At 49.8% G+C, this 70,031-nt stretch overlaps 3 protein-coding genes, 1 long non-coding RNA gene and 1 other non-coding gene across 8 annotated transcripts in view; 2 read left to right on the top strand and 3 right to left on the bottom strand.

Moving 5' to 3' along the window:
* Window positions 1–1,753, top strand: part of SLC25A29 (solute carrier family 25 member 29) — a 13,248-nt gene extending 11,495 nt beyond the window's left edge. For all 3 annotated transcript variants that reach the window (NM_001077871.1, XM_005222162.5, XM_059878984.1), the window contains 1 exon segment: window positions 1–1,753. This exon segment is cut by the window's left edge and continues 282 nt beyond it. In NM_001077871.1, coding sequence (NP_001071339.1) covers window positions 1–453 — 453 coding nt within the window. In that variant the 3' untranslated portion in view covers window positions 454–1,753.
* A 9,879-nt stretch (window positions 1,754–11,632) lies between these two features.
* On the bottom strand, window positions 11,633–36,752 carry YY1 (YY1 transcription factor). Of its 2 annotated transcripts, NM_001098081.1 has the most exon segments (5): window positions 11,633–12,510; window positions 13,290–13,448; window positions 15,131–15,191; window positions 22,323–22,485; window positions 35,978–36,752. In NM_001098081.1, coding segments are annotated over 5 exon segments (1,248 nt in total). In that variant the 5' UTR covers window positions 36,660–36,752; the 3' UTR covers window positions 11,633–12,327.
* MIR12025 (microRNA mir-12025) lies at window positions 35,293–35,351 on the bottom strand. The gene has a single exon (NR_162386.1). It is a non-coding gene; the product is annotated as a microRNA mir-12025 (primary transcript).
* On the top strand, window positions 36,658–47,133 carry LOC112443193 (WAS/WASL-interacting protein family member 1). The gene is made up of 2 exons (XM_059879233.1): window positions 36,658–37,465; window positions 43,333–47,133. Exons 1-2 carry the CDS (start codon window positions 36,658–36,660, stop codon window positions 43,368–43,370), a joined length of 846 nt encoding a protein of 281 aa, XP_059735216.1. The 3' UTR covers window positions 43,371–47,133.
* A 15,767-nt stretch (window positions 47,134–62,900) lies between these two features.
* On the bottom strand, window positions 62,901–69,648 carry LOC132343389 (uncharacterized). The gene is made up of 2 exons (XR_009492225.1): window positions 69,403–69,648; window positions 62,901–66,369 (listed from the first exon to the last, which is right to left on the bottom strand). It is a non-coding gene; the product is annotated as an uncharacterized lncRNA (long non-coding RNA).
* Window positions 69,649–70,031: the final 383 nt, after the last annotated feature.

The raw sequence follows: 70,031 nt of genomic DNA, 5'->3' as shown, positions 1-70,031 counted from the left end.
GGCGTCAACCGGGGCATGGTGTCCACGCTGCTGCGCGAGACGCCCAGCTTTGGCGTCTACTTCCTCACCTACGACGTGCTGACGCGCGCGCTGGGCTGCGAGCCGGGCGACCGCCTACTGGTGCCCAAGCTGCTGCTGGCGGGCGGCACGTCCGGCATCGCGTCCTGGCTCTCCACCTACCCTGTGGACGTGGTTAAGTCGCGGCTGCAGGCCGATGGGCTGCAGGGCGCGCCGCGCTACCGAGGCATCGTCGACTGCGTGCAGCAGAGCTACCGCGAAGAGGGCTGGCGCGTGTTCACGCGGGGGCTGGCCTCCACGCTGCTGCGCGCCTTCCCAGTCAACGCCGCCACCTTCGCCACCGTCACCGTGGTGCTCAGCTACGCCCGCGGCGAGGAGGCCCGGCTGGAGGGCGATGCTGGGTCCGCCGCCCTGGCCCAGCCCTCCAGCCTGTGATGCCCCCGCCCCACCTTCCCCGGGGCGGCTTTTCCAAAATGCAGCCCAGACTGTTCCAGAACTGTAAGTGGCTCCCGCGCCGATCGCCCTGCCCCAGACACCTGAGACCCCATGGACTGTGGGCTCAGTCAGACCTGGGTTGAATCCGCTCCTCGGCTGTGTGGGCCTTGGCCGCAGTATTTGACCTCTTGGTTTTCTCCACTGCAAAATGCGGAGCCTGTTCCCCCTGTTGTACCGTCAGGAAGCTCAGAGATGCTGCCTGTGGGGCACCCAGCCTGTCACTGTTACTGGCTTCTGGACTCTTCCAGAAGCCCAGCCAACACTCCAACCCTTCCCTGGGATCCTGGCCACACCTCCCAGGGGGAGGATCTCTGAAGACCCACCAATGGGCTTGCCAGTGATTCATTAACTCTGAACTCCTCCACCTGGCAGAGCTCCAGGGACACTTCTGGGCCACCTGTCCAGTCTGCCTTAGGGACAGAGGGGCAGCTCGAGGCCTTCTGGGGTCCCAGAACCAAACCCTCTGCCAGCACACCCCAGCTTCTCCAAGCTGCAAGGCTGGGAATACCCCTACTCCTTCCACTCCCTTTGGAAGGTAATCTGGGGACCACTAAGAAGCCATGGAACCTTCTGGAAGTTCTACATTAGCTTAGGAGCTGGGGTGGGGGGGCAGGCACAGGTCAGTGGAAGGGGAGATCTCTGCAGTTAAACAGAGACATGGCAAGGGGGAGTCTTTCCACTCTCTGGGCCTCAGGCTGCCCATCTGTAAAATGGGAACATGACTCAGCTGATGTCTTCGGCTCAGGCCCACTGCCAGCAGCCGGGGTTCCCCAAGGTTTGCAGAGGGGTCGGCAGGGAGAACCCTGTGGGATCCCTGAGCCCTGTGGGAAATGGTGTCTTTCCCAGGCAGTCAGTCTCAATGCTCTGTGTTCCCATGAGTCCAAGCGGGGCCTGTAAGTGGACACAGGTCTGACCAGTTTGGGCCCCTCCAGGCCAAAGGGCATCTGCACCCACATGACCGGGGCCGTCACTAGAAGCCAGCCGGTGGTGTGAGCTCCGGCAGCCTGGGTACAGCTGGCACATCGTGGCCGTGAGACCGGACAGGGAAGTGAGTGCTTTCGCACAAGTTGGAGGTGACTGCGTCCTCCACGGCGACTGGAGTTGACTGGCCCTACTCCCAGGAGGCGGGCTGTGCTCAAGGAAGCCAGGATGACCCTCCCCCCAACCCTCCCCCACCCCCACGTGGCATCATCGTCGTACAGAAACCTCCAAGGGAATAAAGTGCTCTTTGTTTTTTTAAGAGAGTGAGGTTTCATTTGTGTATCACAGAAGAACGGGGTTCACCCCTACCCCCTCGCTGGAGTCAGAGGGGCCAGCTTGGTGGTTGGCCTGACCTAGGCCAGAGACAGGGCACCTCCAGACCCTCAGTTTCCTCATCTACAAAATGGGGCTAATGGAGGCGTGAGGGGCGGACCGAGCGAAGCCCACAGACGTGCTGCGTGCAGCCTCGGCCAGGCAGCGAGCGCGTCTCTGTGTCTCTTGTGACCCAGGGAGGGGAGGCCCGGTCCCTGCCCAGTGGGAGGGTAGGCAGGGCAGGCCCTGTATGCCTTGAGCTCTGTGGAAGGACTGAGGTGGGAGGGCTTCGGGTACCCTAGCTGAGGCCAGAATCTGGAGGAGGATGGACTTGTCCTTCTGAGCTTGGACCTAGACCAACCTAAGGATCCCTGAGGGCTTCCTGAAGGAGGCCTCGCGTGCCAGAGGGGTGTCTTCCTGTCCGCCCACGCCCACCTCTGCTCAGCCTCCTGGATTCAATCTGGGCCACCCTGGGTCTCCACAGCTCTGAGCCTGGAGATTCCTTCCAACTGCTGAGCCAAAAACCTCTGCCCCCCCGGCAAAGGAGAGAAGACAGCTGGAGAGAGAGGCCCAGCTTCCCCCCAAGGAGCGCTCCAGGGCTCCTGTGCCCTCACACCCCGCCAATCCCTCGCACCAGCCTGTGACGACAGGCTTGTCTGCAGTTTCCAAGGACAGGAGGGCAGAGAGGAGCTGGCTGGTGACCCCAGGCCGGGTGTCCTCAGACAGGTTAATCCAGAAGGGCCCCCACGCCCCGGTCCTCAGCAGCGGCTCCTTCCCCAGTGAGGTCCCCCTGCCTCTCATTTTTCTTTCCTCTGAAAGAGACCAGGCAGATGCTAAAGGCAGGGTCCCCGCTCCCACCCTTGTGGCCGATGGTTAAACAGCAAGTCAGGTGAGAGGAGGGTTAGGAGAGGTGTCGGGTTTACATGGGTCTTTTGACATTTTGTTTTCTCCCTGATCTGAATTTTATTTATTTCCTTATTAACGTGGTAAAAAGTAAAAAATGCAAGCGGAACCCAGGCTGTGCAGTGAGGAGGAAGACCTGGCTCCTGCCTCTTCCTGGCTGTGCGTCCCTCCCGGGGCGTTTCAGGCAAGTCCCAGCACGTGGGAACGTCCTCTCCCCCGGGGCAAAGCCTGGCCCGGGTCCTGACCGTTCCGTTCTTCACTGTCTTCAGTCGGCAGTTGTCTTGGAGACTGGAGATTGTAGCAGTTTCCAGGGCTGCCGTAACAATGGCCCACAGACCGCGTGGCTGAAACAACAGGCATTTATTCTCTTAGCTTCTGGAGGCCAGAAGTGTGAAATTCAGGCGTCAGCCATGTTGGCTGCTTCTGGAGGGCCTGACGGGAATCTCTCCTGGCCTCTTTCAGCACCTGGTGGGATCTCTCCTGGCCTCTCCCAGCACCTGGTGGCCGGCAGCCCTTGGCTCGTAGGCAAGTTGCTGCAGTCTCCACCTCCATCCTCAAGTTGCCTTTTCCCCGTGGGTCTGTCGTCTTTTCTGTTGCTTTTTTACCCTCATCACTTGGCTTGCAGAATCTTAGTTCCCTGACAGGGACTGAACCCAGGCCCACCAGCAGTGAAAGCCTGGAATCTTAACCACTGGACTTCCAGAGAATTTCCCTGTCCTCCTTTCAGAAGGACACCAAGCGTTGGCTTAAGGACCCACCTACTCCAGGATGACCTAACTAATAACAGCTGCAAAGACCATTGTCAAATAAGGTCACATTCATGGGCACTGGGGGAGAGGAGCTCACTGTGTCTTGTCTGGGGACTCAATTCAACCCACAGCAGACATCTTTCCTTATCAGTGTGTTCCAGCTGGCCACGTTTTTGTTAATAGCTGCATGGCATTTCATCCGGTGACCATTCCTTACTTTATTCTTCCAGCTACAACAAAGGTCCGTCTAGTCAAAGCTATGGTTTTTCCAGTAGTCATGTGTGGATGTGAGAGTTGGACTATAAAGAAGGCTGAGCCTCGAAGAGTTGAAGCTTTTGAACTGTGGTGTTGGAGAAGACTCTTGAGAGTCCTTTGGACTGCAAGAAGATCCAACCAGTCTATCCTAAAGGAGATCAGTCCTGGGTGTTCACTGGAAGGACTGATGCTGAAGCTGAAACCCCCAATACTGTGGCCACCTAATAAGAAGAGCTGACTCATTTGAAAAGACCCTGATGCTGGGAAAGATTGAGGGCAGGAGGAAAAGGGGATGACAGAGGATGAGATGGTTGGATGGCATCATCGACTCAATGGACATGAGTTTGAGCAAGCTCAGAGAGTTGGTAATGGACAGGGAGGCCTGGTGTGCTGCAGTCCATGGGGTCCCAAAGAGTCAGACACGACTGAGTGACTGAGCAACATGGGCAAAAGCCCCTTGTCCCACAGAGAGCTAGCTGGGGCCCTCACGGCCCTCGTGGGTGGTGGGTTCTTGTGGCCTCAGGGACGACAGGTCAGCCCTTGGCACACACAGCCCCTTTAATGCTCCTAACAGCTCTTGGAAGTTGGCACTGTGCCCTCATTTTGCAACAGAGGACACCATATGGGGGCCTGTCTAGGGTCAGGAGACCAGGGGGTGCTGGGGCTGGAGCCCCAAGGCCCTACAGGTCCACAGCCTCCACTACACCCCTGCCCCTGTCTGGGCTGGCCTCCACGCACCAGCAAGAGCTTCACAGGAGCCAGGAACAGCCCGGGCTGTGCCCTGGCCACTGATGGCCGACTCCCCGGTTCCATGGCTGGAGTGGAGTTCAAGCCACAGAGACGCCCTGGACAGGTCCAGCTCCACTCTGTGTCAGCCTTGGCCTCAAGTTCTGTCCTGCAGGGGCGCCCAGGCCACGACCTCCTGACACCTACCTGTGTCCCCGGTCACAGGGTCCGTGATCAGGGCACACCCCTGAAAGCAGCTGGGAACACAGCCTATGCAGACCCTCGCTCAGCCCCTGGAACTACCCTCTCCCCATCCCCCCACACACATATACACACCGGGTTGGGTTTTTCCAGATGAGTCAGGGGTGAAGGAAGGCAAGGATGCCGGAGAGAGTGAAGCCTAGACATGGGGCTGAGAGGCCAGTGGTGATGGGTGATCTGCTGGGAGCCTGCAGGCTGAGGGGGAGTGACCATCACAGAACAGGACCCCCAGGGCACAGCCTGGAGGGGGCAGGTGTCCCTGCAGACAAAGTTTGGGGGCAGCCACAGGCAGGGACGGGGTCATCAGGAGGAAGCAGCCAAGGCACAGGCAGGCTGGATGGCGACGGACAGACCATCCCCAGGCAGAGGTCCCCGGCGCCGCTGGGAGCAGACTGCCACAGAGTGGGGCTCGGAAAGGGATGATCAGCCCACCCCCTGGCCTGGGTGTTTCTCCGCCCCCTCACTGAAGCCTCCACCTCTCCCACCCTCCCGGTACTAGGTCCTGACCTCATCCAGGGTGACCAGGCTTCCTGGGGCCACTGCTCCCCCTGCTGCACTCTCCATGGGCAGGTGTCCCCACTCCCCGATCTTCGGGCAGCCCCAGGCCTTGATCAGATGGCCCCTCCTGCATGCCTATGCTCCCCTCCAACCCAGGCCGCCCTACATGGGACGTCCTCCTGGGGGACAGTCCAGCAGCCCCAGCCCCGCCCCAGCCCCGCCTTTGCCGCCCCCCTCCAACCCCCGTTTGGCAAGGGTCTCTTCCTCCTAAATTCTCCGAGGTTGACTTCCGGCCCCCAGCCGCCCCTCCTCCTGGCAGAGAGGTCCCCCATCTTCCGCTGAGGAAAAGGAGGCTCCCAGGGCCAAGGTCATGTGCCCTTGGTTAGGCAGAATGCCCAGGCCTGTACAACCAGGCTGCCCTCCCCCCGCACGGGGCTGCGGTCCTCCTGTAGGCCGGGGGCTAGGCCGCAGGCAGGACCGCTGGAGGATGGGTGAGCACCCACATCCCTCACCCGGGACCTCGTGGGCCCGCAGGCCGGCCCCAGAGGGTCCGCACCTGTGCTGAGGCGGAGGGTCCCTAACTTGCCCGGCCGTGTTCGGGCTCCGGAAACCACCCTACGTCTCCACGGGGGCGGTTGGCTTTCGGGGGTCCCAGCATCCCGACGCCACGCATCCGCGCGCACTTGGCCCCGCCCTGCCCGCTGGAGTGACGAGGGCACAGTGCCTCCTACCCCCTACCGCCCACGGCTGGGATGCTCCCAGGCGGAGACGCAGAACTGAGCGAAGCCTGCGTGGGATATGGGCCCAGAGCTGAGCTCTACCAGGGCAGAGCCAGGAGGCGCGGAGAGTTAGCGGGCTGAGCTGCAGACGGGCTCTGGCCACCAGCTCCTGGGACGCTCGCTACCCCGCAGAGCGGGAGGTGATGGAAGCGGCGGGGTTGGACCAGGTGGCACGCCCTTCCTCGGGGGCCTGCTCTGAGGCTGCGCTCCCTCCCGGCCCTTTCCTCTTTTCACAGCACGTCCCAGATCTCTCTCCTGCCCTCTCCTCTACCAGATGTAATTCAAGTCCCGTTAGTGCCCTGCCGTCAGCACCTGACCACCGGTGCTGTCTGTCGGCTGAGTAAAGCTGCCAGTTCGACAGGGAAGCTTTGGAAAAGAGAAACTCCAAGAGGGAGGGGAGGAGAGGGTGGAAAAGTAGGTCGAGGCTGGGGCTTAGGATTTTATCGGATTGGGTAGGAACAGGGAGTCACAGTAGCTTCTGGTGAGGTGGCAACCCCCACGCCGGAGACTGGCATAGTTGCCAACGGCAGGCCAGAGAGGAGGGACCCAGGCCAGACCTAGGAGCTGAAACCTCTGGCAGTGAGAGCCAGACCCAAGACCAGGACATGCTCTAAGAGCCAGAGAGGCTGATGAGCTGGAAGCCAGGAGGCCGTGGCGTCCCACCGCAGACAGGGACCAGCGATTCTTTCGAAAGGGAGGTGGAGATGAACTGTGGCAAGCAGAGTGCAGTGGAAGGCAGGCAGCCTGAGTCACTGACATTGCCAATGACCCTCATCCCTGGCACGAGTAACCTATGGAATTCCTCCAAGGGCAGTCTGGAGGAATTAACTCAAAAGGTGTTCACAGTGCCAGGTACGGTCCTGAGCCCAGCCCTCAGTGTTATTACAGCCGGGTGGAGGTGTGGGCCCAAGCAAAGGAGGGACGCCCGTCTATTATCTGGGGGGACCACAGGAAGCAACTCCAAAGCCCCAGCAACCCCAGGTCCTTCCCACCTCAAACCTGAAGATGCACACACTCTTTCACTATGGCTGCTCCTCAAAACAGCTGGACCTCAGACCTTCCCTCGGCAGTTCTGGGCCTCATGTGGGCCTGGACTCGCCCTCTCCAAAGAGGAGGCAAAGTCATGTGAATTAAGGAGTAATAAACCCCGATCTGCAGTCCAGCAGTCACCAGGACCCTAGCTGGACGAGGGTAGGGCTGAGTATTTTGTTGCCCTGCCCCCAAATCCTATGTAGCTCTCTGTATATGTTTACCAAGCTTTAGAGTCTATCCCAGTTAGGAATAAGGTTTTTCTTTTTTTTTGGCAGGGAGCTTCCAGAACTAACACCGGGGGTCATGGGTCTAACTGCATGCAAATTTCATTTGGTTGTGCTTTCTAAAAAGTGGGTGAGGGGGCTTCCCTGGTGGTCCAGTGGTTAAGACAGGAGCTTACAGCCACTTGTACTGTGTAATGAAACTCAGCAACAGGCGGCTTAGAGATCCAGGAACAAACAAGAACCACAGGCATTAAAAAGCTTAACATTATGCGTTTATTATATTTTATAGAGCCATGTTACACATGCTTGGTGCTTCAAACGGAGTTTATCATTAAATGTTTTTCTGGATGCAAAGCCATCTGATGCTTGATGCGGATGCCTTAAATACTATAATATTTCTGCATCTATGACCTATGAGCTAAGGAAAAACCAAGGACAATTCCAGAAATGGCAAACAACATTTAAGAAAAAGATGTACATGAGACGCAATGCCAAGTCCTTGAGCCAGGGCCCACAGAAGTTACCGGAAAATGAATAAAAACAGAATTGTTTTATGAAGATAGCTTGACCCATCACCATCTGTAGATAACAGAGCCTCATACCAGTTATGGATGTTGTAGAAAATAGCTGTTTGGTACTGATGCCCTTTCCACCTCCATACTGTATGCAGACAGTGAGCAAGCTCCCAGACAGAGCAGCAAACAGAAGATACCAACAGCAGCCGGCCCCTTCCTATGACATCCCAGTGCTCCTTCTTATGGCGTCTGAAGGTCTTTAATGAATGAAAAGCAATCAATCTGATCAAACCTGACATTTTGCGGAAAATCAATCATCTTGCTTTAGATGGTTGTGATGCCACCACGCTCACCTCCCTGCAGACTCCCGGAATGTGGGCTAAAGACATGAGGGCTGGCCCGACAAGTCTGGAGAGTTTGATCTGCCTCCTGACCTAACGCCCATATTCTCCTTCAACATTCCCTTCCGGTCTCCGGAAGGAGAGGGGCGGATGAAGTGTGTCCACGGTATGCTGCCCGCCCCTCCCATCAGGTCTCCATCTAGCCCAGTCTCCAGCAAACATCCTCTCTGACAAGGCACTCCCGGGACACGGCCTTCCGCGGGACACGCCCACTCGTGAAGGGCCCGCCCCTCCTGCCTGCTGCCAAGGCTCTTAAGGGCCCCGCACTGACTGCTTTCAGGCAACCCAGGAACCTAAGCACAGCCCACATGGCCCAGGAAGTCGGGAAGCTGGGGTGCAGACCTAGCCAGCCATGCAGTCGAATGCTTCTGTGCAGGCACAGGGGTTCCCGCGGGCACGTTCTGGAAAGCCGAAGAGCAGACCGTGGAGCGCGTGACCACGGCCGCCAGGAAGCACAGCTCAGGGGTCCAGCCTCCTCCGTGACCTCCTGGGGTCAAAGGAGTGCACCCCCGCGGTCCTGAGCTCTGACAGGTGCTGTACCGGCAGCGAGGCCAAGGGGAGACAGGACAAAGGGCTCTGCCGTCGACAGGCACGGGGGGAAGCTAGGCGAAGGCCGCGTGCACTGGACAGAGGCCTTGCGGGCTCCGCGCGGGACGCTGGGGAACCTCTCACCACTGCTCTGACCTCTGGGATCCTTGTTTCTGCTGGTGGTCAGATGTCAAGAAGATGGAACAGAGGACTAATAACATGGCCTTGCTAAGCATGCTGACCCCAAAATTAGAGGAAACAAGATACAGGAAGCGATCCTCGTTCTCTGCCTGTAGCTGTCCTGGAGTGGACTACCAGGTTTCCAACTCGAAACCGGAGAGGGCCAGGTCTTCCTGTGCCGCAGACACACATCCCAAGTTGAAGGTACAGTAGGTAAGTCTGGCTAAGGAGTGCGTGCGGCAGTAAGCCTACCGACAGCGCTTCAACAGCCTCGGCCTCTCGCTGAATGAAGGACTCTCATCTATTGCGGAGAAACCAACTAGAACTCGCCAACACCCGCAGGCCTCCAGCAGAGTATCGCAATGGTTTTCATTTTACTCAAATTTAACAAAATAACTGACATTTAAAAGAATGTACATGAAAACCAAATTAAAAAAAAAAAAAAAAATCTCCATTTCCCTCAAATCCACAGGCCTTGAATCTAGGTACAGCACACACACACCATATGAAACCAACAGCGAGCTCAAGGTCACCTTGGAAAATAGATGTCACTCTGGGGTGACAGTTCTTTATACAAATACTATGCTTCCCCCTAAACCCCCACCACCAAAAAAGGGGGGAAAATAATATAAGAAATCCAAAAATAGAAAACAACATCTTGTTAAATGTAAACTTACCCTCTCAAGTTTTTATATTACATATGCTAGAAACATGCATTTATTTCAGCTCAGATGTAAGAAAATATGTATATTACTTATAAATCAGATTAATCAAGACAATCGACTGTTAGAACACCATTTCAAAGTTTAGTAGATTACATCTTTAGCAAAATTATAAATTCTAACCACAAGCAGAATGGGTGTTACGTTATACCCGCTGAGAACTACCTCTATAAGCTGTCACTCGTGTCCTACACTACTGTTGCAAATTCAGAGCGCTATGTCAAGGAGGAACTTGGGCGTTAAACTTGCTTCAAATGCCCAATGAAATTCCTTTCAGAAATGAACTCTGCAGCTTGAGAGAAAAACATGTGAAAACACAGAAGAGTTAACGGGAGCAATGGCTATTCCACTCAGAGACAGAAAGGGACAGAAGAGATGACGGAAGGCATCCCCAAGGGGTCAAGGCACAGAGGAAGAAGAACCTCCCTCCAACTCAGGGTCATGGCATGGCTCTTGGGGCCGCTGGGAGATGTCCCCACGGCCTAAGTCTTGTCTTGCCGCGGGCCCTTGGGCAGGAGTCCTGAGGATGACGTCAGGACCAGGCTCCAGTGTGGCACAGCGCTGGGTGAGGGCGTGACCCCTAACACAGCCCCTCGGGGGACTGCTGACCCGATGGTGGGGAGGGACGCACGGGCACCGAGTCGCGGGCAGCGGTGGAGGCCTCTGCCCCAGGTCTAGGCAGAGCAGGACAGGCTCGCGCTGGGGCGCTCAGCTTCGCAGGGGACATCCACCGCAGGCTTACCTCTCTCCTGACTGCCAGATACAGCAAAGCCTGGCTTATCCAGAGAACAGCGGGGTCTTCTGATTAACTCAGTTCCATCAAACTACTCAATGGATAACAGATTCTGAACAACAACAAAAAAAAGTGTCTCAAGTTAAATTTTTCATTTACGATTCAGAAGGCACTTCAAAATTCCGGAGGGCCACAGGGTCCCTGTCATTAGGTCGCCAATCCTCCTGGACAGGACCGATGGAGAAGCTGTGAGAGACAGGGCTGTGTTCTGGACCTGATGGTGTCCTGGACGTCTTGTACCTGAATCACTGGTATAAGCTAGTCTGTCAATTACTCTGCAGAGTCAAGCATACAGCACAAAGACATACAGTATGTTTGCATTTTGAATAAATGGGATTTTGCTGTATCATGGCAGTTTATAAAATAGTCTCACGAGTCTGATATTTGACTCTAAGTAAATTCCAGAAATTATAATCGTACATTTAAGAGGTCACAACACGAGGTCAAGTACTCACTGAGTACAGTTTTCTTGATAACCGAATCACCCTGCCAGTCTGCACTCACTATCCACTTAGAAGCACGGAAGGAGGGAAGCTGCTGGCGTTCACCTGCTACAATGTGCTGACACTGGCAGAGTCCACTAGATGGAGGGACCGAGGCTCTCCAACCAAACCGCCAATAACCTTAGCGTTTCCTGTTAAACCAGTGAGGACCTGCGGGCGCTGCCCTGAAGGCGGCCTGAGCAGTGGAAATGCCTGGTCTCCCCTCTGCTTGCGCCCCCTGCCAGGTGACACCTTACCTTGAGAAACACACACAGGCCGGGCACAAGCGCTTCAGTCACGCATTCGCTGGGGGAGCTAAAACCAAAATCCTGTTACCAGCGGGCCCGGTGCGGGGTACTCTGAGGTAGTTCCTTAACTCGGGGTGCCTGTTACCTACTCTTTCAAAATTCAGTACATGTGGGAAGTATTAAAATATCCATGCATCGCTTCAATCACAAGTCACTGTAACTGAGTGCAAAATAAAGGAAACTTGAGTTGCTTTATTTAGCTTCCAATTTCTGGGAGGCTCAAGAACTGTAATTATTCTGGACAACAAAAGGAAATAAGACTGTGCTTACAGATCTTTTTCTGCCATATTCTTTCTGTAGGATTGCTGTTTTATTGTTGCCCTTTCTGTTACACGGGATGTACACGTCAGGTGTTAAAGGTACAATACATTCTACGACTGAGCACCACGTTCTGTAACTCAACAGGCAAAGAAATTACACTGAACATCAGCATCTGGCAGTATTTTTCGGAAAAGAAAAAGTGACTAAAATGGGTTTAAATTGATTAACACTATTAAATCACATCTAATATTTGATACTACATGATTCAATACAGCTATACGATACAATTATACAAAATGTGTTAACATCAAAGAATACAACCAAAATTAAGATAGCAAACAAAACCTATATAACTTTTTTTTTGTACAGGAAAAATACTTTTGAAGTATGCATGTAACTGCCCATTCTTTTAAAGAAAATCTACTGCAAGCAAAGTTATCAACCTCCAGAAAAATCACACATAGCATTACTAAGCATATCCCCAAAAAGTGTACAATATGCACACTTGGAAAATACAAAATTAAAAAAATTGTAAGCAACAGGTGAGCTTCATATTTATAAGAATGTGAAAAGAAGTCCCATTTTTAGCACTGTTGTATAAAGAATTGTCTTTTGATGTGAAGTTCATGAATCGTCCTCCTGTTGGGACCACACTTTACAAAAACACCGTGGTTTTGAAACGAGATTACAGAGCAAGATAGAGCATCTTAGCAATGTCATCTTATTAAAGTTTTTTTTTTTTTTTTTAATTTTTACTACTTTATCAAAACATGTCCCTTGGGTATGTAGGATTCATTTTTAAAATTCTTTTCTAGAAACAATATACAAAGGAGAGGCGTGTTTATTCCCAATCACACTCCTGGAAGATGCTTCCCGAGGCTGAGGAGGGTCTTCTCTCTTCTTCTCACTGGTTGTTTTTGGCCTTAGCGTGTGTTAAGATGTGAGATTTCAGGTTAGTTGACTGAGCAAACTTCTTATTACAACCGTCGAAGGGGCACACATAGGGCCTGTCTCCGGTGTGGATTCGCACATGTGTGCGCAAATTGAAGTCCAGTGAAAAGCGTTTCCCGCAGCCTTCGAACGTGCACTGTCAAGGAAAAACCAGAAATTACCCGCTCAGACTCACGGGGCCAGGAAGGGGGCAGCTCAAGGCTGTGGGGAGGTGCCTGCTGCTTCTGCCTCACTCCCTTCTGCCCTGCCCTGGGGGGGTGGAGAGCTTTCTAGACACATTCTAGAAATAGGGGCAGGGAGCTCTAATGCTGCCAGGACAGCTCCTAGGACGACCCGTGGATAGCCCTCATGAATTGTTTAAATACAACGTAAGAGAAACATTAGCAAGAAATCTTCCTAAATCTTACATGAGGGTCCTAACACTTCTGTAAATATTTCAAAAAACATAAGAGACAAATGGTTAGAAGGTTTCTGATATCAAGTATTAAAACAAAAAGAACCATGCCAGATTTAGTGGCATCGCTAACCCATTCACTTGTTCATGGGCTTCTAAAAAGGCAGAAAACTACTTTAGAAGTTATTCTCCTGGATTAAAATTTTAGAAGCTCCCTGTCAATATTCTACAAAAAATATATTAATCACACCAAGCAAACTGCTTTAATCCCAACACACAGAAGTGCTGTTTCGGGCTCGCTCTTGAGCAATCCTGTGTTTCTCCAGACATGAAGTCCAGCCCAGAAGCACCTGCCATATCCCGTCTCTGGTGCGACACAGATACGAGCGGCGGAGCTGCGAGCCAGGGCAGCTCTGACTGAGTCCCGGGCGCCCCATGGCGGAACCCTGCAGTGGACTCTCTGGGCAGCCGCCGTGCTCACACCTGCGGGGAGCGCAGAGGGCAGAGGGAACGGGCTCTACCTGAAAGGGCTTCTCTCCAGTATGGACCAGTTGGTGTCGTTTTAGCTTGGAGCTCTCAACAAAAGCTTTGCCACACTCTGCACAGACGTGGACTCTGGGGCCGTGGGTGTGCAGATGTTTTCTCATGGCAGAGTTATCCCTGAACATCTTTGTGCAGCCCTTTGAACAGAGAGAGAAGCTTAGTGGTTCACACTGCAAACTGTTACCCGTGATGCTTCCGCTTAACAGCCTTCACTTACACAGTACAACAAACCCCCACCCTCCCCACTTAAATGTCGCTTCATATCACAGCAGAAATAACTAAATTATTTAAGACAAAAACAAAAAAACCTCAGCTGACAAAGGCCTTATCATGTAATGTTAACTTCTGTTTTACAGTGAGGAAACTGAGGCTCAGAGATGTCTTTAAGTAGACTTGCCCAAGGTCACGCTACTAGCAGGAGCCAGGCTGGGAGGATCAGCCGACGCCGGCTCCATGCCCCACGGCCGCCTCTCCCGGCCGCACCCCCAGATGAAGAGCAGCAGCCCTGGGAGAAACGGAGCCAAAGTGACGGCAGTCCACCGCCACCTGGGGCCGTACTCTGCGCTGCAGCAGTGGGCTGTCCCTCTCCATCACCTACTGCCCTCTCCTCTCTCTCTGCCTCTCTCCCCTTCTTGACAGAGAAAGAAGCCAGAGGGTCTCCAAGGAATGCAACTACAGAAGAGATTTATTTTGTGAGACACCGGGAAGAGCAGCAGGGAAACTGACAGCAGGGAGGGCGGGGCGGTGTGCAGGCTGGGAGACGGCCTAACGCAGCTTCTTCTGCAGCTGTTGCCCAACAATGGAGCGAGTGGGGAAATGATCAGACAGCAGGACAGAGGACGGCATGAGCCAGCACCGCACAGCGTCACAGGCAAGGGGCGTGTGGGCGGGAGCCAGCTTCCACCGAGATCCCTAGGCTGAGCTTCCACTCAGAAAACAGAATTTTAAGAAAAATCTAACTGGGAAAGAAATACACAAAGAAGGTAGAGAGACGATGAGCACTTAAGACAAAACTGTTTTCAAATGCGTATTGGTATTTGGTTTCAACAGAAACGCCTTTACGTTTCAAAATTTCCACATTAACAACATTTTTTTAAAAAGACAAAAATAAATTTGTGGGAGCACAGTCATCAGAGGTGAGATGGTGAAACTAAATCTATCCTTCAGTTGCTGTTGTTTTTTAAAAATTTACTCCATTCCAAACCTCTCACCGTTTTTCTGCGCCTCCTATGTGATACTTGTTAGTTTTACCTCCATTTAAGTTTTAAACAGACCCAGGCCTTATCTCAAAGTACTTTTTAGGCTATCATTAGAAACTAATAATAGTAACTACATTTGAAAACAATTAAGTTCCCCCCTAGCAACAAACAGCTAACAGGTAAATTAAAGAAAACTGTGGAGGAAATGATGAAGTCTTAATAGGCTTACTCTAGCACTATGCAAAATCAAATTTCCATAAGGAGCCCACAGTCCTATAAAGGTCCAGGGGTGAGACACAACCCAAAGTCTTAAGATTAGACTTAACAACTCAAAAAGAAGAAGAAAAAAATAAGAAATAAAATCCTAAGAGTATATTCAGTATATAGTGACAATAAAAACACTGGTGCCCTGCAGGAATCCCATTTAAGAGTGTGTGAATTTAAGTGGCCTTTAAGGAACAACGAACCTTTCATCACAAAATACAGTCTCTTGAAGTTAGAACCCAGATTCTAGTTCCTCAGTGAGTCTCAATTACGAAGATGGAAATAAAAGTGAGATTTCTTATAACTCTCTACAACTTCTTTCACAGAAACGAACACTTTCCCCTAGCATTACTTACTTTATGAGGGCAAGCTATTGTTCTTGGAGCATCATCTTCTTTAATTTTTCTTGGCTTCATTCTTACCAAAGGGGGGAAAAAAAGAGAGAGAGAGAAAGATTTGTAGGAATGGGTAGATTCATCTGGCAAAAATCATATAGTCCCTAAAATGCTTTCTCTGTAAGTACAAAAACTAAGATTACAACATGCTGCCATGAGGGGAAGGGAGGAGAAAACGCACGTTCGCGGAGGCCCTGGGACTGAAGCACTCTCCCGCCTGCAGGTAAGGACGCTTAAGCACAAGCACAGGGGAGGCGCTGCCTGCGGTCTCAACGCTAACAAGCCGGTGCATCTTTAGGGCAGCACTGGGTCTGTGTGATTTTACTATCTGCTCCTTCTTCCCAACTCTTTACAAGTAAGATATGGGAGGTCTTAAAGGGGGGTGTCCATCTTATGATGGCAGAAATTATCTGTAATAGACCATTTTTAAAGGGTTACAGAAAAGTCCTTTTAAACAGAGAATTATCTATCTATATATACCTTTTTCCACACTGCTTAGTTTTTATCATACTATTAGTGGTGGTGGTGGGAGGGAGATACAGTCTCAAGCACCTGGGCAGTCCAGGAGAGCCTTCCATGGAGTGACTACTCAGAGCTTACTCGGTAACTTACCTACCTGCTATTTTCACTGAACCAACCTTTGGTCTTTTGTCAAAATTTTCTCTCCAAAACTGCCTACAGATCTGTGTGTGGTAAAGGGGTGAGGAAACAAGAGCTTCTAGAAAAACTATATGAGGGTGAACATTCAGTGAGCAACTAAACGAGGATGAACTCCTACATGAGGATGAACGTTCAGTGAGCAACTACGCTGCCGTCCTCCAGAGTGTGCGGCTGACCGGCACTCCTCCAGGACGCAGGACTGTCAAAGACTGCCGCGGCCATCTTTAAGTTAGCAAAGGCCCTAACAATACCGCCCCTCTTCACTCTTTATCTGAGCTCAGATACTCCTTTCCTCCGTCAAATCTGAACTTCAGCAATCATCTCAAGAAACTTGCCATGCCCTGGATGAGCATAGGTGAAACAATTTTATCTGCTAGCTGTAACTTATCTCTAAGAAGTCTGTTCAAGATAATACACATTTCCTACTTGGAATTCTAAGAGAAGGTTTTCAGTCTGGTATCCTCCCCAGGCCAACCCTGCAGATAGCTGTTCTTTCTTGTACTTGGAAGATTACACATCAGTCAGCAAACATTTTCTAAGTGCCTGTTGTTTACAGGGTCTGAACTAGCCTTTGTTATCTTAAATACTATTAAGTCTTGGAGTCTGGATCTGAGTTCACAGAGCTAGGTAGGGCAAAACTGGTGCCACTGCGCCACCTGGAGGTTATAACAACAAAAAGGGTACATCAAGAACCAAGCTTCAACCTTCCCAACTAAGGTGTTTCCTCTTCAAAGATTCCACTCAAATGCTGTCTTGGCTGTGATGGTAAATACATGATTGTCTTTGTCCAAATTCACAGAATGGTACTAACCTAAGAGGGTGAATTTTACTGTATGCAAATTATCTCAAAAATAAAACACTGACTTTGTGGGTATGAACATGGGGACAGTGGTAGCAAAATGCCTGCATCAGTAGGTAGAAGGTGTCGCCCAGTTACCTCAGCAGGTCCCTGACTCCACAAAAATTTTTAATTCCTAGGAATTCTTATTATGGAAATTTTCAAATATACCTAACAGTAGAGAACTCTTGATTTACCATTCACCCAACTCTTGATTTTTTTTAATGTTATTAAGTGGCATTTTTTTAAAATGTCATTTTCAAAATGTATGCTAGTATTTAGCAATATAATTAACTTTAGAATGAGTGTTAAATGTATCTGGGCAAACACCCTTGGACTCAAGGAGGAAGTGAAGGTATGTAATTGCAGCCACTCTTAAGCTTGTTGGCAAGTCACTCTTCGTCACTACAGAGAGGCAAATGAGGCAGTATATTCCGGTACCTTTTACATTATATTCGAATGCAAACACTGAAAAGGTCATTCTCCAAACAAGTATGCTTAGAATGAAAGTGTTCTGTTTTTGTGAGTAAAGACTAAAATTTCTGTGGCAACAATAGGTACATAAACCTACAAAATAAATCCTAAAAGATGAATTTTCTTACAAGACTACAAGACTTCTACTTAAGAGGATCTTCTTGACCGGCCCAAATGAGCCGGAAATCACTGAGACCTGGGCTTCCCCTCAGCTGACTTGGACCTGGAGGCGTGACAGCAGCAGAGGCGTCATGAGCGAGACAGGATGGGGTGTGTGACTGGTGCCGCAAGACCTTGAGCAAATCACTTAACTCCCCAGCCTCAGTTTCTTATTCTGTAAAAAGGTGAAATGCTACCTGATCAGAGCTGTGAAGGTTAAAAAAGAGATGCTATGTTAAGCTTTTGAGAAACAATGGCTATTATTACTGCCAGCCTGTGCTAAATGGGCTTAGCCAAAAATGAGTTTATTGCTTTAAAAAAAAAAGTCACTGTTGTATTCAACAACCCAGAAGGTACCGGGGCCTCCAAACCACCATCGTCAACTAAAGAACTGTGAGACTGAGAAACGATAGCAAAGGTAAAGCGGAAAGGCCCCCTCCATGTATTTGAAATTTACGGACAAGCCAGGGAGCCAGCAAGGTTCCTGTTCAATTAAAACTCTAGTTTTAGTAGTTTTCTCTGTGACGTCTATGACGTCCCTGCTGATCTCACACGATGTCATCCTGTGTGCACAGTAAAGGTTGGATACCAGGACCACAAACTGCAGGAAACTCCTGGACAATTTCCAGCAGGGTGTTCGGTAAACCACAAGTCCCACCTTAGTTACCATGCAGACATCCTAGAAGCTAAGGGGAGAGATTCCTCAAGAAGTGATTCTTCGGACCGGAACCACCTGTGCTGACGGGACAGTGGGCCCTATGTAACAGAGCTACCACTCACAAGCACAACTCACCTCTGTGTCAACTGAGACAGATGGCTTAAAACCCAAAGTTTTTTAAGCCAATTCTCTCGTGGGCAATGTGCATTCATTCATGAGGTATTAAAGAGTTTCAAGGCATTTTCAGCTCCACCATCACATCTTTGTATTAATTCAGTGACAAAACCTCAGGGGAGGGGGGTAGTAAACAACAACAAAAACCCCCACCAACTCAGGACTGACTATTGGTTATTCTGATCTTCCTGGACAGAAGGTTTCCTAAGGGCTAAGGGTAATGAAAAATGCACAAATTTAACCAGGAAACGATTCTCCAGGTCGGTCCCACCCACTATCCAATTTGTGAACTATTTGTTTACTAAAAGGACATTTCGAGAAAGAACAAAACCACCAGTCCCACCTCCCCAATACCATGACTTTAAGGAATTGTGTCTTATGGCTGTCCACGCACACTAAGTTGCTTCCTAAGCAGTCTGGGCTCAGCGCAGCTGGAGCCTGAGCGTTCTCTGTCAGTTCCAAGTTCAGCCCAGAAGCCCATCACCCCAGTATATGGAGAAGAGGGAAAAGCAGCTCACATGCCTCCTTAAGCCAAGAACTGAGCCCCATGGTGGTGGTGGGTGGAAAAAGGAGGCCAGCAGAACAAGTTCTGTGCATCTTTATCAACCAAGAAGATGAGCTCTGGTCCCCATCAAGTGTGAAATTTGGTGCTTCTCTGTCCCAGTCACCAATGCTGGGGGCCTCTTCTCAAAATGTGAAGACTGAACAGAAACAGGGCACCCCAGCTCAGCTCTTCCTCACCACCACTGCCCAACTAGCCACTTCCTTTTACATCATCTTTTCAAGAGCCCAGAGATACTATGGAAAATGGAGGTGAGGATGAGCCCAACTGCACAGCACCCCAATCCTACGCTTTTACTTTGCATATGTTGTCAAGAGGAGCAAGATTTCATTCTATTCCATACACAAAATGAAATCTTTAATGGCTGATAATAACAGAAAAGAAATACACACCACATTCAGACAATTGCATAAGTACCGCTTACTAACGAATCTGTGTGTAAGGATCACACTTCCTGCGCTCTAGGGCCAATACAGCAGCTTCAGTACCAAAGAGCGAGTTTTCTTAGTCAAGTCAAAGGAGTTTTCTCTCTCTAAACAACGTCAAGATAACGTTCCATTTTTAGGCCGTGGTTTTCGTAACCCTGCCACCCTTGTCAGGACGTTTCTGATTATCTTTTCTTCTTTAGAAAACTCTTTCTCATACCACCACCATCTTCTACCCTCTTGATCATTCTATCTACTGCTAAATGAAATGGACTTTCGTAAAGAAACGCTTACAACCCACTGACTTTCTATTCTAAATTGAACGAGTTTTCCAGTCTGCTACATGGCTGTCTTCTTGGTTTCCTTTAGGAAGTCTTCCCTGATACTCATCCTCATTTCACCAGAGCACACCCCTAAGTAACCTCTCCAGAAGGGCTGCATGCAACATAAAACGAATCCTTTAGGCATCAGAAATTGTCATTGTTTTGCCCTTGTGTTGGACAGATAGCTTTGCTGGATCAAGAATCCTATGTTATAGTAATTTTCCTCAGAAATTTCAGAACACTGCTCCTCTGTCTTCTAATTATCTATTGCTGTTGAAGAAAATTCTCATTCGGGTATAATTATCATTCTTTTGTAGGTGACCTATCTTTTCTCCCTGGAAGCCTTCAGGCTCATCCTCAGTTTTCAAAATGTCCCAAACAGATTGATACCTGGGTGACCCTGGGTCCCTGTCCCTGTGGGTGGCCTGTTCCTAAGGAGTAGGGTCCAAGGCAGCCTGACGCAGGGTGGAAAGGCCTCATGGGTGCCTCCTGAGCTCAGAGACGAAACATCCTGGAGTTTCTTTCAGAGGGCTGAGGACAAGCTTTAAGATCAGCTGCCCCAGTTCTCCAGCAACAGGAACACGCAAAAGGTCAACACCTAATTACTTCTACTGCTCACTGCCCAAAAGTCCCCACCTCTCTGAAAAGCTTGCCTCAGTCCTCTGCTCCTCCACCAAAGCCACTTCATAATATATAATTTAGAGGAATATTTACTCTTCCCTCTTGGCCCATCTGGATCTCCACCAGCTCTTGCAATGCTGTGCTTTCTTTTCTTCAGGATACTAAACCAGACTCCACCTGCCCTGAAATGCAGACCAGCACCCTCTCCTACTTTCGCATCACCTAAGGAGCAAAGCTTTTTAATGTGCGTTAAAAAAAAAAAAAACGCACATCAAAATGTGCATTTTGATGCCTCTTTTGCCCCCTCCCCAAGACAGTCAAGCTGCTTCTCAATCTTCCACCATGCCCTGCCAACTCAGCACATTTCTTCACACGTACAGTCCTGACCTCTAGCTCAGGCCTTTGCAAGCTCTTCTCCCACTTTCTGGCTGTACCTGCACCCATCCAGCCTGGATACAGCTGAAAAGTATCTCTGATCACAAAGCCCCCTTTCTCTGCTGCTCAAACCCTTCACCAGGTGGCTGCTACATACAAGGAAGCACGCGTCTTGGCCCACTTTTCAGACTCCAGTAATCTGGTTTACATTCACCTAAACGCAATCATTTCTCGGTTTTGTTCAGTCGCTCCGTCGTCCCGGACTCTTTGCTACGTCATGGACCGTAGCACTTCCCTATAAGCACCCTAACTCACAGCGAAGCTCGGCTTTTCTGCTTTCTGAACAGGTACTGGATACTGAGCGTGCGCTGTGCGCAGCCTGTCCCGGCATGGAGGCCACGCAGACAGCCGCCCACCTATCAGAATTCCTTTGTCCCTCAAGGCCCAAATCAAATGCTCCCCTCCCCAGAGCTCTCCTTGACTCCGTGTTCCACGTGTTTATCACTGGGACAGCAGCCCATGCCCTCAACAAATCTGAGTACCGTAAGAAAGTTACAACAAACTTTAGCAACTCTGTGACAATGTTAAACACAGGCATGATATTTGGCTCAATCTGCCCAAAAACTCTTGGCCTCACTGCTGATTACGTATCCTACAGATTCCATTTTCAGTTGTACTTTGGGGTGGGGTGGGGGCACAGCAGGGCACTTAGTTATCTAATTCACATACCTATATTTAAAATATGAATAGCAGTAAGAGCTGGAACATGATGTCAATAACAAGAGGATAGGGATTTACCTTTTTTAAAGCCGTGATAAATCAGAAATACATTAATTTTTATATTCCCTACCACTACCGTTTCACTGGGAAGGAGAAAAGGGTACAGACTCTTTTATCGAAGCATGATAGGATTCTTATACCCACATGACACGTGGAGAAACGAGGTTTCAAATGGCTGGAGGCCACCCACCTTGTCTCTGGCAGGCAGGGAGAAACCAGGACACCCCAGGGTCTCCAGCTTTTCTCTACTCTGCTCTCCAGAAGAGGAGACGGAAGAAGTGTTCACTCTGTTAGAACAGGCGTGCACAGACTTCTTTCTCACTCTACAATCCTGTCCTTGCCTCAATCTTCTGGGTTGTTTCAGGCTCCATCCAACCTCAAGTACGTAAAAGGAGACCACCTGCTCCAGATTTTATCAGTTTATTTAAAATTTTACATCTCTGCGGGTTCTCTCCTGTCCTTATAAAAACTGCCAAGCAGCACTAGAAAATAATGTAAAAGGGGACCAAGGTTTCTCTAAGGACCCAGCTGGTTTCAGTCAAAACAATTAAACAGTCATTGGGTTCACACCTGCCTGCCTGCTTCTTACCTTGGACAGTTGAGCACAGAGTCCTAGACCTAAATCTGTGATCCCTTCCTGTCATGCCAGCTAAAAATCAACAAAACACCAGTAGCCTAACTGATGACACATTGAAACTGGAGCGGATGAAGTCCTTCCTACTGGTCAGTTGCACAAACCCAGTATAGACTCAGGGCTCCAGCAGCTTCAGACCAGGACAATACCCGCAAATTTAAAATGTAGACAAAACAGCCAGGAAGTAGTGTAAAGACATCCATTTCCAAACAAAATATTAAAACGTGCAACTGTGTTTATTCACAAGCAACATCAATTACAGAATTTAAAAGTATGTATTTGCTTCCTCTCATTCAAATCTGAAACGGTGCCACTTAAAAGCACAGTCACCACTGAAAATAAAAGCCAACCGCTTTTGTTTTCAGAAGCTTCCCGGCAGCAAGAACAAACCACTATTGTTATTTAGGCACCAAAAATCACAGCTGGCAACACTCAAGCACTTTCTCTAACCGTAAGGAAGGGTAACTTACCTAGCAAATTCTGCTAGTTGTTTGGGATCTGAGAGGTCAATGCCAGGTATCCCTCCAGGAGGGAGTTTCTTTCCTGTCATATATTCTGAATAATCAGGAGGTGAGTTCTCTCCAATGATCTGTTCTTCAACCACCGTCTCATGGTCGATATCTTTTTTTTCATCTGAAAAACATAAGATGGACTATCTTAGCTGAGTAAAGAAGTTATGTGAGCAAACACATTTTAAAAACTATAAAAAGTGCTTTCATTAGCAGCTTCTTAAATGGGGTGATTTACAGCCACTATCTCTTAACCACTCAAGCCAGTCTTTCCCCTCAATCTCTTAAAATTCTGTTTCAGCCTGAAGGTCACCAAAAATCTCAAGGCCAAAGTCAACAACTCTTCCCTGTGTTCCTTCTGAGCCTGGCGGGAAGAGCTGGCCATTATTATTTAAGTCCTCAGCACCCACCTCTCTCCTTCTATGCCCACGTCTCTAGCTGGCTTACTTTCCGCTTCCCTGTTTTCCTCCTCCCTCTTCTCAGAGTTCTGCTTTCTGTCCACCACACGCTTCCTGTTAACCACCAATTCTGCATGGCTGACTCAAATTTGATTTTCTAGCCTTCCCCTCTTAGCGAGCCTCTTGCCTACCTCTCCAGCTCCACATCCTTCACTCCAGCTACACTGGCCTTTACCTCAAATGCACCTTGGCCCACCCACCTCATGGCCTTTGCCCGTGCAATTTTTATTGCCTACAATGTGCAATCACAGCTGTGTGATTTTTGTCACCCACTTCCACTAGACTGTAAACTCTATGAGGACAGGGATACTTGTCAGTTTCGACCCCCATATAGCCTTCAGAGCCTGGCTCAGAGCCTGCATGTAGGTTTGCATGTGTGCTAAGTCGCTTCAGTCGTGTCTGACTCTTTGTGACCCTATGGACTGTAGCCCGCCAAGCTCCTCTGTCTGTGGGATTCTCCAGGCAAGAATACTGGAATGGTTGCTATTCCCTTCTCCAGAGGATCTGCCCAACCCAGGGATCAAACCCAGGTCTCCCACACTGGAGGCAGATTCCTTGCTGCCTGAGCCACCAGGGAATGCTGGTTCTCAAATGTGTTCAAAGAATGTAGCGTAACTCCACTCATGCATCTTACCACCACCGCATCCAACAGGTTAAAAAAAAAAAAAAAAAAAGGAAGACTGACTCCCACCATCAGTCTCCTAGATTCCAAACACCAAGTCCTGTTTATCAGTCCAGGTCCTCTGCTGTCTGATCCCACTTTACCGCATCTAGTCATCTAGTCTTTTATTCCTCCTTGGGTCAAATTCTCTCAGGGCCGGTTGATTCTATCACTCCAGCCTCAAGATTCTCACCTTGAACTCCTGGATTATTTATGAATAGTAACACTGACAAACTCTAAATCATGCTGTTTTGAACTTTTGTTGGCCTTGTCTCTCAAATTAGAGTGAAGCACCCGGAGGGCAAAATCCCAGCCTCCTCCTACTTCGGTGACTAAAGCAGAAAGTGTCCAACTCTCAGCGCCCACTGAGAGCTCGTGCTTCTCCATGGAACTGTTTCACAACGAAAAACACAGGAGACAACAGTTTCAAACTCTGAGTGGTTCTCCATTACGTTACAAGGAACGTTACAAAGTCATTACAAGGAACCACAGAACATCACAGCAGCTGACATTTTATTGAATGTTTACAAGAAAGCACGATTTTAATCACTGCATATATTACCCTATGTAGTGGGCAAATTAGCAAGTTCATTTTACAGAAGAGAGACCTGAGGCACAGAGAGCTAGGTGACTTGCTCAGGGTTAACCAGCCACTAAGTGACAGGCTGAACTCACGAAGCCTAAGATCCCAGCGCTGAGCTGTTAAACTCGGCCACCTCTTGTTTGGAACGAGAAAGAACCAGACCGTGTATCCTGGGTTGCCCCATTACATAGGAAGAGGCCTAAGAAAAAGCAGCTGGCTGTATTAAGGGCAGGAAATGTAGTTACTGATCACCAGCTACAAAGCTGGGACTCCACACCAACCAGATTCTTTCATTTCTCTCCTCAGGGCTGTGGTAATTCCTATACCCTCATCTCTCCAACTGAGGCACAGATACTGGGACATCAACCTTCTACTGGTACCAGAATGAACTGGTGTATAGAGAGGCTACTTCCCCCCCTCCCACTGAAGCTATTTTTCTTCTCATGAAGAAACACTCTTGTTTGTATCTTTTTCATACAAGAAAGATGACAAGGTTGAGAATCACTGCTGCTCTGAGAGAGCCACTGATAAGGATTATGGAAGAGTGCCGGGGCAGAACGACGGCTGGATGCTTGGCATAATAGAATCACAAGCTCAAGCATTCCTTGTGTTAGTGCAACACATATGAACAGTCCTGGCACTGTTCTCGGCAGCACAAACAAAGCCAAGTCTCTGCCCTCATGGGACTCGTATTCTGGTGAGGGTAGTTGTCTCAGTTTAGGCTGCTGTAACAAAAATACCCTAGGGACTTCTCTGGTGGTCCACTGGTTGAGAATCTAACTGGCAATGCAGGGGACACGAGTTCAACCCCTGGTCGGAGAGCTAAGATCCCACAGGCCATGGGGCAGCTAAGCCCTCGCCGCAACTGCGCAAGTCCATGTACCGTAACTAGAGAGGCCACGCGTTACAACCAGAGGCCCCATGGGCTGCAACTAAGGCCCAATGCAGCCATGAACAATAAAGAAAGGTTTCAGGAACGCTCCAGACTGGGCTGCTTAAAAAGACACGGGCTCCTCACATTCCTGGAGGTCAAGGTGCCAGCTCATTCAGTCCCATCTTCGTCGTTCACCACCAGATGTCTCCTTGTTGTATCTTCACATACACGTCTCATTCCGTTACGTAACTTCTGTCTCTTCTTGAAAGAGCACTAACCCATTCAATGAAGGCTTCACTCTCAAACCTAGTAACTTTCTAAAGGCCTAAACTCCTAATAACACTGTATCAGGGACTGGGGCTTCAACACATGAATTCTGGGGTGACACTGAAGTCCAGTGAGGAAATATTAGATCAGAGCAGTTATCGGTTCCAACAGTCAACATAGGGCACCCAGAGAACAGATAATTAAGAATCAGAATACAAAATATGCATAAAATAAACCTAAAGTAGAGGCTGACAAGATTTTTATGTCTAGTTTGGTAAAACACATTACTTATCATTTTGAATCATCCGTAACTTCACAACTGAGCAGCGTCAAGTATATTCATAATGTTGTGTAACCACTGAGCTTGAACTTTAGCCACTCAGTCACGTCTGACTCTTTGTGACCCCATGGACTGCAGCCCGCCGGCTCCTCTGTCCATGGAATTCTCCAGGTAAGAATACTGGAGTGGGTTGCACTGTATCTCCAGGGCATCTTCCCAACCCAGGGATCAAATCCGAGTCTCCTGCATTGCAGGCAGATTCTTTACCATCTGAGCCACCAGGAAGTCCATGTATAACTATTACCATCTATTTCCAAAACTTCATCATCCCCAACAGACACTTGCTACTCATTAAACAACAACCCCTCTTCCCCTCAGTCAGTGGTAACCTCTAGTCTACTTTCTGATTTCATGAATTTGCCTACTCCAGATAACTTTTGTAAGTGGAATCATATATTGTCTATCTATACCTGGCTTGCCTCACTAAGCATGTTTTCAAGGTCCACTGTGTGGCAGCAAATACCAAAATTTCCTTCCTTTTCACAGGTGAATAATATTCCTATACGACACAAGATGACCTTTAGCCTATCCATTCATCTACTGATGGGCACTTGCGTTGTTTCCACCTCTTGGCTCGTGTGAACAATGCTGCTATGAATGAGGTTGTGCACATACGCCATCTATTTTAGAAATACAGTTTTATTGTAAACACAGCTATGCTCATTTGTGAATATACTGTCTATGCTGCTTTCCTGGCTACATGAACACATGGAGTTGTTCAGCTGCATCTGGACCTACAAAACCTAAACTACTACATATCTACCCCTTTACAGAAAAAGTCTGCTGATCTCTGGTCTTTATGATGGGATTTCACTCAGAATATGAGATTATACTATAGTGGAATTTTCCTCTTTGAAACAAGGAATGATTTCTGGAATCATTGGAAATCAAGGAATCGATGGGATTTACTACCAAAAATGACATTTATTAATAGGTCTTTAAAAACTCCACAAAAACAAACTTCTGTTGGTCTAAGTTCTAAATAATCGCTATGGTTACTGTACGATTTCACAATGAATGTTTATAAATTTGTATGTCTTACTTATTCCGTAACAAACAGTGTATTTCATAGAAGTTAGAGAATTCCCTAACAGTGTATTTCATAGAAGTTAGAGAACTCCTTGAAGGCCAGTGCACAGAAACCATAAAACAGACAATTGTTAACTATTTAACAACAGTTAAGAAAAGCAACTATTCACACAGGAAGAAAGCCACATTTCAAAGAAGACTGCTAGAAAAACGACAAAGACGCTAGACCTACTGCCGGAAGAAATCAAAGGCAGCGTATGCCTCATTTACAGCAAGAACTGGACACATACCACAGCAAGACATCACATTATGTCAATGTTTGCTATGGTTTGGCCGTTGTATCTGATTTTTGCAAATAAAGTCTTCAGAAGCTTTTGCCTAACAGAAATTTATGATGCTCTCAAAAGAGAAAAGCTGCATTTACAAACCACATGTACGTAACCTTCCCTCTTCAAAAAGTGTAAGTAAAAGGGAACGAAAAAGAACAAGAAAAAAACTCCAAAATACAAGTATTAACTCAGGGTTTTTTTGTACAGTTTTATTTAAACATGTTTTACTGTTATGTATGTATTCAAACAATTTCACTGTTTGCAGTGGCCATTATTACTCCTTCCATTTCATAATCACTGCTGAAATAGATTCACTGTATAGAGGCGGAAGAAGATGTTAACTGATCAGCTCTGAAACATGAATCTAAGCAAAGCCTGTTCATGGAGTGAAGTATCGAAATCTGCTTTAAAAATTGTATATATTTATTCTTCCCTGGAGTCTTCCTTGAGGCAGCACCCAGTTAATTATCTCATTGTTTTAGGAGATAGGATTAATCCACACTAGAAGTGTCATCAAATTAGTTTCTATACACCTGAACCTAACACAACACTGTAAATTAAAATGGAAACCAAGTCTCAGTATTCTTGTTTGGACAACAGCTGAGAAAACAAGTCACCGATTCAAAGAAGTAAGGTGGTAGGGGAAGTGCTGTATTGGGAACTTCCAGACAAAACTGTGCATTAGATGACTCTTGTACTCACTTATACTCCAGCCAGAGGCAAACCATCTACAACAGCAAGACCAGAGCTAAATGGCATGAGATGGAAGGTGTGCAAGAGCAGACTCTAGCCAATACCATCCATGAACAGGGTGGCACACTGTGTTATTTCAGCAGAAACAGCTCTTCTTTCACACGTTAAAGACATCTTTACTTTCTAAGTTACCAAAGCGATAGCCACTCCCAGCCTAGAGAGACAGACTCAAAACATTTAGTCAAAAAAAAAGGCCTACGGAGCTAAACCATGCCGCAGGCCCAGAAAACAGCATCAGAGGTGGAGCTTCACGTGCTCTCCACACTTCAACCAAGCTGCTTTGCTCGCAGTGTTACTCAATGTCTGACAACACAACTTTCCTCTCTTCTCTTGCCCACCTCTCATGCCCGATCTGGGCTTTGCAAAGCCCACGTCAAGATCTCCTTCAAGATGCCTCTCATTCCTACCGCTGCCCCGTGTCTGGCTTCCTTCATTTATCAAAAGGCAGCCCACCTATCTTACGTTGTTCAGTCGCCAAGCTGTGTCTGACTCTTCGCGACCCCACGGACTGCAGCACGCCAGGCTTCTGCTAAAACAAGGTAACACGTTAAATGGCAACCAGTGTGTCTGGAAAAGAGGTGTGTACCTTTATTCCAAAAAAAACAAACCTTTATTCCCCTTTGCCCCCCCTCTTGGGCCTAAGGGGAAGAGTAGGTCTCATGCTCAATCGTTTTTAAAGAATGCTGAATAAGCAAGTAAAGAATCACCTTCAATTACATTGCTTAAATGTAAGTCTTCTGGCCGTTCAAAGACATTACGTGAACTCTGACACTGTACCAGCTGGAATCGCTGCACTGCCATCACTCATGGCTCCCTTCATGGAGAAAACAGTTGATTTTAGAACTCAGTCTTCACTAAGAAAAGCCTGATTCCCCTAGAAGTCTATCCTGTCTTGGGATCAGCTGTCAGCAGTATGGTTTCCTTTTTATCTTGATTGCAAGGAAGCTCATTAAGGTTGACACTAACATTTCCTTTTTTTCTGTGATCCTGATTTTCTGTTCTCATCCATTTCATATATTTACCTATTTCTCTACTTATTTATTTGTGGGTCAGCTGGGCTGGATTTTGTTTCTCCACACCTTCCATCTTAGGCCATGAACTTTGGTTTGACCATTCCAGGTAACTTTTGGCCATTATTTACTCACCACTGCCACCAACCCAAACTTCACCAAAATGTACATGTGTGTCACGCTAAGGCGCTTCAGTCATGTCTGACTCTTTATGACCCTATCAACTGAAGCCTGGCAGGCACTTCCATCCATGGGAATTCTCCAGGCAAGAATACTGGAGTGGGTTGCCATGCCCTCTTCCAGGGGATCTTTCAAACCCAGGGATCGAACCTGCGTCTCCTGCACTGGCAGGTAGGTTCTCTACCACCAGCACCACCTGGGAAGCTCCAAAATGGAGCAGAGCTAAACAACTGAGATTCACTGCTAAGCAACAAGCAAAACTCAGACACAGGCTGTTTTCCACATTTCTCCACTAACAGAGGTCTCAAATAGGGACGTTATCATTTACTGAGTACCTATTTCATGTCAGTAACTGTTATATTAATTCAAACAAAACCTTTATATTAAACTCTTGTTTTTGGTCACAGAAATCAAGCCTCAGAAATGTGAAGTGGTAGGACTTCCCTTGGAGAAGACGATGGCACCCGCTCCAGTGCTCTCGCCTGGAGAATCCCAGGGACGGGGGAGCCTGGTGGGCTGCGGTCCATGGGGTCGCTAGGAGTCGGACACAACTGAGCGACTTCACTTTCATGCATCGGAGAAGGAAATGGCAACCCACTCCTGTGTTCTTGCCTGGAGAATCCCAGGGGGAGCCTGGTGGGCTGCCGTCTATGGGGTCGCACAGAGTCGGACACGACTGAAGTGACTTAGCAGCAGCAGTAGGACTTCCCTGGTGGTCCAGTGGTGAAGACTCTGGCCCTGCCACTACCAGAGCACAGGTTCGATTCCTGGTGGGGGGACAAAGACCCCACATGCTGCAGCACTGCATGGCCGGGGAAAAAAAAAAAGAAATGGAAAGCAATGTATTCAAAGCACAGTTAAGTGACAGATCCAGGATGTCAACCTAGAACTGATTAACGTCCATGCTTTTTCTGACTCTTTGCGACCCCATGCACTGTAGCCTGCTAGGCTCTCCGTCCATGGGATTTTCCAGGCAAGAATACTGGAGTGGGTTGCCATTTCCTTCTCCAATGGCTTTAATAAATGGTTCTTTACTCTCGCCTCACCCTTAACTACTCCTTTTCTTAAAGCAGGAATAAGATCAGAGTGGCACTGTGGATTCCAGGCCAGGATTCAGCCTGAGAGCGCAATCTGCAAGCACTCATTCAGTTCTTCACGGAGACTCCTCCCTGTGCCCTGGACCACCTGCAGGGTTTCCCCAAGACTTACCACTCTACAGAAAGTAGACAGGCAGCAAGTTAAAAGATAAACGCAAGCAATTTCAGACAGTGCTACAAAGAAAATCAAACAGGGTTACGAGATAAGAGTTATAAGTGCTAACTTGAAAGGATGAAAGGGCAGGCCTCTTAGAGCTGAGACTTATGGACATCTGGGATCAGAGCACTGGATGCAGAGGTGCTGCTTCCAGAGAACAAGTGCAAAGCAACAAGTTCAAGAAACTTGGGAAGGGTGGAGCATAATGGAGCAGAGGGATAAGAAGGAAGTCTGGAAGGAAAGCAGGGGCCAAATCATGTGTGGCCTGGCAGGATATGAGAAGTCTGGATTTTACTGAATGCAATAATGTGTCTCTGGGATGTGTGTGTAGAAATAAAATGTTAAGTTTACCAGTCTAAAAATCATTTTTAAATTTACAGTTCAGTGGCATTAAGTATATCCACACCTGTTGTGTTTGGAGAATTTTTAGGCAAGGGAGTGAATTCATATAATTTAAATCTTAGAAATCAAATTCAGAAAGGAATAATGTGTGACCCAATCAGATCCCCAGAAGTGAAATCCATAGTCTGTATTTGGTCCTTGTCAAGTCTATAAAAATGTATTCAGTCTAAGAATCACATGTAATACTACAAATTACAAGTGAGATACTGAAAAAATGCAAAATTCAAAACCAACTGTCAATTTGGAGTTGTGGCAGCAGTGTCTCTCCAATTTTTTGGTGATGCTTAGAAGCGAGAAGAAAGGGGAAAGAAGAGGGCTGAGCTGAGAACTGTAACCCTGTGGAGTGTCTGAAGAGTGTGTGACGCCGCTCTGTGAGGCACTAAAATTCTACCTGGTGTTTGTGACTCTCCCAGAAGAGGAGACAGGGTCCACCACACAACAGCTTCCACAAAACAATGCCTCTCTCCCAGCCCCTCAGCTCTTACACTCAAGGGGAATAATTTACACAATAAAGAAGAGTCCCTCACAACCATTTACATTAGCTTATTGTTTAATCCTATCTGAAACCACAGTGTAAGACTAAAGTAACTGAATAGTTAACAAGAATTTGCCCTACAGAGTTCCTATTATCTCACCGTGTCATGTTAAAATTGGGTCGTTTTGCTTTAAGAAATTGAGTACATTGCTTCCTTTTCTCACAAAGGAATTCATAAAGTAGAATGTCTTTGCTGTAAAGGAAATGAAAAATGCCTTCAGGGGTCCTCCTACCCTACCAGGGCATTTTACAAAGACCCCAAGGGCGGAAGCTGAGACACGCCAAGGTCAGGTCTCTGGTCACTGCCCTCTGAAGGGAAATTTGATGCTCCTGCTAACAAGATTCTCAAAAACCACTGGGCTTGCTGTTATTGATAATTAATCACTTGGTTAAACACAATGGGACCTACTAACACAAGACCCTTAAGACTAAGAAACAGCTCCTCTCCCGACCTGTTCACCATAAACAGGCACAAGTTCACACAGTCTAGTCAACAGCTCCCAAGATCTCCCTGCATCTTCCTAACCATCTGCCAACAGTAAAGAAATACTTGTTTTTTTCAACATCCACGTGGTGTTTCAGATGCCAAATTTTGAAAATATTGAGTACAGCGAATGCTTAATACTGTAGAATACAACTCACTAGTAAAATTTAAAAATTACAAAAAGTTTTCACTTTTACCCTCTTCCTATGGAAGTAGTAAGGGCAGTTTATAAACTGGTCACCAAACGTAGATCTTGAGAAATGTTCATTCTTAATAACTGCTTTTACTAAAAACCTGTTATGAGCCCTAAGTTTCTCAACCTTAAAACAAATTGATCTTACTAAAGGACACTTCAAAATAAATAGAAAGCCTTTTTGTAAATATTCACCCAGGAGTATAGCATATTTAAAAAAAATTATTCTTTATTCTCTCCCCAAAGCCTGAAATGTTAGTTTTAGGTAGGTCAGGAGTACTGACCTTTCTGATTCAGATTTTTCTTTTCCTACTGGAGGAGACAGCTGTTGACTAGGGGTGGGAGGGAGGTTAATAAACAGGAGACAGAGGCTTCTAAGTAAGCCAGGGTTCCAGAGCCACAGGTCAGGAAGCAGGATCTATGAGTCAGGCTGTCCTATGTAGGTCATGGGGGTGACACGATTGCTTTGGAGGGTTCTCTGGGCTTGGCTCCGTGGGAGTTTGCATTTACAGCTTCTTTCCTTAATGATAAACAGCATGTTAAAAAAGGAAAAATAGTGGATTGTCAGGACTAGTAATTTTTGGCAAACTTGAACTTTCTGAATATATAAAAGTGAGAAAAAATTTAATACTTTTTGACTCTCTTTCAATTTGCTGCTTTTAATATCAGTGGTTTTCTGGTCTTAGATATTTTACTCAGTCTAGCACAAAGCACTTCTATATTCTGTCTAACAGAAGATAATTAAAATACTTACAGCCTTGAGTGAAGGTCACATATTCTAACTACCTGAAACCTCAAGATTCAAAAGCCTTTTTAGTTCCTCTCAAAACTAAATGTTTTAAATACACAGATTTTACTATCAGCTTTCCTACTCAACCCAGTGATTTTGTTAAGTGGTTTATTTTTTAGTATTTTCTACAAGATAAGATGTCCCTCCTAAACTATTGTGATGAACATCTAGGGGGAAAAATACATAATACCATGCCTTAAATTTAACAATAATTAAATGTTCATTAATTATACGCTAGGAAAGACGCAAGAACAAATATGGGCCTTAAGCAAAGGACTGCAGATATTCAAAACACAGTTAAACTGTGATTAAATGCTAAAACACGTTCAGTCTTAACTAGACCTTAATTTTCTCATCTGCAAAAATAAGGCACCTTCTGTGGCATAGTATTCAGCTGTAAAAAGTAACGAAGTACATTCTACATCTTGGAAGAATCTTGAAAACAGACTAAGCCAGACACAAAGGCAATATAGTGTATGATTTCATGTAAATGAAACATCCAGAACAGGCAAATCCAGGGGAAAAGCAGATTAATGGTTGGGGGGGTGGGGAGGGAAGTAATAGCCAGTTTTTCTGGGGTGATAAAAATGTTCTAGGATTAGACAGTGGTGATGATTCCACAACCTGGTGAACAAAGTAAAAAGCCACTGGACCAGGCACATGTGATGTCAATTAATTAAAAAAGAAGAGGGGGAAAAATAAAAGCATATCTCTAGGGACCCTTTCAGAGCTAAAACTACTCTCCTACAGGAATACTAGAATTCCCTCTGCCATTCCATCCAAAAGATGCAACCGCACAGTTCAGTTACTCTGTGGGAAGTTTAAATGAAGATGGCAACAAGCAAGAGCAGCCCAAGTCCAAGTGCTTTGTTTCTCATTACTTTTTTTCCACCAAGAGGTGCTACCAATTAAAGAGTCCTGATATACCCTATGTGTATTTTGATTTTTTAAAAGAACTTTAGGTTAACTAAACTTGAGCTTAGACCAAGGGACTATTTTAAAAATTCTCTTGCCTAGGATCAGATGTAATCAAGTACACGAAAGCACTGTGCATAATGCCTACCAGTCAACTCACAGAAATTAAGCCTAACAATTAACCCGCTTTGATTTCTTCATCTGTTATCAGTTATCCTATTTCATTTCTGAAGATGAAACCAAACGCTGAATTTAAACCTGGGACATGTAGAGTTAATCACAAACTATTTCACTTCTCTTCGGTAATGATTCCAAACCACAAGGACAAGGAAGGGGCACAGTTTACCACAAAACATGGCAGAGAAAACAAGCAGTTCTATGTTACTGCCATCAAATGTTTATAACCACCTTTATGCAGAGTACTGCAACAGGCCAAACAACTAACTCTTTAAAGAAGGGGACTTTAAAATATCCCTAAAACTGTACAAGCCTGGAGCAATCACTTGCAGAGGAAGTAATGACTTTTAAGCTAACTTGATACATAGCACTTCCAGTAAAGTCTACATTATCAAGCATTCGTTCCGGGTATGGAGAAGTGGGTCAGCAATTTGGTAAGATCAAATGCAGAATACGTAAAATATCCTGGTTTGCTAAATTACTTAAAGCCAACGTGACCATACTGTGAGAAAAAGAAAATACAGCTTCATGTGGTTAATGCATCTTTACCTAAATACCTAATGATATCCTGAATTCACCAAGTGGTGGTTTAAAACGTAACTGAATCATGTCCAACTCTTTGCGACCCCATAGACTGTAGCCTGCCAGGCTCTTCTGTCCTTGGGGTTTTCCCCAAGAATACTTGGGTGGATTGCCATTTCCTTCTCCAGGGGAATCTTACCCACCCAGGGATCGAGCCTGGGTCTCTTTACCAGCTGAGCCACCGGGAGAAGCTCTGAATTCCGCAAATTCATCAGTAACCAGCACAGCCTCCCATAATCCACTACTATTAATAACGGAAAAGCATGGCTTCTAGTTCCTACATGACCACTGTGCAACCATTCTGCACTACCAGAAAGTACACCGAAGGTATCTTCGCATAGCCTCTTAAGTACTAAGATACGTCTCATTTAAATATACAGCTCCTGCGAAACTCAAGCTACTGAGAGCTCCACAAGGCCCTCAAAACCCAGAGCAGCAGCGCTGTGAGAAGTGCTGTCACACTTTTTTTTTTTTTTGCTGTCACACTTTTGAGGGCACCTCCGCTCCACCGGCGGTCCTGAGTCACAGATCCACAGAAACCTGGAGCTTTCACAGCAGATACAACCAGACCTGCTTCAACCCAGTCTTTCTGCCTATTTCACTCGTTCTCGTGAATTTTAACAACCCTAAACACGCAACGTTCAGATTTCGAGGCTTCATCCAATTCTGAGAATATACATTAAACAGAGTGGGAGCAACTGCGGTGAAAAGGGTTCTACCACTTTAACTATCCACGCACTAGGTTAACTCGTTACGGCAGGACTATTCTCAACCTATTTACTACTTCAACCGAAATTTAACAAGATGGCCTGTGGACAAAGTAATAAGATAAGGACAGGAAAACACCAATTACAAAGTAGAATCAAAAAAAAAAGTAGAATCAATACAGATTTATACATGCAGACAAGTCTTTTCTGCCCTAGATATTTTTCCTGGTCCTCGTTCACAGCAGTGTTGAAGAGCAGAAAAGACCCTTTTCTAGAACCCCTTCTTTTCACTGCAAGTTTTCTATCAAGACACGTGAAAACTTAAATATTCGATTTTACCAATTTAATGGCAAGCGTGCAGAGCCAAATAACTTAAGAAAACGCAACTCCCTCAAGTGCGAAGGATTCAGTCCTCTGCAAAACCCCGCGACCCCTCCCTCCCTAGGCGCCGCGGGGGAAGCAGAGGCGAAGGCGCCACCGCCGCGCGGTGACAGCGGCCCCGCCGCCGCCGAGCCCGCACACGCGAGCCCGACGTGCCGCCCAAGTCCCGCCCCGCGAGGCGACGGGAGGCGAGCCGAGGCAGCGCCGCGCGGCCGCAGGGCGAGCGTAGGGCCGCGGCGCGCGCCTCCCGGGAGCCGCGGCGGCTCCGCGCAGGAGCGGGGGGCGGAGCCGGGCCCGCGGCGCCCCCCAGAGGAAGGCCCGGGAACGGCGGCGAGGGCGGCCCGGGCCGGGCGCGAGGGCCAGGCCGCGCCGCACCGCCAACGCCCTCCCGCCGCCCCCGGGGGCCTCGCGGGCGGGCGGGCGACGCGGACAACGGGCCCCGGGCCGGCCGTTGGCCGTGCGCGCCCCGCCCCGCGCGCCCCGCCCCGCGCCGCGCGGCCGCCCCGCCCGGGGAAACTACGCCATTGCGGCCTAGCGGGCGGCGCCGCGCCGCCGCCGCCATCTTCGCCGCGCCGCCGCCCGCCGCCCCCGCCATCTTTTGGGGCCGCCATACTTGCCCCGCGAAGAAGATGGCGGCGCCCATCACACACATAAAACATGGCTTCCCTTCAAAACAAAAACATCCCCGGGGCCGGCACGCGCCGGCGCTCACCTGAGGACCACATGGTGACCGAGAACTCGCCCTCCAGGGTCTTGATCTGCACCTGCTTCTGCTCCCACTTCTTGTTGCCCGCGTCCGCGCCGCCCGCCGCCCCGGCCCCGCCGCCGAGGTAGCCCTTCTTGCCGCTCTTCTTGCCGCCGCCCTTCTTGACGCGGCCGCCGCCCGACGACGACGAGCCGCCGCCGCCGCCGCCGCTCTTGCCGGCCGCCGCCACGGTGACCAGCGTCTGCTCGATGTAGTCGTCGTCGCCGCCGGCCGGCGCGGGCACCGGGATGAGGATCTGGTCCTCGAAGCCGTCCTCGGCGCGCAGCCCGTCCGAGTCGTCGCCGCCCACCACCTCCTCGCGCGTCTGCACCAGGATCACCTCCTGGTGGTGGTGCACCTGGGTCGGGTCGTCGGTGACGAGCGGCTGCAGCGCGATCATGGGCGGGTGGTGGTGGTGATGGTGGTGGTGGTGGTGGTGGTGGCCCGCGTGCCCGTGGCCGCCCCCGCCGCCGTGGTCGCCGCCGCCGCCGTCCTCGTCGTCGTCCTCCTCCTCCTCCTCCTCGCCCACCACCGTGGTCTCGATGGTCTCCACGGGGATGGTCTCCACCTCGATCTCGTGCAGCTCCACGATCTCGGCCGGCATCTCCGAGCCGTCCGTGGCGATGTAGAGGGTGTCGCCCGAGGCCATGACTGAGGGCTCGGCCGCCACAGCCGCGGCGGCCTCAGCTCCGGGGCTGCGAGGAGGCGGCCGGCCGTGGGGAAGGAAGGCTGAGGGAGGAAGGCGGCGGGCGGGCGGGCGGGCGGGCGGGCGGGCGGGCGGGCGGGGGGGAGAGGGGGCGGGCGGCGGGGGGAAGGGGCGGGCGCGGCGGCGGCGGCGGCGGGCTTCCCCGCCTCCTCGCCTCGGTGCGCCCCGCGCTCGCTCGGCCGCTGCTCGCCCCGGCGCCCCGCCGCGCCGCGCCTCGGCCTCCCGCTCTGGCCGCGCCTCCTCCCGCCCTCCGGGGCCGGCGCTCTCCGCTTCCCCCTTTTCCTCCTGCGCCTCCGCCTCCTTCCACACAAATACCAACTCCTCACCCCGAGCCCAGATCTCGCCGCCGCCGCCGCCGCCACACTCCGCTCAGGCTCGGCCTCGCGAGACTTCCGTGCTGCCTCGGCCCGCCCCGCCGCCTCGTCCCTACTCGCCTGCTCGCCTGCTCGCTCCTCCTCCTGGGCCAATCGAACGGCCCGTGCGCCGCGGCGGCCCCGCCCACTCAGCCCGAGTTCCTCCCGGATTGGGGGCTGCCGGGACGGCTCCCCCTCCCCTCCCCCCGCGCGCGCGCGCGCGCTGGCTGGCCTCTGCGCGTGACGTCAGCGCGCCGCCGCCTTCGCCGCTAGTCGCGCGGCTCCCGCCCTCCGCGGTGCAACAGCAGCGAAGCTCGCCGCCCCGGGGGGCTCCGGGCCGCCCTTTGGAGCGGGGCGTCGACGCTGCAGCCGCCGCAGCCGCCGCCTCGGGAGCCGGTGAGCCGTCCGCGCGGCCCCCCCGGCGCCGCGGGGGAGGGGGCCTGCGGGGCAGGGCCGGCCGAGCCGAACGCGGCGTCCCTGCCGGCGGGCCACGCGGGGGGAGCTGGAGGCGCGCACGGGGCGGCCCCGGCGGCCCCCAATAAAGTCTGGTTTGACGAGTAGCGCCTGTGCCTCGTTTTTCGCGTCAGGTGGCGTTTGCTCTTGGCACCCGGCTCCGGGCGGGCGACGGCGGCCGAATGAGGGGGGAGCAGGGCCAGGCGAACAAAGGCCGGCGGCGAAGGGGAACGCCGGCGGGCGGCCGCGGGCCCACATCTCGCCGCGAGCTCCGCGGTCGCGCGCCCTGCCGGGTCCCGGGCGGCTCGGGCGGGCGGAAGCGGCGCGCCGCGCCCCCGGTCCCGCCGTTGGGAGGATGTCCGTTATCCTTTCGTGACCCGCGGAAACCTGCGACTTAGCCGTTGGGTGCCTGCTTCCCTGTAGATCTTAGAACTGGCTGCAGGGTCCCGGCCGCCGGGTCGGTAGCTTGGCTTGTGGCTTCTGAGCATTTCCTTCTCAGCTTCCCTTTCTTCGCTCTCCAGCCAGTCGTTTCCCCTCGACCACCGTCTTCACCTCTTTTTCACCCGTGTAGACGCTCCTCCTCACGCTCGCCAGGCTTTGCATTTGTCTCCTTGTTGAAAAGGCCACAAATTTTCCCGCCCAGTTCTCCTTTATACCTGCAGCAGAGGTCCCCCCCTCCTTTTTTTTTTTTTTTTCCTGGCGCGAATTCAAGGCAGGTTAAACCTTCCTAAATGGTTATCTATGTTGCAGCGATGTGGTCTTGCCCTTGTTCGTTGTTTTGGTCGACCTGACTTTGGGTTTGAAGCAATAGAAATAAAAACTAGTTTTTAAGAAAGAAAATCACGCGAAACAGAGAGTGTGTCTTTTTTGTACTCCTTTTGCGGTGTGAATTTCTCAAATGTATATTCATTTTTACCCTGTCTTTCGGAGCAGTATTCTCGCAGTTGAACACCACGGTTATTCTGAACTGTAATACATCAACCTTAGATCCAATTTGTTAAAACAAGCAGGTGTCTTTTTTAAGAACCTTTAGAGGAAAGTTTGTGTATTCTGATTAAAAAGTGATTTTGTCTGTCTCATTTAGTCCCCACTTATTTTGAAATGACATGGACTTGAAAATGTTAGTGTGGGGAGTGAAAAATTGGATCATTCTGTCTTTGCATCTGAGTTTTAAATCCTGAGTAATTCCTTTTGGAGTGTTGCACCCACACAGTTTGAGAAAGTCACGTCTGTTGAAAGAAGTCATTTCTGGCTTCATAGCATATAAATTCTGCATAAATGGTTCATAAGTGAAAACCCAGTTGTGGTAGAATTTGTATATGGCTTAATTGATTTCACTTTCCCCACTCTCTAGTAATTGGTGGGAGGGTGTCTTTGCAAGTAGTTGATACTTCCCCATAGATACCAGAAATGGGGGAAGTACCTAGTTAGGTCACTTAGCTTCTGAGTCATGGGTCTGCAGAGTTCACAGTCAAGTGGAGGAGGCTGGAAGGGTTTAACTATCAGGAATGGTGATAGGTGGGAGACAACACCGAGAGGGCCCAGCTGTTCCCCTGCTGCATGAAAACTTAAAAATTGCCCTAGAGTAGGTGACCTGTTGGATTAAGCCTTAAGTTTTCTTTGATGGGAAACTCTTGTTTTCTGCTCTTTAGCTTATGACTAGGCATCCAGAGACAAGGTGCTGTATTTGCTCTTGCCTGTTTCCATTGGCTGTAAAGGTGAAAAATCCATTTAAAAGGACAGGTTAAAGTGCAGTTCCAGAGCCACAGGACTCTAAAGGTAGGGCTAATTTTATTGCTTTTATTTTGTTCTGTTTGGGCAGAGTAAACTGAACCAGTAAACCTTCTCTCTGAACTTCTTTGTGCTTAGTTGCTCAGTCATGTCCAGCTCTTTGCGACCCTATGAACTGGAGACCACCAGGCCCCTTCTGTCCATGGGGATTCTCCAGGCAAGAATACTGGAGTGGGTTGCCATGCCCTTCTCCAGGGAATCTTCCTGACCTAGGGCTCGAACCCAGGTCTCCCGCATTGCAGGCAGATTCTTTACCGTCTGAGCCAGAGTCCTGTTCTTTTGGCAGCAAGAAAACTAGCTAGTGCCCCTTAATTAAACTGGGTATCTTACAGCCATGTTTGCCTGCTTCTATTCTTCGGATCGTGAGGACAGACACCGTGGCTGGGTCCGTCGACAGCTTAATGCCTTGTGCGTGGAATGATTGTTTGGGTTTTGGTTCATCAGAAGACAAAGCCACCGTGACAGGACTTGGGTGTGAAAATGCTCAACTATTTTATGTGTCTTAAGAACTCCAATGAAACTTCCTGTCCACGGTGAAAATGAATGTCAGCAACTACATAAGAAGGTAGAAGACTGGAAGACTCAGGAGAGGTGTGTGAAGTGAGTCCGAGCTCACTAGTGGCTAAGGAGACGTGGCGACAGGCAGCCTGCCCGGAGTGTGTCCCTTGGCGGGATGGCCCTGCACAAAACGTGTGGACTGTGGCACACGGCCCTGTGGATGTCACCACCCTCCCCCACGCCTCATGGCTCCCTTCCCACAACCTCCACTGGGTCTGCAGTGGGGCCATAAGACCACGGGGGTTAGGGAGGGACACGTGTGGCGAGGGTAGAGGGTGGGAGTGGGTGGAAGAATAAAGGATACGAATTGAAAGACACCAATATCTCTTTTCCTTCTTTTTTCAGAGTATCTTCTCATTTATTAATTATAAGGAGCCTAACAAAACTGATTCTAATTTCTGTTTCTAAAAGATCGGCAGCAGTGCAGGCAGTGAACTCATGCTCAGTTAACTTCCCTTACCGCAAACTAGTTTGGCTGCCCTATGAAACTGCTCTTTGGTTTTGTCTGATGTTAGTTCTTTTGGAGTTGGTTTTCTGCATCGGTAACAGTATTGTTGTTAAGTTGTCCTCCTCTTAGGACCCCATAAACTGCAGCATGCCAAACTCCCCTGTCCTCCTTTATCTCCTGGAATTTGCTCAAACTCATGTCCACTGAGTCGGTGATGCCGTCCAACCATCTCATCCTCTGTCGTCCCCTTCTCCTCCTGCCATCAGTCTTTCCCAACATCAGGGTCTTTTCCAGTGAACTGGCTCTTCACATCAGGTGACCAGAGTATTGAAGCTTCAGCATCAGTCCTTCAGTGAATATTCAGGTTACAGTGTGGAGAACACTAGCTCTGAGCACTGGCCCAGTCCCTTTGGCCACTAAGGAAGCCAGCTGAGAGAGGCGCTGTTGAAGGTCGCGTTGCAAGGTGTGTGATAGGGCTGCAGCTAGAGCTAAGTGTTTACCTTTTGTTAGGCCGCAGAGCCTTTGTAAACTTGGGGGTCGAACCCTGTTTCAGAGCCAAACTAAGTTGCCAATGAAATATTTAGAAAAAAATCAGGGTGAAAGTTTGTATTTAAGCACCTAGTTAGTCCTAGCTTGTTTGTTTTGGGGTTTTATGTTTTTGGAGGAGAACAAAAGAGTGGCTTTATTTCTTTGCCACACAAAGGGGGGCCACAGTAGGCTAGTACCTCAAGAACTGTGCCCCCCTTTCTGGTGAGTAGGGAGAGGTGGTATAGTCAGGCAGAGGTATGACAGTAACGGTCTTGATTCCTTCTGGAAAGTTGCAAAAGGGTGGATTGCTGACAAGATTAAGGTGTGTGCAGGGTCTTAGATGGTACCATGAGCTGCTCTGCTCCCTTGCCTGTGGTAGGTCACCCCTCGTTTGAATCAGTACAAATTAAATAAAAACTGTCAGTGTGTATGGGCTTCCCTGGTGGCTCAGTGGTAAAGAATCCGCCTGCCAATACAAGAGACACAGGTTTGATCCCTGGGTTTGGAAAGATCCCCCCCCTGGAGAAGGAAATGGCAACCCACTCTAGTATTCATACCTGGGAAATCCCATGGACAGAGGAGCCTGGTGGGCTACAGTCCATGGGGTTGCAGAGTCAGACACGACTTAGGGAGTAAAGCAACAACGTAGGTAGCATACGTGTTTTTCTTAATCATCAAACCTATAGTGTGTTCTTGATTGTGGAATCTTTGAAACTGTGCCTGTTCAAGGGACCCTCCTCCCTACCCCCAAAATCAGTGCATGTATTAGACTTGGAGCTTAAACTGTGGTGATAGATCCTAATTGTACACATCTGTAAAGCTGACACACACCTATAAAGGCTTCCTTGGTGGCTCAGACGGTAAAGCGTCTGCCTACAATGCGGGAGACCCAGGTTCGAAGATCCTCTGGAGAAGGAAGTGGCAACCCACTCCAGTACTCTTGCCTGGAAAATCCCATGGATGGAGGACCCTGGTAGGCTACAGTCTATGGGGTCGCAAAGAGTCGGACGCGACTGAGTGACTTCACATAAAGCTGGCACCATTGATGCAACATTTTATGTTCTTGAGTTTTGTAAGGTCTTAGACTTTTTCTGGGGCTTTCCTGGTGGCTAAGAGGTTAAAGCGTCCGCCTGCAATGCAGAAGACCCAGGTTCAATCCCTGGGTTGGGAAGATCCCCTGGAGAAGGAAATGGCAACCCACTCTAGTATTCTTTCCTGGAGAATCCCATGGATAGAGGAACCTGGTGGGCTACAGTCCATGGGGGTGCAGAGTCGGACACGACTGAGGGACTTCACTTCCTTAGACTTTTTCTGAGGCTAAGTGGTTTAGTCCAGGAAACAAATCTGGTTATTGCCCGTGAATCTAAGGAAGGTTGAGATCTCTAGTGATAAATTGGCCTCGTTTTTTTCTCTACTTGGCACACTGTATGTCCCTCCAAAGTCGAAGTTAAATCGACTTTGTGCTGCAGTTGCTCTGCCATCTGGCCATCCAAATGAATGCGGCACGTGCGCTTGAATGGAAGGAAAGTTCTGTCTGAGTCTGCGGTAGCTCTGTAGGCACACTTGTTGCACAGCACGCTTACTGCAGGGTAGAAATACAAGAAGCCAGCCCCCTCCTGCATCTGTGTGAGAGGCCTGTCAGTGCTGGAACAGGAGGAGCTTGTTGAGAGTGGGCTGAGCCGCCGCTTCTGAGCAGGACTCTCTCCCTTTGCTAAAAGGCGTTGACGTAGCAGATGAGATGAGCCCAGCTGTCCATCCCCGTTTGTCAAGCACCTGCTCTATGAGGCCAGAAGACGAGAAGATGTGCCCAGACGGAAGGCAGGCCATGACTAGAGAGCTCAAAGTACTGGTCTCACGTCCATTGGCCGTCCTGGCACCAAGTGGAAAGTCGGGGGATGAGAGGACCTTAGCCCAAGCTGGTCAGATAATGGCCTTCCTGGGGAGGGGATATTTCACCTGGGTCTTGAGAGTTAACCACCCAGTGCCCAAGACAGCATTTGGCTTCAAACTAGCCTTTAAAAAAAAAAAAAGTTAATTTCTAAGTGAAAAGGAAGTAGATAAATTGGATGATAAATTTGTAAATATTTGTGATAAAGGCATAAGGAGTACTTGGGGCTTCCCAGGTGGCGCTAGTGGTAAAGAACCTGCCTGCCAGTGCAGGAGACATAAGAGAAGCCGGTTGGATCCCTGGGTCTGGAAGATCCCCTGGAGGAGGTCATGGCAACCCACCCCAGTATTCTTGCCTGGAGAATCCCGTGGACAGAGAAGTCTGGTGGGCTACAGTCCATGGGGTCGCAAAGAGTCAGACCCAAGTGAAGCGACTTAGCTTGCACTCACAGCACTCAGTGTAAGAGAGCTATAATTTTGCCTTGGAAATTCATCCAATTACCAAATGAATCCCCCGAAACTGCTATTGAGATGCCTGAGGTTTTTCTTAGTACTTCGCTACTGACATCATGTCCTACTTTTTTTTTCTTTTTACCAGTTTTCATGAGCCGTTCCTTATTCAGAGTTTCCACTTGAACTTAATAGCAGAAGTGGGTTTGGAGTTCCAGGCCTTGGAAGGCGCACCAGCTACAAAGGTACTGAGGCTGGCTAGAGTCACCCCAAGAGGCGAGGGCCTGACCGTGCCCGCGGTCATGCAGGACACCTCCGCGAGGCTTGTGGCCTTTGAACTCTTCATTTCCTTGGCTGTAAACCAGGCTTAGCAATGCCAGTCTTCAGACAAACAGGAATCAGATGTGGTGATAGGTGAACTGCGTGAAGTGTTGACGCCCCCAGGACTGTTACACGTCCTTCCTACCCACTCGTTCTAAGTGAACACGCCTCTTCCACTCATCTCTCCGCTTCTGGGCTGGTTTTGGTTATTGTTCAGTCGCTCAGTCGCTTTGCGACCCCATGGGCTGCAGCACTCCAGGCTCCCCTGTGCATCACTATCTTTGCTTAAACTCATGTCCATTGAGTCTGTGATGCCATCCAGCCATCTTATCCTCTGTCGCCCCCTTCTCCTGACCCCACCATGACCACGCAGCCACCAAGCCCGCCTCGGTTTACCCTTCCCAGCCAAAGCATCTCTGTGTCACAAGAGGAAAAGTGACGGTAAGACACGAGCAGCTGGGCTCCAACGTAGACACACTTCCCAAAGGAGCTCCTGTGTTGAAAACCTGAGTTCTGGTTGACAGAAAACACAAAAGGAGTTGCTTTATCCTACTTTTAATGGACAGTAATCCCTCCAGGGAGACTCAAAACTTAACCACTGATAATGGCAGATGTCTTTAAGAAAAGTCTGGCTAGCAAATGAATTCTTATGTGTGCATGGAAGCACACGTAAGGGCCTAAGGATGAGCCCTAAAACCAGCCCAATATTCAGCGTCAACCCTGAATATTCAGAAAGTGAAGCTCCAATACTTTGGCCGCCCGATGGGAAGAACCGCTTCACTGGAAAAGACCCTGACGCCGGGAAAGATTGAAGGCAGGAGGAGAAGGTGATGACAGAGCATGGGATGGTTGGATGGTATTACCGACTCAGTGGACATGAGTTCGAGCAAGCCTGTGGTGCGGTCAGCAGCTGGCACTCGGAAATGGCAGTCCTGGGAGGCCTCCTGCCTCCACGTCCCAGGACAGAGTTCCCAGCGAACTTCCTTAGCACTCACAGACAGCTTTAAGGGGTGGCAGGCAGAGCAAGGACGAGCATATTCTAAACTGTCCCTTCCTCTTACCCGCCGTCCCTTCCTCTTACCCGCTGAGGAATGGTCTGGGCGTGTCCTTGCACTGTTGTGAGTAAACGGAGGCCCACTTGTGGCAAGAATGCAGTTGAGGATTGCCTGCCTCTTTCCGTAGTGACCGTCTGACCAAGTCCTACCCAAGGCAGCGCTGGCTCTGAGGCTGAAGCCATCGCCCCACGACGTCCATCTCTCTCATCTGCTCACCCTGCCCCATGCTCACTGAAGACTCAGCACTTAAACTCCTCTCTCTCTCGAACCCAGGCCACTCCACCCTTGCATCGTCTCAGGCACGGCAGCCTCTTTATATCTTGGCCTCCGAAACCCCAGTCACCTTCCCTCCCACTTCTTCAGCCACCACATCCTGGTCCGCGTCATCCCTGGGAGCAGGGCCACCCTTGGCATCTCAAACTCCCAACATCCTCTCGTCTCCCAACTCTCTCCCCCTCTTCCCTGTTACCCCTTCGTTTCAGCCTCAGACCTTCTGTTTGCTAATCCCTCTTTTCCATCCCAGCCCAGAACCCCATGAGCAGTTACCAGCATCCTCTGGTTCCTTTGGCTTCCCTGTTGGCTCAGACGGTAAAACGTCGGCCTGCACAGCGGGAGACCTGGGTTCGATCCCTGGGTCAGGAGGATCCCCTGGAGAAGGAAATGGCAACCCACTCCAGTACTCTCCATGGACTGAGGAGCCTGGTGGGCTACAGTCCGTAGGGTCACAAAGAGTCAGACACCACTGAGCGATTTTCACTTTCACTTTTTTTTCCAGGTTCCCTTACTACTTACGGCACGTGAAACGTCCCTGGTGGGTCCATTCACTTCCGACCCTGTACTTCTGCTGGGATCTTCCGGGGGCAACGCCACTCACGAGTGTAGATTTCTGCCATGACTTGCGGTCCCCGGCGTCGCCTGAGCATTCGATGCTGCTTGACACTTCTTTTCCCTGGTCCTCACTCTGGCACCCGCACCACCATTTTGCTCAGCGGATTCTCGAAATGACTTTTTTCAAAGCTCATAAGAAATCTGCCTGTGTGCTCTCCATTCCCTCGCCTCCCCACAGTGGCCCAGTGCCAGCGTCCCCTGCTTCAAGGCAGTTGGAGGGATCCAAGTTCGTTCGCTCAGACACCCAGGGTCCCCTCATGGCTGCTCCTGGCTGAGCCCGAGTTCCCGTCTCCACCTGCGCTCCCCCTCCTCCCATCCCGGGGACCTGCCCTGTGCCCTGGGCTCTCTTCCCTTGGCAACGTCTCTCCCTGTCTTTAGAAACAGGGCTCTCTCTTGACCCCATGTCCCCCAGGAGTCACTGCCCATCTCCTTGCAGTCCCAGCCAAGCCCTGAGAGCAGGTCTGCGCTGACCGTCTCCGCTCCATCTGTTGAGCCGCAGGTACCGCATCATCACGTGTGGTGGAGCCCGCACGGGTGAGGCCTTTCTGACCTCACTTCTCATCCTCGTGCTCATGAGGTTCCCAGACCCCCTCCTCGGCTCTGCCATCCCATTCATCCACCTGGTCCGCCTTCTGGCCTCTGGCTTCCCCTCCTCCTGCCTGCTGCCCCGTGTCCCCCTGAGTCACCCATCCTCGTGGTCTCGACAGCCGCGGGCGGCTGACGATTCTCAGCTGCCTGTGGCTCTCCCCAGAGCTCTAGATCCACATGCACTGTCTGTCCTCGGGGGTCCCGCGGGGTCCGTCCCTGCACCTGCCCGCTCACCCGTCACACCCACTTGCCCGGGACGGAAACCTGGAAACCATCTTCGACTCCCTTGGCTCCGTAACCCCCACCGTCAGCCATCAGGTTCTCCTAAATCTTTCTCACACCAGCTTTTCTCTTTCCCCGCCATCCCTGCTGTGCTGCAGGCCCCGTCCCACCGTCTCACCAAAACCTTTGCCAACCAGCTGCGTGACCTGCTCCAGCCCTCCTTTCCCAAGGCTCTCCGGAGGCTTCCTAACCTGCAGGTGGAACCACATCATTCCAGTCGAAACTCAAAGTTTGGAGCCGCTCCTCCAGTAGGCATTTCAAACGCGCAGCCTTGTTTTCCACCCCTCCTGCCTCCCCCAGCTCCAGTGGTTCAGACCTTTGTTTTCAGGCTGGCCATTCTCTGCCCAGGAGACCCTTTCTCACCGCCTTTGACATTCCTCCTCTTCCAAAGCAGCTCAGGTGGCATCTCAAAGAAGCCTTCCCTGGAAGGGCATTTCGGTAGCATTCCGCCCAAATTGCTATCATCGTCTTCACGGTGAAAGTGACCTGTTAACCTTCCTGCTTGTCCACCAAGCTGCGCCTTTGAGGGCAGGGGCAGTTTCTCTTCTGCCTCCAGCCTCGGAGTGGACCAGGGCCAGCCCGATGCAGGACGCGCGGTCGGCCCCATCGGAGCAGAAACGCCCGGCGCTGCCCCTCCTGGTTTCGTCCTCCACCCCCACCGCCTGTGGAACGCAGAGTGGTTGCATGCCATGTACAACTGAATCACCTTGCTGTACGCCTGGAAACTGCCACCACACTGTTAATCAGCCAAACTCCAGGACGAAATAAAAAGTTTTCTAAAAAGTCCCAGCTCCTTAGCTGGGCTAAAAGGGAAATGTGGCATAATAGGGGAAAAAAAAAAAAGAAGTTTCCATGAGACAGACCCAGATTTTAATAGCGGTTCCACTACTTATCGGTTCAGTGATCTCGGGTGAGTGTTTTCACTTCTCTGGGTCAGTTTCTTTTAAGTCTTCTTGTTTATCCGAAATTCAAATTTAACTAGGTGTCCTGTATTTTGTCTGGCAGCCTCATCGTGGAATAATACCCCACTTTTCAGTCCTCTTCTTTTTCCCTCTGTTACATTTCTTTTTTTCCTTGTTTTTAAATTTCTTTTTTGGGGGGGTGGGGGCTGGGGGAGAGGGGGGCCACGTTGCTCAGTTTCCCCAGCAGGTTTTGGCCCTGGCATTGAAAGCCCAGAATCCAACCACTAGGCGATGAGGAAACTCCCTCTGGGCCAGTTTCTTGATCTGTAAGATCAGAATATTACTATTCAGGATTGTTGGAATGTTTGAAATATTACATACAGTGCTCCTGGCGTGTGTTTGTGTGTGTGGGTGTGTGTTAGTCGCTTAGTCATGTCGGACTCTTTGCGACCCCGTGAACTGCAGCCCGCCAGGCTCCTCTGTCCATGAGATAGATTCTCCAGGCAAGAATCCTGGAGTGGGCTGCCATTTCCTTCTCCAGGGGATCTTCCCAACCCAGGGATTGAACCCGGCTCTCTTGAGGTGCAGGCAGCTTCTTTACCATCTAAGCCACCAGGGAAGCCCCCTGGCATGTAATAGGCACTAACTAAATCCCCTCATCTATGACTGCTTTTCTCTCTCCCTTCTCCGTCCCGAGCCCCTCCCCCACACCGCCTCACAGACGTGTCTGTTGATGAAAACACCCCTTCAATTTCTACACCTTTGTTCACGCTCAGTTCATTGAGGAGTGCCTTCCTCACATCTCCCAACCTCTCTGCTCCCTTCCAATCTTGCCTCAAGGCCTCCCAGGCCCTCCAGTTGCAAAGAACCCCTCCCTGGTCTTCTGTTTCCCCAGAGCACGCAGAAGTCCCAACCTGCGCTGTCCAGTTAGCTGGCTTTCACTTTAATTCCTTGTGGGCAGTTCCTGGGAGAAGGCGATGGCACCCACTCCAGTACTCCTGCCTGGAAAATCCCATGGATGGAGGAGCCTGGTAGGCTGCAGTCCATGGGGTCGGGAAGAGTTGGACACGACTGAGCGACTTCACTTTCACTTTTCACTTTCACGCATTGGAAAAGGAAATGGCAACCTTCTCCAGTGTTCTTGCCTGGAGAATCCCAGGGACGGGGGAGCCTGGTGGGCTGCTGTCTTTCGGGGTCACACAGAGTCAGACACGGCTGAAGCAACTTAGCAGCAGCAGCAGACAGTTCCTGAGTTGGAAGCTTCTGGAAGGCAAGGATGTTTCTTCTGCTTTTTTGTGGCTTTTCATGCATCTGAGTGCTCAGAGTCTGGAACATCCTAAGTGTTAAATAAACAGTGGTTTACTCGGATGGGAGATGGGGGGGACAGGAAAATGCTGCTTCACAGGCTAAGCAGTTGGCAGAGTCTTAGCATAATCAAACTCTCAGGGAGCTCTGAATTTAGCTTATTTCGTTGTTGTTCAGTCACTCAGTTGTGTCTGACTCTTTGCCACCCCATGGACTGCAGCATGCCAGGCTTCCCTGCCCTTCACTATCTCCTGGAGTTTGCTCAAATTCATGTCCAATGAGTCAATAATGCCACCCAACCATTTATCCTCTGTTCCCCCTGCTTCTCTTGCCTTCAATCTCTCCCAGCATCAGGGTCCTTTCCAGTGACTCGGCTCTTTGCATCACGTGGCCAAAGTATTGGAACTTCACCATCAGTCCTTCCAATGAATATTCTGGCTTAATTTCCTTTAGGATTGACTGGTTTGATCTCCTTGCAGTCCAAGGGGGACCCTCAAGAATCTTCTCCAGCACCACAGTTTGAAAGCATCAGTTTTTTCGGCTCTGAGCCTTCTTTACGGTCCAGCTCTCACATCCATACATGACTACTGGAAAAACCATAGCTCTTACTGTACAGACCTTTGTTAGCTTACTTGTCCTTGAGATTTTTTGAGTACTATGAATTTCCATACATGGAAGCAAGTAAAAACAGTGTCTGGAAATTAGATGTTTTTGGAAGTTCAAACAGTGAAAAATCATTAGTTTATCATGTGAAAAAAGTAAAGACTATATATAGCTTGTCCCAAACTGTTGATTCAGCAAAAACAATTGTTCAGGTTTTTCTGTAACATCTTACGGAAAACCGGAACAAACTTTTTCGCCAACCCAATACCCAAAAGTGTATATTTCTAGTTATTTCTCAAAAGCATATTCAAACATGAAACCCTTTAAGGAGACTGTGCTTTGGGAAAATAGCCTTACTTTGACCTGCCGGGTGGAAGCTCATACAATCTTTCCTCCAGCCCTCTCAAAGCAAACGTTACTACCACAAGCAAAGCCCTGGTGCGACTGCCACAGCCAAGAATCCACATAGACCATTTCCTGTCGAAGTAAATGCCTTATTGATTCATGTATTAACTCAGTGGTCAGCAAGTAACAATGCTGCATGCATTACAGGCAGACAGAGGTGTTTTATAGACCTGCTCACACACATCTCTTCAGCCGTTAAGTAGTAGCTTCCCTTGGATGTGATGCTGCTCATCCTTTTTTTTCCCCCCTCCAAACCACTGAATTCTAGATGCAGAGGCTACTGGATGGGAGACACAAGCCCAACCACTTCTGGCTCCACCCAGAGTGGGCGCAGCCACGTTCCGCTGTGACTTCATGGGGTTAAGGGTTCCCAGGACTCCTCCCTGTCCGTGTTCAGAGCTGCAAGCCAGCCCCTGCTTGCTCGCACGTGTGTGCATCTCTTAAGTCGGCTTTCCCCATCCCCTGTTCAAACTGTGTGTTTTTTAGGATCCAAATGTAGTCACTTACGTATTACAGACCAAAAGTAGTAGTTCAGTCTTCACCTGACCGGCTGTGTCTATCATAGGAGCCTGTGGAGGTGGGAGGCGTCTGGACTGTTATCCATCACGTTACTGCGCCAGCTCGATACTGGCAGCCGACTCACGTAGCCTTTACACAAACTGGGGTTGCACATCAGAAATCCCTTCCAGAAATAGTCTCAAGGAGTACTTGAACATGTGGCTGTATGTCACACGAACATACATGTATGCATTTGTTTAGCAGAAGACATTGGGTTTCCCTGGCATCCACTCTGGTGTCAGCTGGCAACCACCCTCCTCCCAGACCCCGTGCCCTGCCCTTTCAGAGCCCCAGTATCTTCCTTCAGTTAACAGGTAGAAATCTGATCTTTTGGGATAAGGGGGTGGAACGACCTTAGCTCCAGGGTTAAGTTATGATCGGCTAAACAGTCTTACTTCCTGTAGCCAGTGATGGGTCTGAAGCATTGGGGAGAGGGAGAATGTGTCCCAGGTCTGGCCGATGAAATGTCAGAGGAAATGTGTGTCATTAGAGAGGCTCCTCTTCCCTAATAGAAAGGCAAAGCCCCAAGAGACAGCCCCTCTTCTTCCTTCCTGCCCAAAAACTGGTGTGATGGCTGGGACTGTGTCTTCATTTCATGACTGTGAAGAAAAAGCTAAGGGGATTGCAGAGTCAGTGGTCAGGTGGCCCTGTGGAGCCGTGAACCCACAGCGCTCACTGGACTTCTTGTATAAACCCTGGTCCTGGGGTGCGAGGACCTTGCAGGGGTGAGACTGTAAGTCATTCCCTTGGGGAGCAAGAGGCGGGGAATGGGATCAAAGGAGGTATTACTCTCTGGGTGTCTAAAGTGTCATCTCTAGCGGGAGATGGGAGGAACTGGAAGATTGGGGTTGACAGGTATACACTGTCGATATATTGATACTATATTCAAAATAGATAAGTAATGAGAACCTGCTATATGTGTTATTCTTTTAGTGATTTCAAGGTCCATCCGTATGGGGCCCACGGAATATTATTAAAGCACAGGTTTTGTATGTATGGATTTTTAAAATTTTGTAGATGCTTTTAATATGAAAAATGCTATGATATATTAATCAAAAATGTAGCACATATAAGTACATACTATAACCCGAACTTTTAGAAAAAGTGGAAAGTAAACACGTCAAAACTGTCGTTTGCTTCTGGGAAGGAGGACTTCGGCCCGTTTTTATTGCGTGTGTGTTTTTTTTTACTTTGTGCGCAGTTATCACATATGCATTTTTACTTTTAGTTTTTTTTCTTGTAGTAAAAAGGCACAGAATTTACTGTCTTCGCCGTTTTCATGTGTGCGGCTCATTGGTGCCGAGGACGTCTGGGTAGCCACGCATCCCACCACCGCTGTCCTTCCCCCGGGCTCCTTTCATCTTGCCAAACCGAAGCTCTCTTCCTGCTGAACAGTAACCCCCGACTCGGACTCCCCACAGCCCACCCCCGACACCCACCTTTCCCTTTGTGTCTCCCAACACCTTTCTGTCTCCGTGAACTTGACTGTCCAGATAACGTCATTCGTATCAGCGAATCATGCAGCGTTTGTCCTTTTACGTCTGGCTTATTTCACTTCACAGAGTCCCCAGTACTCATCCACGTCACGATGCATGTCAGAATTTCCTTCCTTTCTAGGGCTGAATAATGGTCCATTGTATACATATACACACACACACACACACACATATCACATTTTACTAATCCATTCATTCCCTCAGTGGATAATTGAGTTTCTTCCACATTTTAGGTGTCGTGAATAATGCTGCTGTGAACATGGGTGTTCAATTAAACACGTATTTTATAAGCATGTTTTGTTTTTCTTTTTTTAATAGCAGATGAAGAAAAGCTTATGAGAGCCAAATCATCTATTTTGAATTGGTGCTTGAATTTTTCACTTGGTATCAGATCTTTTGAATATTTTAACCAGCCGTAACCTTTCCCTATCAAGACGAAAAGTGATGGCTGGAAGCTTTCTCCCCGTTTAAAAGAATGGTGAAGTGGTTAACTGTTTTCAAGCATTCCACCTACTGCCTCCTTCCCTCGTAGTTGAAGAGTAAGTTCTTTGACGTCTCACGCCCTGAAAATGCTCCCCTAGTGCATGCTAGCCCCCCACCTCTGAGACTGTCCCTGGGAATCACTCGCTGGCCCCACACCCCTGGGTGTTGCTGTGGCTGTTCACCAGGTGCAGCGGCGTCATCACTTTCCCAGCAAACTACACAGAAGGCGAGCAAACAGCGAATCGGGCCACTAGGAGGCCTGGGTTCCATCCCCAGCGGAACCATCCCTCAGGGCACGCCTTAGGCCTCGCTGGTGGTTCAGCGGTGAAGAATCGGCCTGCAACGCAGGAGACCCAATTCACTTCCTGGGTCTGGACCCCTGGAGAAGGGATAGGCTGCCCACTTCACATTCTTGGGCTTCCCTGGTGGCTCAGCTGGTAAAGAATCTGCCCACAGTGCGAGAGACCTGGGTTCTATCCCTGGGTTGGGAAGATCCCCTGGAGAAGGGAATGGCTACCCAGTCCACTATTCTGGCCTGGAGAACTTCATGGACTGCATAGTCCGGCGGGGAGTCCCAAAGAGTCAGACACAACTGAGCGACTTTCACCTTCAGTTTGAGGTCACTAGATCAAATGCTCCCACATGGCAGTCACCTACCCTGTTAGGCACCAGGGGGTCAGGGGAGGACAGGCCCAGCGGGTACCAGACTATGTCCAGGGACCCTCTCATTTCAGGCGGCGTTAGAATTCACTCACTTGGTGGGAGTTGCAGAATTTGAGTCCAGAGAGGACTTCCCTGGTGGCTATTGATTAGAGTTCCAGGCTTCAGTCCCTGGTCCTCAGGCATCTAAGATCCTGCAAGCTTTGTAGAGCAACCAAAACAAATAAAAAAAAAGAATTTGAGTCCAGAGACCCTAGAACTGATTTCATCCAGCCACTTGAGGCGTTCAGGCAGTAGAAAGGGCTTTTTCCGCGCTCGTCCTGGTTAATGGCCATCCTCCGTGAGCTCTGATCATCAGGCCAACCCAAGTCAGCCCTGGCCCTGACCTCCTCTACACACAAGCCTCCACTCCAAGAAGCTCTGCAGTCACGTCAGAGGTGCCCCGCCCCTCCCCAAACTCCATCTCTGCACCCTGGACCCTTCAACCTCCCCTCAAAGGCCAGTGCCAGCATTCCAGCAGGAGGGAACCCCTCCATTCTGATCTGTTTACCTTAAGTGGAGCCGCAGGCTTGGGGTTGTGCTGTATTTGTGGAATGCTCCCCTTCCTCCCTCCCTCCTGCTCTCCGTCCCATCCCCCCGACCACATCAACAGAGACAATCTGTCTTATGTGAGCGTGAAGACAGGAACAGGGAGTACACATTAGTGATGGTTACCTTAGGCGAGGCAAGGGAGAGCCTAAAGAATTGGAAACAAACTTATCTACTGAACTCTGAGCAAGTGGGAAGATAAGAGGCAGCACACAGCTGGGGCACCAGGAAGCGGGGCGAGAAGCCAGCGCTTCGAGGCTCTTCCCGCCGGATATGGGTTACATCAGCCGCTCGGGGCAGAGTGGGAGCCTGCTTCCAGAAGCTTGGCGTATCTCTTAAATTCACTGCAAAGGAAATAGAGTTCTTATGGGAGAACGAACCCAGCCCTCCCTTCCCCAGTCCAGCCGCTCGCTGCCCGACGGCCCCATCGCCCGCCGCTCTCCGCACCAGCTCTTCACCCTCGGTCCCTTCCTCTCTGCCTCTGTCTCCCTGGCTTCTTCCCCCGCTTTCCTCTCCTCGTTTGCCGGCTTCCCTTTTCCTGTCCCCGTATGTTGTCCCCCCACCCTCCCCTGCTTCACTCCTTTCCCCACTTCTCAGCATAATGTATACACTTCACACTTGTTCTATTTATCGGCTGTGGCTTTGTGTGTTATTAATAGAGCAGTAGATGAGTTATGGCTTGGAGCTTTTCTTCCCGCTAGAAAAATTCCAGCCCAAGTTATTTCTTCAGTCAATGGGCTTTAATTGATTTTTCTCCCCTGGATCAATGGTCTACAGGAAAGCTCCCCACCGCCCCGGGAGATACAGGCCTGGGAAGGGGACCCAGAAGGTCTGAGCTCTGCAGGAGCTGAACTCTGGCCCCCTCGCCCCTACCTCCTGCTGCCCCCACTGCCCACCCGTGGTATCAACAGGTCTTCTCCCTCCCCACCCAGCCCCTAGACCAGCAGCAGTGGGTCTTTGGGGAGCTTTTCTCCTTCTCCCTCCAGCCTCGGTGCTAGAAGGGAGGAGGGACTGGGAGCCTCCTTTCTTGCTTCCCAGACTCCCTGGGAGCTGGGCTTCTGAGTGATAACTGATGCTCAAGTTTGGAAGGCGAAAGTGTCAACTTTGGTGTGTGCAGGCATATGCAGTGTGTGAATGACAGGCTGAATTTAAAGTAGGGGGTGGCAGTGCAGTCAGGTGGTTAGCTGGCTTGTTCATTCATTCGTTCGTTCTACCCCCTCCATGATGCTGAGGGCCGTTTTGCTTTGGGAGTTGGAAAGACGGGTTCCGGATGGAGATCATGTCCAGTCTGCTTCCCATATTAAGCACTCCCTCCCCTGTGTCCCTCCAGCACCACCCTCCCACCCCTCCCCACTCAGTGGAAGGCTTCCAGGACTTGGTTTTCTGGCACCAAGATCACAGAGACACCAGCGAGTCTGGGTCCTCGTCTCTGTTTCCTGGGTGCTAGAGGCAGCAGTCACCTGCTTCCTGATCCCTGGGTCACCTCCCTGCTGAGTCACCTCCCTGCTGGGTCACCTCCCTGCTGGTCACCTCCCCGATGCACACCCTTGAACAGTGCTGGTGGTGGCCTCCCAATTCCCCACCTTCCTGGTCTGGGCCCTTGTTGGTGGGTCCCCCAGTCGTGGATTTCTGGTCCATTGCTTTCAGTCCATCAGGTGATATTGTAAGCTAACCACTGCAGAGAACCTGCTAAGGAATAACTATTTCCCTGACCAAAACCCATGTGCTGAAATCCAGTCTCCAATGTGCTGGGAAAAACTGAGGGCAGGAGGAGAAGGGGATGACGGAGGACAAGCTGGCTGGATGGCATCATCGAGTTTGAGCACGCTCTAAGAGATGGTGAAGGACAGGGAAGCCTGGCGTGCTGCAGTCCACGGGGTCGCAAAGACTCAGACGTGACTGAGGGACTGAGCAACAACATGCCGGTGTTAAGACTTCGGTCGGTGATTAGGTGAGGAGGGTGGAGCCCTCCCAAGTGGGACTAGTGTCCTAATGGGCCCCAGGGAGCCCCTCTGCCCCTTCTTCACCTTCTGCCCTGTGAGGATCAAGAAGAAACAGGCATCTATCTGCAGCTTGGAGGACAGCTCTCAGAACCCAACTATGCCCGCACCCTGATCTCAGACTTCCGGCTTCCAGAACTGTGGGAAACGAGTATCTGTTGTTTACAAGCCAGGACTGTCAAAGCGGCCGGGACACTAACTGTCCACGTGGGGCAGCCCTCGCCTCCCCAGTACTCCTCTCCCCTCCCCCAGGGTCACAGAGTGCAGTTCTGTGCCGCCTTGGGTGCCTGCTGTTTCTCTTTCCTCCTTGCATTGTTAGCAGACGGCGAGTTTCCCAGGCCTTGCACGGAGAGGTGTTGAATATGGGAACTGGACATCTTCCTAATTCCCTACAGGCCCTCAGCATCGGGGAGGGGGTAGAACTAACTAACCAGCTTGTCACTTACTGCTTTAAACTTGGCCGATCAGTTACATGCTGCACATGACTGGGTGGGTGGTTGAAGCTGGCCAGGCCCCTCCCTTGAGCCGAGTTGCTGGTTGGTTTTATGAGGCTCTGATCCCACGTGCCACCCAAGTCCTTGGAGGAATTCTAGCAGGACCTGAGTCAGGGGTGTGGCTCTGTCCTCAGGGCAGGTTTTAGGTCGACCTCAGGGACAAACAAACTCCTCCTTCGCCTTAAATGAGGCTGGAATCTGTATCAGCCCCAAAGTTGTAAAACAAACAGGAGCTATTTCTGGAACGGAACAACAGCCTCGAGATGCAGGTGAGGGATGCTCTCCCGGATTTGCAGGAGAGCCAAGTGGGGCCAACGGGGAGGGAGGCGACTTCCTGGAGCTACTTCACCAGGCAGCCCTTCCATTGGGAACCTGCACAGTTTTGAGCTTTGAAACCACCTTAAAGCCTGTGATCCAGGCACAGGAGTTAACTGGGACAGAGGCTGGGAGGCCCGGGGGAGAGGAGGCCGAGAGGGCCAAGCAGCCAGTCTGAGTGGGCTCGGGCCTGCCTGACCTTCTGGTGGTGGAGGGGAGTGCTGCATGCGAGTCATGGGAAGCCCTGTATCAGCTGTGCTTTTCTTTTAGTTGAACAAAAAATCATAAATATTCACATGGGCTTTTGGGATTTTAGTTCCCCAACCATGGATCAAACCAGGCTCTTGGCAGTGAAAGCACTGAGTCCTAACCACTGAAACTCCAGGGAAGTTGTTCAATCACCAAATCATGTCCAACTCTTTGTGACCCCATGAACCCCAGGCTCCTTCACTATCTCTCAGCGTTTGCTCAATTCATGTCCATAGAGCGGGTGATGCCATCCAATCATCTCCTCCGCAGCCACCCCCTCCTCCTGCCTTCAGTCTTGCCCAGCATCAGTGTCTTTTCCAGTGAGTCGGCCCTTCACATCAGGTGGCCAAAGTATTGGAGCTTCAACTTCAGCATCAGTCCTTCCAATGAATATTTAGGGTTGATTTCCTTTAGGATTGACTGGTATGATCTTCTTGTAGTCCAAACTTTATTAATTAAAGTGAAAGTAAAGTTAAAGTGAAGTCGCTCAGTCGTGTCCGACCCTTTGCGGGCCCCATGGACTGTAGCCAACCAGGCTCCTCTGTCCATGGGATTTTCCAGGCAAGAATACTGGAGTCGGTTGCCATTTCCTTCTCCAGGGGATCTCCCCGACCCAGGGATCGAACTCAGGTCTCCTGCATTGCAGGCAGATGCTTTACCCTCTAAGCCAGAGTAAATTCTTCAACTTTATTAATAGATACCTAAATATAGTATGTTTTTTTAAATGAAATGTGTATGGTGTTGTATTCATAAAGCACACTCATCAAAAGCTACACATTAACAGCAAATCCCCATACAAATGGAGATAGTCCTCTGAACTGCACGTTGTATCACCTATTAGAAACTAAAGCTCTCTACCTTAGACTGGGACTTGAACCTAGCCAACACCTAGTTTGGGATCTAACCCACATGACTTGGACTCAAACCCAGCCAAAACCCACAGTACCTGGTCTCAGGACCTAATGAAGCCCAGGTTCTTGATGTCTCATTGCAGAAAGAATTCAATGAGAAACAAAGTGATAGGTAAGAAGTGGATTCATCTAGAGAGGAACACACTCCACAGTCAAGAGTGTGGGCCAACACAGAGGGCAGCTCTGGCGGTCTCAGTATCTGGTGTGGTTAGCTTTTATGGGCTGGGTGAGTTCACAGGCTAATGAGTGGGAGGATTATTCCAACTATTTGGGGGAAGGGTGGAGATTTCCAGGAACTGGGCTACCACCCACTTTTTGATCTTTTGATCGTGCCTTGGAACTGTCATGGTGCCTCTGGGTGTATCATTTAGCTTGCTGATTGAGGATTAAGGTCTAGTGAAGTTGACTTGTCTGTCATCTTGCACCCATTTGATTATAATTGGTTTATGCTGTATCCTTGGGCTATATCATTCTCTCAAAAGTTATGCCCTGCCTCCTTCCTTCCTGTTTGAAAACCACCAATCTTTTAGTCCTTCTCATGTACATTCCTTTTTTTTTTTATTGTTCTGCATGGCTTGGATGGCATCACCGACTCAAAGGACATGAGTTTGAGCAAGCTCTGGGAGATGGTAAAGGGCAGGGAAGCCTGGCATGCTGCAGTCCCTGGGGTCACAAAGAGTCGGACACAACTGAGCGACTGAACAATGGCTTGTGGGATCCTAGTTCCCCAAGCAGGGATTGAACTTGGGCCTCAGCAGTGAGAGCTCGGAGTCTTAACCCACTGGACCACCAGGGAAGTCCTTTGGATAATTTTTTATTGATACATCCATTCAGCCTCCAGCTACTCAGACAATTTTGAAGTGAGTATTAAATCATATATTATCTCACATTTGTTATCGGTTGCTCAGTCATGTCCGATTCTGTGACTCCATGGACTGCATTATGCCAGGCTTCCCTGTCTGTCACCATCTCCCAGAGCTTGCTCAAACTCATGTCCATCGAGTCGATGATGCCATCCAGCCATCTCATCCTCTGTCGTCCCCTTCTCCTCCTGTGTTGAATCTTTCCCAGCATCAGGGTCTTTTCTAATGAGTCAGCTCTTCGCATCAGGTGGCCAAAGTATTGGAACTTCAGCTTTAGCATCAGTCCTTCAATGAATATTCAGGATTGATTTCCTTTAGGATTGACTGGTTTGATCTCCTTGCAGTCCAAGGGACTCTCAAGAGTCTTCTCCAACACCACAGTTCAAAAGCATCAATTCTTCAGCACTCAGCCTTCTTTACGGTCCCAACTCTCACATCCGTACATGACTACTGGAAAAACCATAGCTTTGTTGGCAAAGTAACGTCTCTGCTTTTTAATACACTGTCATAGCTTTTCTTCCAAGGAGCAAGTGTCTTTTAATTTCATGGCTGCAATCACCATCTGCAGTGATTTTGGAGCCCACCAAAATAAAGTCTGACACTGTTTCCACTGTTTCCCCATCTATTTGCCATGAAGTGATGGGACCAGATGCCACGATCTTCATTTTTTGAATGTTGAGTTTTAAGCCAGCTTTTTCACTCTCCTCTTTCACCTTCATCAAGAGACTCTTTAGTTCCTCTTCACTTTCTGCCATAAGGGTGGTGTCATCTGCATATCTGAGGTTATTGATATTTCTCCCGACAATCTTGAGTCCAGCTTATGCTTCATCCAGCTCAGCGTTTCTCATGATGTACTCTGCTGCTGCTGCTAAGTCGCTTCAGTTGTGTCCGACTCTGTGCGACCCCATAGACGGCAGCCCACCAGGCTCCCCTGTCCCTGGGATTCTCCAGGCAAGAACACTGGAGTGGGTTGCCATTTCCTTCTCCAATGCACGAAAGGGAAAAGGGAAAGTGAAGTCGCTGGGTCGTGTCTGACTCCTAGCAACCCCATGGACTACAGCCCTCCAGGCTCCTCTGTCCATGGGATTTTCCAGGCAAGAGTACTGGAGTGCGGTGCCGTTGCCTTCTCCAATGATGTACTCTGCATATAAGTTAAATAAGCAGGGTGACGGTATACAGCCTTGAAGCACTCCTTTCCCAATTTGGAACCAGTCTGTTGTTCCATGTCCAGTTCTAAATGTTGCTTCTTGACCTGTATACAGGATTCTCAGAAGTCAGGTAAGATTGTCTGGTATTCCCATCTCTTGAAGAATTTTCCACAGTCTGTTGTGATCCACACAGTCAAAGGCTTGGCATAGTCAGAAAGCAGAAGTAGATGTTTTTCTGGAATTCTCTTGCTTTTTCTATGATTGACGGATGTTGGCAGTTTGATCTCTAGTTCCTCTGCCTTTTCTAAATCCAGCTTTCTGCCATAAGGGTGGTGTCATCTGCGTATCTGAGGTTATTGATATTTCTCCTGGCAATCTTGATTCCAGCTTGTGCTTCATCTAGCCTGGCATTTCCAATGATGTACTCTGTATATAAATGATTATCTCACATAATCATTTCTAAAAAATTACTCCCACTGCTCTGTAGAGACTAGATTGTTGAGGAGTTCAAATGGAAGTGAAACAGGGGAAGGGGGCAGGGCATAATTTTTGAAAGAATAACATAGCCCAAGAACACAACAGAAGCCACTTACAATCAAATGGTCCGGGATGTAGACAAGTCGACTTCGACCAGGCCTTAATCCACAGTCAGCAAGCTAAATGACACACCCAGAGGTGCCATGACGGTTCCAAGGCACCATCAAAGGACCAAAAAGTGGGTGGTGCCCAATTCCTGGCAATTTCCAGCCCTTCCTCAAAACAGTTAGAAAAATCTTCCCACTCATTACCCTACGAAATTACCCGCCCATAAAAACGAACACATTTCACTAGCCCTAGCCCTCTGCGATGGCCCACACTCTGTCTATGGAGTGTGTTCTCTCTGAATACATCCACGTCTTACCTATCACCTTTGTCTCTTTCTGAATTCTTTCTAGGATGAAACATCAAGAACCTGAGATTCATTAGCTCCTGAAAGCAGGACTGGGATCTCAGTTGGTAGACTGTGGGTTTTGGCTGGGTTCCAGTTCCAGCACCTTGGTTCAAGTCCCAATCTAAGGTAACCGGTTTCACAAGCAGGGAATGGAGGGGCACGCATATTGATATAATATGATAGGCTACTGCAGTAGTCCATAGAGGGGAGATGAGCTGCCCCGCTGCGGGAGTGGAAATGGTGAAGAGCAATCAAATTGGGGCTTCCTAGATGGCTCAGTACTAAGGAATCCGCTTGCCAGCGTAGGAGATGCAGGAGACGCAGGTTCGATCCCTGAGTCAGGAAGACCCCCTGAGGAGGAAATGACAACCCACTCCAGTAATCTTGCCTGGAAATCCCATGGACAGCGGAGCCTAGTGGGCTACCATCCATGGGGTTGCCAAGAATCGGACAGGACTGAGTGAGCACCATGAGTCAAATCAGTGTATTTCAGACATAGGACTCACAGGACTTGCTGACAGATTGGATGTGGAAGATGAAGGAAAGTGAGGCATACCAGATTTTTGGTACTAGCAGCTGGGCGTTTGGGGTGCCTTTCCGCAAGACGGGGAGGCTGGGGAGGAGGTGCTGAGCGTGCAGTTGAAGGTGTAGGTCTGCCTTGTCCACTCTTCCGTATCCAGATTCTCTGCCTGGACTTGACTGCGTCTTCTGTGGGATGCTCTCAGCAGACGTCTCTCGTGGGCTGCTGCTTTGAGGGTTGAACGTTTTGGGTGTCCACTGTTGTCCCCGTGTAGCAGGGAGAACCGTGTCTGTGCCTCCCAACAGAGTCCAGCTCGCCTCTGCGTCCTGCTGGGCTTTGACCACAGACAAGCTGGACTTCTCCAGAGTCTGCCCCCTCCAGCTCAAAAATGCTGTGCTTCTGTGGCTGAGCCCTAAATGCAACCTAAGCTAGAAACCAAATAGAAAGAACAGAGCAGCCTTTGCCTCATCACTCCTTACCACGTAGCTGTGTGACCCTGGGCAAGTGACAGAACCTCTCTGAGCCCCAGTGGGAAAACAGTCCTGGCTTTCAGGGCAGTTGTAAGAATGAAGTGAAGTTCCTGATGTAAAGCACCTTAGCTTGGAGCCAGGGGGAAGAGGGGGTGAGCCCTGGCCCACAGTCAGATACCAGGATTCTATTTAGCTCTGCTGGTAATGCCATGTGACCTAGGGTAAGTCCCCTCTGAGTTGAAATGGACTTATTCTGTGCTATCTAGGAAAAATATCCAAAAAAAAGAGTCCCAGTGTGACCCATCCTGCTAGTTCCTACATGGTCTTCTGTCACTTTGCAATAGCATCCATGGGCTCAGCACACAGGACGTGGAGACTCTGAGGAGCACTCCTCAGCAGGGCCGGGCCGGGATCTGAGACAGGGGGCCTCTGCGGCAGGTGGGCTCAGCTGATCATGGAGGCCATCCTCGTGGAAGACAGACACCAGCCCGGAGGCTGGTCACTGACTTACCCAGGAATTCATGAGCCCAGAGGCCAGGGGTCGCCTCTCTCTCACCAAGTCGGCCAGAGCACAGGAAATGCCGGAAATGGTAGTTCCAAACAGACGTGAGTGACAGTGGGTGGGCAGGCAGCTGTGCCGACGGCAGGGCTAGCCCAGGGCCAGCAGGTGTGTGAGCAGGTGCTGAGCTGTGGCCAGGTGCTGCCGTCTGCTCGGGCAAGCTGTGGCAGTTGGATCTGGCTGGGGCACGTAGGTGAGTGCTTGGGAATCGGAAGTGGATGGTAGAACAGAGCTAGGGTGCAGTAAGCCAGGTGTGGGGTTGAAGAGGGGAGGGAAGCGCTGAGCAGAGCAAAATGGGGGTGGAGGGGCTTTGGGGCCATGGGGACGTTGTCTCCAGGGCACCTGGGCTGGTTGCCCAGCCCAACTGGTGGCATCAACCTCCGGAGAGCCATTCCCCAGGAGCACAGAACTTGCTTACTCTAAAAAGGCTTCAGGGGGCTGCTGGCTTGGTGCCAGGTGTCTTCCAGTCATCCCAAGGGCTGGGCACCATTCCCTCCATTGCATGCAGGAGAAAACGGAAAGCTAGAGAAGAGAGGTTTGCCTGATGTCAAGTAGCTAGTAAGTGGCAGAGCCAGAAATCCAACAGCATGGCTGGATATTGAGGGGCTTTTTCCTCCCAGTTTTCAGTATTATTAATAGAAATAACATTGGTAAGGAATAAATTACATTTTTTTCTTTTGGATTATTCTCAGGAGAGCAATTACAGGGCCAGAGCATTAGAGCATTTTCACAGATCTTGATATATGAAATTTTACCCCAGATGCATCAATTTACAAGCCCAATGGCAATGGACCAGGTTCACCTGAAAACGATCCCAGAGCCCCTCCCCACTCAAACCCTGCTGAACCCCAGAAGCCGTGACCTGTCCTGCCCACAACCCTCCCTTCTCCCAGGAGTAAGCCCAGTGCAGGGTTCTGTGATACAGCCCATTGCGGTTTTAACTGGGATGGTATTGAACTCATATATCACCAGGGGAGCACGGACCTCTTTATAATGTTGTTTTCCAATCTATGGACATGGTATAGCTCACCACTCACTGAAGACTTTTTATCTAACTGAGTCTTATGATTTCCTCCAAAGAGAAAGCCTGCGTGCAGCAGTGAAGACCCAGCACAACCATAAGTAAATAAATAAAATTTTAAAAAATTAAAAGGTTAGGGGTATACAAATCCATTTTCAATTATGTTAGAAATGATGGAGGAAAAACTCATTAAATGGTTGCCCTTAGGCTTGTGGGTTGACGTAGCTGTAGCTGATTCATCAGACTGTTGAGTTCTCTCTGCTTTTGTGGATGTTTGAAACTGCTCGTAATTTTAAAATATACCTGAACCATTCAATGGTATTTATCAATGAAGGCCTATAGTTATTGAGCACCCGCCGCGGGCCACGCACTGTTTGAGTGTTGCTAGGATCCAGGAGGTCATATTAGCCTCACACCAGGCCTGAGGAGACAGCACCTGTCACAAGTGAGAGAGACCTAAAGGGCTGTGATCGCCCTGGGAGGACAGAGCAGGGGAGCAAGTGTGGGGGTGTCAGGTCTAACAGAAACAGGTCCTCATCTTTCAGCAGCGGGCAGTCATTGGATTCTATCTGCTGCTGCTGCTAAGTCGCTTCAGTCGTGTCTGATTCTGTGCAACCCCATAGACGGCAGCCCACCAGGCTCCTCTGTCCACGGGATTCTCCAGGCAAGAACACTGGAGTGGGTTGCCATTTCCTTCTCCAATGCTGCATGTGTGCTAGGTTGCTTCAGTCGTGTCCGACTCTTTGCAACCCCAAGGACAGCAGCCCACCAGGCTCCTCTGTCCAGGGGATTCTCTAGGCAAGAATACTGGAATGGGTTGCCATTGGACTCTATCTAAAAGTGAAAATATAATTGTCAGTACAAGCCTATCACACATAAAGAGGTGAGAGTCAGAAGAAACAGCCAGCTCATATGTCTGCCTCTAAGGGGAGGACTTGAGGTGGGATGGGGTCAGGAAACTGCCATTTTTTCATCATAAGCCTTGTAGTTCTGTTTGTCCTTAAAAAATGTGTACCTGTTACTAACTTCATTGAAAATAAAACTTAAAAGCAGAAACAAAACAGAGGATCAAAGAGTTGAAATCACTTCCCCAAGGTCACACATGATGCAGAGCTGAGCCAGAGTTCAAACTTGAGATGGTGCTGAGCCCCACGGGCCCCCGGGCCTGCTGCTGAGGATGGGTATGTGGTCAGGGCGACCCGACTCATGCTTAAGACTGGTTCTTTTCACTATCAGATGGTGCTGAAGTTTGAGCCTAACAGAGAATGTTAATAAGTCCTTAATGAACTTTTTCACGTGTCTGACCTTGCAGGGAGGGCAGGGGAGGTTCAACGTCCACCAAGCAGCCCCAGCTCATGCTGGCAAATCAGCAGCGTTCTCCCAAAGCAGGCTGGGCTGTTTTGCAAGCACACGAATGGGCTGATCTCCCAGGGCGGCCACAGATGTGTCCGTTAGAGGGCTGGGTTTGAACTCAAGGCTCCGCATCTGGGGTTCCTCAGGGCAGTGGTGGGGTCAGAGCTGAGCCACTGGAGTCCGGGGAAGCAAGGCCTGTTCTTGATCACATGACGGGGGGTGGGGCTGTGGACCCCGGAGGCGGCGGCGAGAGCCAAATTTCCCCCGGGCCTTGATCTGGGAATTGGCCCGGGTGCGCGGAGCTGGGGAGGGCAGCTGCAGCAGAGGAGAGACTGGGGCTGGAGAAGGCGGAGGGGGAGCGGGGGGGTAGGAGTGGCTAGGCCCGGGGAGCAGGACTGGCTAGGCCCGGGGCGCAGGCTGGGCCAAAGCCCGGGGCAAGGTAGGGTGCGGCAGAAGGCCAGGATGGCTGGGGCGGAGGGGCGGGCGGGGAAGAGGAGGGGGGAGGCCGGGAGGCCGCAGGGCTCGGGTCCCCAGGGCTTCGGGGCCCAGCGAGGATTTGTGTCTTTATCCCCCAAAAAAGCCACTGACGAGTCTGGAAAGCTTGCTCCGCCGCTAAGTGAGGAAGAAAAGGCGGGAGCTGCAGCTCCAAGGTGCGGGGGTCTGAAGCCTAGGGGCGCAGCGAGGAGGCGGAGCTAACAGCTGCGTCGCCCCCCCCCCACAGCCCCGCCCGGCCGGAGACGCGCAGCGCGAGACCCCGCCTCCTCCGCTGGTTGGCTCGGGGCGGTGGCACGTGACCCGGGGAGGCCAATCCCCGCGCTGGCCGTGCCCCTGGACCCGGGCGGTTCGCGAGCTCGGCCGCCTGGAGAGGCGCGGACAGATCGGCCGGCAGGGGGCGGCAAAGGGGCGGCCCGGGCCTTCGGGGAAGTCACTAGTGCGGGCGGTCGCGGGTTGACCGTCAGCCATTCTCCGGCCGTCCACTTGGCCAAATGACCCATTTCTGTGAACTTACTCTGACTCGTGTGTTGACCGAGGCGGTCCGGTGTCCGCGGACAGCGGTCGTTTCCCGTGTGGTCTGTCAGGGTGTCCCTTGTGCAATCCTGCTCTGCTGGGCCCGAGTTCCAAGGCCCTGAGAGTGGGAGTGTAGGGGTCTATGGGAGCCTTTGGAATTACAAGGCCTCTGTCCTCCCCACTAACACTCACCCTGCCCCTTTGTGAGGTCCCGGACTTCTGAGTCTCAGCGTCGTGCTCGCCGCGTCCTCTAGGAAGCCTTCCCTGAAGCCCCATGGCTAGACTCCCTGGGGCTCCCCAGGACTCTGCGCTTTCCTCTTCTTCTGAAGCATCCTTATTTGGGGAGGTTTCTTCTGGCTCAGCCGGTAAAGAATCCGCCTGCAATGCGGGAGACCTGGGTCCGATCCCTGAGTTGGGAAGATCCCCTGGAAAAGGGAAAGGCTACTCCTCCAGTATTCTGGCCTGGAGAATTCCATGGACTGAACAGTTATAAAGAGTCGGACTTGACTGAGCGACTGTCACACTTTGATTTACAGAGGGCAGGGGTCCCTTCCCCAGCCAGGGGCCCAGGCTCGTTGCGGGTCCATGAAGGCGAAGTAAAGGGCTAAAGTTTTTCTGTTCAGTTCAGTCGCTCAGTTGTGTCCGACTCTTTGCAACCCCATGAACCGCAGCACACCAGGCCTCCCTATCCTTCACCAACTGCCAGAGTCTACCCAAACCTATGTCCATTGAGTCGGTGATGCCATCCAACCATCTTATCCTCTGTGGTCTCCTCCTCCTGCCCTCAGTCTTTCCCAGCATCAGGGTCTTCTCAAATGAGTCAGCTCTTTGCATCAGGTGGCCAAAGTATTGGAGTTTCAGCTTCAACACCAGTCCTTCCAATGAACACCCAGGATTGATCGCCTTTAGGATGGACTGGTTGGGTCTCCTTGTAGCCAAGGGACTCTCAAGAGTCTTAGGGCTGAAGTTGGCCCACTGGCAACTGACCGGGAGGAGATGCAGACAGGGAAGCCTCTTCCAGGGAAGTGGTGCCTTGTGAGGGCTGGGAAACCGGCCGCGTCCTCTGACCCCTCTGAACCCCCATCTGGACCAATGACTGGTTACGGAGGGGGACCAGTGACTGGCCTCAATCTGTCAGGCGGCCCCAGGGTAAGGAAGATGTTCCTTAGAAAGCATCCAAGGGAGGATTCTCTGTACTCAGTATTCATCCTGTGAAAACAGCAGGCAGCGTTTGAGAATCAAAACTAAGGAAAGGGCAAGGCAAAGCTTGTCTTGTTCTGCTGCAGAGGCCACTCACCCCAGTGGGAGCAGCGCCTTTGCCAAAACACAACACAAAAACTGATGGTTACTGAGTTGTCTCACTGTGGCCTCTCTCCAGGCAAAAGGGTAGCTCCGAAGTCGCCAAGGAGGCCCTAGTATAAAGAACCACCTGCAGATGCAGGAGACATAAGACATAAGAGACGCAGGTTCCATCCCTGGGTTGGGAAGATCCCCTGGAGGAGGGCATGGCAACCCACGCCAGTATTCTTGCCTGGAGAATCCCATGGACAGAGGAGCCTGGTGGGCTACAGTCCATGGGGTCCCAAAGAGTCTGACACGACTGAAATGGACTTAGCACGCACACAAAGGCACCAAAAGGTGTGCAGTGAACAGTTTATCTCCACTTAACCACTTTCTGTAGTGTTTTTGTATTTTATTCCTATCTTTTCTTGACTAGACCAACTACTGATTTAAGCTGTTTTCACTCATGTGGGATCTTAGTTCCCTGATCAGGACTTTAACCTCGGGCCCTCTGCAGTGAGGGTCCATTTCTAACCCCTGGACTGCCAGGGAATTCCTACTATTTTCAATTAAAAAAAAATTATTTCTACTGGATTTATTTTACTTGAAGTAGTTCTACTTTTTTTTTTCCTTCAAAATCATTTTACACTTTTATCTTTATTTCTGTCGTTCTATTTCTGTTAGGATTTTGTGGGTAGTGATGTATTTTAACCTCTAGTTTGAGTTAGATACTTAGTTCATTAATTTCTACTCATCCTTATTAATAGAAATATTTAAACCCATGTATACCTATGGCTTGGAGAAGGCAATGGCACCCCACTCCAGTACTTTTGCCTGGAAAATCCCATGGACGGAGGAGCCTGGTGGGCTGCAGTCCATGGGGTCGCTAGAGTCAGACACGACTGAGCGACTTCACTTTCACTTTTCACTTTCATGCATTGGAGAAGGAAATGGCAACCCACTCCAGTGTTCTTGCCTGGAGAATCCCAGGGACGGGGCAGCCTGGTGGGCTGCCGTCTATGGGGTCGCACAGAGTCAGACGAGACTGAAGCGACTTAGCAGCAGCAGCATACCTATGGCTGATTCATGTTGCTGTATGGCAGAAACCAACACAATATTGTAAAGCAGTTATTTTTCCATTAAAAATAAGTTAAAAATAAAAAAAGAAGTATTTAAAGCTATGAATTTCCTTCTGAGTACTAATTTAGCTGTAGGTTCTTGGGTTCTCATACACAGTGTTTCAGTTGTAATTGTTTTCTAGATATTCCGAAATTTTGACCTGATTTTCTTTTGTAAGAACAATTTGAGGGTTTTAAAATTTATAGGTAGTAACACCTTTTTGTTTTGTAGTTTGGTTATAATTTCTACTTCTATTTACATTGTGATTGGAGAATGTTGTCTGTTCTATATTTACTTTTTGGAATGTATTAGTTTTTTCAAAAATGTGGTCTAATATGTGGTCAGTCTTTGTGAATGTTCAGATGTCCATCTGCAAAGCAGCAGCCTGGTTTTAAAGTACAGTTTTATATAGATTAAATCTATCTTAATAATTATATTATTGTCTTCTTTAGTCTTCATTTTTTGTACATATCTGTGTGAGATGAATTAAAATTTCCTACTACTGATGTATTTACTTATGGTTGTGCTGGGTCTTCACTGCTGCACGCAGGCTTTCTCTTTGGAGGAAATCATAAGACTTTAAAGTAAATAAATAAAATTTTAAAAAATTAAAAGGTTAGGGGTATACAAATCCATTTTCAATTATGTTAGAAATGATGGAGGAAAAACTCTACTACTGATGTGCATTTTACTCTTCCTCCTTCTATTCCTTTTATTGTACGAGTGTGGACTCTGTTGCTTGATGCAGGATTATTCATGAATGCAGCTTTGTGCTCGTTCCCTGACCAGGGATCAAACCCAGGCACCCTGTTGGGAGTTTGGAGTCTCAGCCACTGGACCACCAGGAAAGCCCCGGTGATGACACTCTCATGTCTTTCCTTTCTCCTTCCTTCCCTCCCCATCCTTATCACGATATAATTTTAAATGAAAACAAGTATCAGGATAAACACACCAATTTATATCATATACATGTACACAATGGGCTTCCCTGGTGGCTCAGATGGTAAAGAATCTGCCTGCAATGCAGAAGACCAGGGTGTGATCCTTGGGTAGGGAAGAATTCCTGGAGAAGGAAATGGCAAGCCACTCCAGTATTTTTGCCTGGAGAATTCCATGGACAGAGGAGCCTGGCAGGCTACAGTCCATGGGGTCACACAGAGTGGGCACACGACTGAATGACACAGCAGCAACAACACTGTGTCTAACATGTCATGGGTTTTAAGATGCCCCCGGATGTAGTGACAGCTTTCTAAATCAAAACAAAAGTCTTTCCTATCCCACAGTCCCAGTGGTCACACCCCAGATGGACTTCAAGGGCATCTTGATTTTTTTAAATTTTCCCTCTGAACCATAAGTCCTTGCTGGGGCTGCCAACAGAGTCCCTGTCCTCTCTGGGGCCAGTTGGAGGAGGTGTCCCATGTCCTTGCCAGTGATCGCAGCAGGAGCTGCCTGGGTGGAGCAGCTCCAGTGTGTCGCCTGGATTCCGGGCACACAAAGCTCTGTGTTGGTGTGGGGCGGTGGGGGGGAGCAGATAGTGGAGGGAGACGGCATCCTGCCTTGGTGCTCATCTTTCTCCAACCTCTTCTGTGCATCTTGGCGTGGCTGACACTAGCTCCAAGCAAATCCCATTTGATAACATCCTACTCAGGCCTTCTGGAAGGTTCTCAGGACCCCGGATTTCCCAGAAGTCCCCACTGCAGGGGCCCCGGGTTCACTCCCTGGTCAGCGTCCTCGGTCAGGGACCTAGATCCCACATGCAGCAAGTAAGACCTGTGCCACCAACTAAGTAAATAAATAAAAATAAACATTAACCATAAAATAAAAATGGAAAATAAGCCTCACCACTGGTCTAAACGCTCAGCCTGAACAGCACCTCCTCCTGGAAGCATGAGTCCTCCTCTCCTCTGGGCCCCCACAGCCTGACTGCGCAGGCAGGGGTACCAGGCCACCGGAAGCCCAGGCTCCATCCTCGGACCCAGGTCTCTGCCACCCTTCCTAGGGGAGCAGTGGCCACAGAGCTTCCTGAGAAGAGCGCCGGGCTCAGACAAGGCCCACTTTAACCCAACTGCAGTCTCCACGGTTGCAGAAGTTGTGAAGACGAACGGAGAGTCGTTGCCAGGCAGCTCCCCTATGCTGGGTAGCAAGGAGTCGTTGGTGGAGACAGTCCTGCCTGCCAGCCCTGGAAGCGGCTCAAATACAGGGAACGAGCATTAATGCTTTCTATACTGTTATTATATTAGCTTTATTGGTGTATTTAGATTAAAGTGTAAAATCTTAAGTGAGCAGTCAGATGAATTCTTCCACATGTCCACACTGTGATTCCACACCAGTCAAGTTAAAGTACATTTCAGCCCCAAAAGTCTACCAAGAGCAAATGCTATTCTGACTTTTACCACCATAGATTAATTTCCCCTGCTTTTTGCACTTTATATCAATGGAATCACACAGTCTGCTCTCTTGGGTCGGGCTTC

This window comes from Bos taurus, chromosome 21 (genome assembly GCF_002263795.3).
Source record: "Bos taurus isolate L1 Dominette 01449 registration number 42190680 breed Hereford chromosome 21, ARS-UCD2.0, whole genome shotgun sequence".
In the NCBI taxonomy this organism is placed as follows: domain Eukaryota; kingdom Metazoa; phylum Chordata; class Mammalia; order Artiodactyla; family Bovidae; genus Bos; species Bos taurus.
Note: the sequence above shows the minus strand (reverse complement) of the source record. Positions and strands in the feature narration are given on the sequence as shown.

Excerpts from the sequence above, each read along its gene's own strand:
- LOC112443193 (XM_059879233.1), top strand. The coding sequence starts at position 36,658 with ATGACTGAGGGCTCGGCCGCCACAGCCGCGGCGGCCTCAGCTCCGGGG. Across the intron at positions 37,466-43,332 it reads AGCCGCCGCCTCGGGAGCCG|TTTTCATGAGCCGTTCCTTA; the intron begins GTGAGCCGTCCG and ends TCTTTTTACCAG.
- YY1 (XM_059879116.1), bottom strand. The coding sequence starts at position 36,659 with ATGGCCTCGGGCGACACCCTCTACATCGCCACGGACGGCTCGGAGATG. Across the intron at positions 22,486-35,977 it reads GGTCACCATGTGGTCCTCAG|ATGAAAAAAAAGATATCGAC; the intron begins GTGAGCGCCGGC and ends TATGTTTTTCAG. Across the intron at positions 21,469-22,322 it reads CAACTAGCAGAATTTGCTAG|AGTAGAGAAAAGCTGGAGAC; the intron begins GTAAGTTACCCT and ends TCTGGAGAGCAG.